Raw genomic sequence first — 72,089 nt, 5'->3', positions numbered from 1 at the left:
TATCAACAAATTCAATGTAATAAGCTGTTACTAATTCTAATTTGACCCAAATACCGATATTATTTATTACCCGCCAATAACAGTTTTTTGCATAAGATTTATTATAAAAATGTTGTGAACGTAGCATTACTCCAGAATTTATTCTGCCCCCCAAACATAATCCTTAATCTCTTTTATAAATTAAAAAAAAAATTCTTAAATAACAACAATAAGGGTCTGTTTGGATACCGCTTGTTGCTGAAAACTAAAAACACTATAGCAAAATAATTTTAAATGTGTGAATAGTGCCGTGGAACTCAGTTTTAATGAAAATTTTGCTGAATTAGACAACTTGTGGGTCCCGTGAACAGTGCACAAGACCCATTGATAGAGACACAAATGCGCTGAAATTTCATATTAGCACAATCCAAACTAACACTAAATATTAGCTCAAATAACAACAAACATAAACTAAACAAAATCAAGACAAGACCAAACAACAACAAGCAAACAAATTATTCAACAAAAAGTCTATCATAAAACAAAAAGATAAAAATCGCTAATCATTCAAATTTGTAGATCAGTCAACTTATTCAATAAAATAATCTCTAATTTCATTTTTTCTTAAAAAATGGTACTAAGAAAACTATTGTGATTGTGAGTTCTCTTTGATGGTGATGATAATTATACTCTTTTGGGCTTTGCAATCGCAACAATTTTTCTCTCCTTAGTGACGTGACTCGCAATTGTAGTAAATATTCAAGTTATCGTTTTTATTAGATTTTGTATAATTTATATTTCTTAATGACTACCCTAAAAAAAATTCCTAGAGTCACCACTGATTCAAGGTTTGAAATAAAGTATTAGATACAATATTGAAAGACACACTAAATATGAAAGACTTACCAAATTAATAGTTTAATTAACAGGCACAATCTTTATGCAACTAAAAACTTTTGTTAGCAAGTAAAAGCATAGGCCACAGCTTATAGTCTACTCTACCACCACCAGCAAGGCAGTGATGTGACAAGTATCCAAGTAAGGATCAATGACATCCAAGTGGAGGTCTGGGATGCAATCCAAGCAGCTATATAAAGGGAGGAAGCTCCTTTGGGAAAAGGGGACGGAAAAAATCAAGATAAAGGAGTATGGAGATGGAGAGAGAGAGAGAGAGAGTGATCATTGTAAAACCAAGAAGTGTAAATCAACAAGAATTACTTCTCCTTGGCCAACCCGAGGAAGAAACTTATACAAGAATTTCCTTTCCTTCCTCTGACTTAACTCTTAAATTATACTATTGTTATTGCCAATTTAATTTCTTTAAATTACCAAGTCGAGACTACCAAAGGCATTAAAGGTTGATCTTAACTATCCACCTCTATATAAATTAATTGTATTTGGCCTTAAACTCAACCCCTTTCTTGATCAAGTTGGGCTAGGCCAACCCTATTTCGCCCCTAACAGATGCATATATAGAACTTAATTCTAATATTTTGCTAATAATTGTTTATTTAATAATCATTTGGAGTGGATGAATTGCAATTTCTGCAAAGAAAATAATCTCAATAGATTATCAACAACAAATTGTTATCCTAATTGGTCCAACTAATCATTGTTGAGTTTTATTAATTTTTTAGATATGTTTTTCTGTGTTTTGGATTGTATAGTAGAAAAAATAGTGTTTGAGAAAGTTTGTTTGAAACTAAAAGAATAATTTTCAAATTTTATATACTTTCTAATGATACAAAAATGTTATAAATTACTTTTATTTAAAAAATATATTTTTGCTAACTTGCCTTTTGAATTTTATATATTTGTGATTGTTCTTGTAATAAATGAAAATATGATTATGAAATACATTATTTTTTATTAAATTAGTCCAAATTGAAAAAAAATATTTAATGAGAGCACCTAAATAAATTTATCATGTGCAACGCACGGGTCCACGATTAATACCTAATCATTACTCACATAGGGTTTAATATAAAGTATTAGATTGATGAACTTTAAGAATATCTAATAATTACTCACGTATGGTTTGAAATAAAGTCTGTGTTGTGTATCCAAGAATTAGACCCTTATAAATATACACTACTGTAAGTTTCTTTAAGACCTTCTCTCCTCTATTCGTGTAAGTGTTAAAAATACTTAATATTCTAAAAAAACAAAAAAAGTATTAGATACAACATTGAAAGAGTCATGGGTTCTAGTTAGCTCAACTGGTAAAGTCTCTGATAGTTGTATAAGAGATCTAGGGTTCAATCCCCGCTTACACCAAAAACTGATTAGTGTCTTGGTCTGATGATAAAGAGCGCTCATCAGAAGCGGACGTTATAGGTTGAAACTCTCTTAAAAAAAAATTGAAAGAGTCACAAAATATAAGTCTAAATTGAACCTAGTTCCTCCACCACAGTCCATACCTTGCATTTTAGCCTAAATTTTAAGTCTAAATTGAACTTTTCCCTTTTAAGTATAGGACAATTGTAATATTTCCTTTTAGTTTAAAATGTAACAATGTCTTCCCTAAGTATCCGCCTTATTAATATTATACGTAACTATTTTTATTACAAATTAGAAATCAAAGTTCATTTTTTTTCTTCACCATTTATCGCCTTGCCCAATATGGACTTGATTTTTTCCCCCCACAATAACACAAACAATACAGCCTATCTCATAGACAAAAGAAAAAGGGAAAAAACAAATATGATATATGAAGTAACTTTTAAAGAGGAAACAGAAAACATTGCACACCTATACTAATAGCTTCAGCGTATTGCATGCATAACTTACAGAAACAGCATGAGTAGTTTATGGTAGCTTTTGCCTGATTGTTGGGGTGTGTATAGTTTGATATTTTTAGGCCAAGCAGACTTGGTGGCTAGATTTTGAATTAGGGGCCTACTGAAGCTCCTTCTTATTATTGTCCTCGTAGCCTTGATGTGTGTTAAAAATACTGAATTCAATAGTATTGTATTTTACAGTAAAAGAATATTTATAAGTACCTTTATATAGGAGGCAAATGTGTGCAGTACAAGTATGTGTGCTATACAAGTAATCTAGGTGGGCCTAAAGCCCACATACCCTAATACACGTTAACAGCCCCCTCAAACTCAAGGTAGATGTGAGACCAACTTGAGGTTGTTAACCAAAGTACGAAGACATCCCTTAGGATGTGACTTGGTGAAGATATCTGCAAGTTGATCTTTAGAGTAGACTGAGATCAGCTTGAGAGCACTATGGACAAGATGATAACAAATAAAATGACAATCGATCTTGATGTGTTTAGTCCGTTCATGGAAGACATCATTGTGAGCAATATGAAAGTCACTCTAGTTGTCACAATAAAGAGGAGTAGCAGAGGATATGGACACACCTAAGTCTTTGAGAAGCAATTGTAGCCAAAGGAGCTCAGATGTGGTATTAGCAAGAGCACGATATTCGACTTCAGTATTGGAGTAGGCCACATGAGTTTGTTTCTTGCTTTGCCAAGAAATTAGATAAGAACCAAGAAGAAAGCAACAACCAGTTGTGGACCTACGATCAGTGGGATCTCTTGCCCAATCAACATCAGAAAATGCACTGAGAACAAGAGGATACAGAGTAGAGTAGAAAATACCATAGAAAAGAGTGTCCTTTAGGAATCGAAGAATGCGCAAAATAGTAGCATAGTGAGTCGATCATGGAGCAAACAGATACTGGCTTACCTGGTGAACAACATAGGAAATGTCTAGACAAGGGACAGTGAGATAAACTAGGCTACCAACCAAGAGTCTATAAAGATAGGGATTAGACAATAGTTTCCCTCCTAAGGGAGTCAAATGCGCATTAAGCTCAATTGAGGTGTCAACAGTCTTGCTATCAGTGAGTCTAGCTCGAGGCAAGAGTTCAAAGGCATACTGGGCTTGAGTAATATAAAGTCCATCTGTAAAATGAGTAATTTCAAGACTCAAGAAGTAGTTGAGATGTCCAAGATCTTTCATCTCAAATTGCTAACTGAGAAAATCCTTGGATTCTTGAATGCCATTGAGGTCATCACCAGTTATGATCATATCATCCACATACAGGAAAAGTAAAATAGTGCCTTTGTTAGTGCGACGAAGAAATAAGGCAGAATCATAATGACTGGCCATGTAACCTAAGCGAGAGATAGTGGAGCTCAATTTGGCAAACCAAGCTCATGGAGCTTGTTTAAGGTCATAAAGTGCACATCAAAGGTAACAAACCTTGTTTGATTTAACAGAGAGACCAAGAGGAGGTTGCATATAAAATTCTTCACTTAAATCCCCATTAAGAAATGTATTTTTTACATCCATCTAAAAAATGTCCCATTTACTGGCAGCAACAGCTAAGAGGGCACGAACAGAAAAGATACGAGCAACTGGAGCAAAGGTCTCTTCATAATCAACCCTATACTCCTGTGTAAAACCTTTTGCATCAAGACGAGCTTTGTAGCACTCAACGGACCCATCAGAGCGAGTCTTAATCTTGTAGATCCACTTACAACCAACCACAGATTTCCTAGAGGGGGAGAGTCACCAAATCCCAAATATAGTTTTTAGATAATGTATCAAGTTTCTCTTTCATTGCAATCTGCCATAGAGAGTCAGTGGAAGCCTCACGATAGGTGTGAGGCTCGTGCAGTGTAGCAAGGGCAGTGTAACAATGATAGTCAAATAAATGTGTAGGAATGGATCTTACTCGAGTTAAGTGATGAGGCGGAATGTCTTGTGCAAGATCTGAAGGCAGAACAGGAGTAGAGGACCCAAGCTCAGGGTTGGGTAGCTCGTCTTCGACCTATCCATCTTCCACCTATTCATTAAAGGGTGACCTAGGAAATGGATCAAAGGTATCTACTGATTGGATAGAGAAGTCTATAGGAGAATAAGGAGCAACAACAGGATGATCAAAAGCAGCTACAGAAGGAATATGTGCCTTACTGGAAAAAGATCTAAGACAGAGGAGGAAGATAAGGAGGCACGGAAGTGAGAGAGCTAGACTAAGGAGCGATGTTCCCAAAAGACAACATTGCAGGAGATACAAAGATGATGAGAGATAGGATCATAACACCGATACTCCTTTTAAATTTCGCCATAGCCAAGAAAACAACAAAGCCTTGACCGAGGCACAAGTTTGTTATACTCATGTGGCTAAAGAAGAACGAAACAAGCGAAACCGAAGAAGCGAAGGTGGTGATAGTCTGGAAGTGACCCAAAAAGGCACTTATAAGGAGTTTGATTTTGGATAATAGGACTTGAAATATAATTAATAGCATGAACATCATGAAGAGCAGCTTCTCCCCAAAAAGGAGCAGGGACTTTGGCAGAGAGAAGGAGAGCACGAACAGTGTAAAAAATATGATGAAATTTTCGTTCGGCTTTACTATTTTGCTGAGAGGTACCTAAACAAGTTAGTTGATGAATAGTGCCATAGGAATGCAAAACAGCTTAGAAAGCATATTGAGTCTACCAAGAGCATTATTAGATCGAAAAATTTTGATACGTTTGAAAAATTGGGTTTTAACCATTTTTGCAAAGTTAGAATATACTTGCAATAATTCAGAACAATGTTTCATATGAAAATCTAGCTATAATGGGAATAATCATCAATAAAGACAACAAAATTCGAGATCTACCAATACTATAGACAGAGGAAGGCCCCCAGACTTCAAAATGTATTAGGTCAAAGATATCAGTGGACCTTGATTCACTAGTATTGAAAGGCAAAGGTAGTTGTTTTCCTAATTGACATGAAGCACAAGCAAAATTTTCTGTGGACATTGAACCTAACAAACCTCTAGAAGCCAAGTGTTGTACTCGAGAGAAAGATGTATGACCAAGTCGGGCATGCCAAAGTGCAAGGGAAGGAATAGAAGAAACTACAGCAGCTGTAGCAACAGAAATAGGAGCAACAAGTGAAAGACGAAGGTTGTCCATGGGAAATATACGCCTAACTTTGGGACCGGTCCCAAGCTCCTGTCCCGTCCTCGAATCCTGCACAATACACCCAGAATAATTGTTCCACATAAAATAAATTATAAGAAAAGTCAGGAACATTAAAGACCCCACGAACCAAGAGGTTGGAGGTCGAAACAAAACCTATATCAGACCAGACATTGTGGAACCATTTGTTGTGCGAATATTAAGAGGGTGTGGTGCAAGTTTAAGGTCAGAAAATAAGGACGAGTGAGGTGTCATGTAATTGCAATAATCAGAATCCATAAGCCAAAAGGAAGGAGACATACCAGATAAAGTTGAGAGAGAAGAGAAATAAGATACATTACCAACTATACGAATGACATTAGCAATGATGTTTTTAAAGTCATCTGTGGAAATTGTGAAAGTGGATCCAAAAGACTTAGACTATGTACAGACAGGAGCTGTGGGTAGGACATTCTCAGTGTTAGCAACTGTAGCAACAGAAATGGAAACATCTGATTTATTGCGTTGAGAGCAAATCTCAATATTATAGCCAAGGCATTTGCAAAAATTGCAAAAATGTTTATTAGATTGTCGGCGAAAATTGTTGCAACAAGAAGAAGACCTGTCCTTATTCTTCATTTAGAAGTAAAATATGCAAAAATAGACTGCAAAAATGAAATCTATACGAAAAACTGGGCAATGAGCACCTGGACTATAAAAATTCAACTCTTGGTCAAAAGTCAACGGTCAATGCTGGTCAAAGTCGACGGTTATAGTCAACGGTCACTAACGCAACAGGTCAATGGATGACGTAGCAGGATGACGTTAGCAAACAGCTAGGGCTAATGTAAGCAGATGATGTAAGCAGCTAACGTGGCAAAGATGACGTTAGGGATGAAATCGATAAGTACTTCACCGATGCGTGAGGCACATGCCAAACCTGAATTGGTGCATGGAGCGTGTGGGACAACTCGCCGAATCTTTGAGCAGTGCATGGGGGAGCGTGGCAACTCAGAAGGCGTCGATTTTGGCAAGGTTGTGTAGATTGGTTGACGATCTACAGGACTATGTCGCTGGTGTCGTAATCGGAACTGCAGAACTGACAGATTCGACGAAGGCAGTGATCTTTGCACTGGAGAAAGATCTTCTGGCGGTGATGATTCAACCTGGAGTGCCTTTGATGGCAGCAGAGTAGTAAGAAAAAGTGCACAGATGGGTTTACTAACTGGAGAAGGTTGAAGCAGTAGAGAATGCTGAAGAAGATAAGACTGCAAGACTCCAAAAAGGTCAAAGCAATGGGTTTGATACCATGTTAGAAATATTGAATTCAATAGTATTGTATTACACAGTAAAAGAATATACATAAGTGTCTTTATATAGGAGGCAGATGTGTGTAGTACAAGTAAGAGCGTAGTACAAGTATGTGTACTATACAAGTAATTTAGGTGGGCTTAAAGCCCACATACCCTAATACACATTAACACTGTGTATTTGTAGTCGAAAATGACCCACCTCAGTTCATTAGCGAAGACAGGCCCAAGTTCCGGAACTTGAGAGTGCAGCTCGACTAGCAGGGTTTATTCATTAGGCCATCAGATATTCCCTTCTTCCATAGAAACTAGCCCAAGGACCATCACTCTCCTAGGCTAGCCTCCAATTTTGTACGGCCAACATGATTGGATTTCTAGTTCGAGTCTTGAAAATGCCTAGCCCACCCTCAGCTTAGAAATGCTAAGTTATATTTGTAGTTTGTTAAAAATAGGAGAGTCATATTCGTAAGGTTACTGAGGTTACTGTTTTTTTACTAAAAGTCGTTTGACTCATTTCCTTAAAAAACAAACAAAAAAACTTTTTGAAGCCCATAGACGGGAACACAATCTCTTATGGGTATTTAAGTCTTCTCACTCTCCTATTAAAATAAAAAAAATTCTTCACACGCTCTCAGTCTCATATGTGAGCGAGAAGAATTATACCCGTGACTTCTCACCAGATCAGAAGACTTATTTGTAGTTGTTAAGAATAGGAGGGTCATATTCGTAAGGTTATTGAGGTTACTGTTTTTTAGAGCATTCGCATCCCATTATTCTATCCTATTCTATTTTACCATCTTAAAATGCTATTTTATCAATTATACCATATCATTTTATAATATTGTCAGCATCTCAACTTTTATTTTACAATACAACACATTAAAATAAGGGGTAATTATACTAAACTCACCTGTGGTTTGGCCCGAAATTGCTTTGCTTACTCGTGGTTTAAAAAGTGTCACTTTACTAACCTGAGGTATGTTCCGTTTGTTTTTTTTTAACCCACCTCTGTTAAAATTAAAGGTAAATAAGTATTTTTACTCAAATTTTATGTTTCTCTCCTCCCAAAACAAAAAATAGCACAAAAATGCAAGAGAAAGAAGATCAAAAAGTGGTATTTGTCTCTCTTTCCATTCACACCAATCTTGATCATGAAGAACATACCCAAAAATCTGAAAAATTACAGATTTTCAATACTAAATTAAATAATATTAAACATTAGAGGAAGCTGAGTCGCAAGGAAAGAAGGAAGAAGGAAGGCTTCTCAAATAGAAAGGGAGCAAGAAAGAGAAATTGCACAAAATACTGGAACAAGAGTGCTCCATTGTGATCCCTACAGGTAGAAGAACACAAGTTTGTTTTCTTTTTTATTTTATTTGTTAGTATGCTGTGTACTTGTGATTATAGTGCTTTCTAATTTAAATGTAGGGAATCTAGACGAAGTCCAACTTATGAAGCTTATCCTCGTTCTAGAAGGTACGCTTTTAAATCTTAATAGGTCTCTATGGAAGGTTTTTAATCTCAGGGTTTCTTTCCCATGAAAGTAATACTTTATGATTTTATTTTATTTTTATAAAAAAAAGTAATGTCTTGTACCTGCAGATTGAGATCAAGATCCCGGTCACACTCTTCATCATATTCAAGGCGTTATTCTCGTGGAGGGCATTCTGATGATGTTCATCGAAGCAAACCAAGGACACCAAAATTAGAATACATTATAGAAATTTGGTGACAGGGATCAACCAAAGCTTGGAGGATTTTCTCCACGATCATCTCCACCTTATCATGCTGACATGTTAAATCGGTCAGCGCACTCGACCTTTAATTCTTGCAAAGATAGATTCGACAGTCTTTACTCTGCTACAACTTATTCCCCATTTTGTTATCTGAGGCAAAAATTTTTGGTTTAGAGTAGATCAAGCTTAGGGTTTGGGCCTGTGTTGAATATTGTTTTTGGGTTCAACTTCCTGTAATTTTTCAGATTTTTAGGTATGTTTTTCATGTTCTTCATGTTCAAAATTTGTGTGAATGGAGAGAGAGACAAGTACCACTTTTTGATCTTGTTTCCCTTACATTTTTGTGCTATTTTTTTTTTTTTTTGGAGGATAGAGACATAAAATTTGAGCAAAAATACATATTTGCCCCTGATTTTAATAGAGGTGGGTTACGGAAAACAAACAGAACATACCTCAGGTGGGTAAAGTGACATTTTTTAAACTATGGGTAAGCAAAGTGATTTCGGGCCAAACCACAGGTAGGTTTAGTGTAATTACCCCTTAAAATAATATAAATTATACAATAAAATATATTTCATTCTCTCTCTAATTTCTATCTTGCTTCCACTCTCTCAACTAGTGATCAAGTACCATAGAGAAAACCCAATACACCCATCTACACAGCAACCACCCTCTCAGCCACACCACCTCCACACAACAACCCAATCACCACCACACAGCAACCACCATGACAGTAAACCCACCACAAACCAAGCAAATATCCAGCTACAAACCAACCAAAAATCAACCACAAACCCATTAAAAAATAACCAAACAAACTCGAAACCACCAAGCCACCACCATGCCCATTGCCCTTTGCCCACCATTGCCACTGCTGCCACCACGAACCCACATCAGCAAATCACTGCCACAGCAACTCCCAACTCCACCATCACCAAACAAACTCAGCACAAAAATTCATCCCAACTACCACCAATACAACCCATTTCAATAGTTGATTTTCCAAACACAAAATCAAACCAAAAACAACTCAAAATCACCCCAAACCCCACCGAAACCTATCCTAAACCTAACTCAAAATCAACCCAAACCAAAATCAAACCCATATGAAAACCCAATGCAAAACCCACCAAAGATGTCGTGATATGACCTCGCCTTTGTAACCAGAGCCGTTATCGATGTTGCTGGAGTTGTCGATTTCGCCGAAGATGACGATCTGACCTTGCCGAGTGTGTGAGGGGTATGGGTTTGGGATGTGAGTGTTTTGTAAATGTTATGCAAAATTGGTTTGGCTTGTGACAAAATAGGTTTTACCATGAGAGAATCAGAACTAAAAAAGAAGAAAAAGAAAAAGGAAAAAAAGAAAAGAAAGAGGAGATGAGAGTGACCGGTGAGAGAGATAGAGGAGTTAAAAGACAAATAGCAGTTAAAGAAAATTGAATAAAATATTGTATTTTGTTTTACAATTGAGCTACAATGTGATTCTACATTTAGAATCGCACTGTAGCACAATTGCAATGTTTTTGGCAATAGTACATTTTTACAAGTCTGGATAAAGAGGTTGTTTTTAGCTTTTATGCTAAATTGAACCAACATATGGCATATACCATTCCCAATGTGAAAGCTCTTACTAAACGTCGTTTCAGTCATTTCTTAAAACTAGTTAGGGCAGCACATGCAAGGCACATGCTTGCCATGGAAAAAAAAAGTTGTAATTAAGGTCAATGCTAGACTTTATTTGTATCACAAAACAAAGATATGGATCATTTGATTTTTAAAGTATATAGAGATTTACATTAATCAAAAGAGACATTAATTTTAAGAATTTTGTTAATTATGTCGTAAAAAATTAATCTCATTCGCATAAGAATTTTGATCAACCACAAAGTTAGGTAGCTATTTACCATATAAATATTTATTTAACTATAATAGTTTTTTAGTACCTACTTTCTAAAGACAATATATTTACTCTCTAAAAATTTCTAAGAATGATAATGAATATCATCATCTTCCAACAATAAACAACTGAGTTTTGCTAAGAAATCTAAAATAAAATAAAATAAAAGATAACAAAAGGCATGTGTCATCGAAATTTTTTATTAGATAAATTATAAGTTTTGAAAATTTAAACCTTGAAAATCAACGTTCTTTAGATAAAAAATAAAACACCTAATATCATCATTCTAACTTTCTAAGAATTTCTATCATTTAAAACTCAAAATACGTAAAGAAAATTTTTAGGATGTTAAAATTTAGCGAGAGTAATTTAGACATTACACAATAAAATAGTTTAAGAATCATAAGCTTTCATTAGGGTTTAATTGAAAGAATAACAATATGACATATTTGCTCTTTTCCAAAATATTAAGGGAAAAATTGCTTGATTTTAAACTTTAAGGAAGAATTGTAAACTACCCCAAACATATGGGATGAAAAAAGTTTTTTTCCTAAATTTTTGTTTTTGTTTTTGTGTAAAACTGTGTGTTTTTACTTAAAATAGTGTGTAAAAAAAAAAATACAAAAAGTCAACCCAAGAAAATTGTATATGGAATAGTGAATTTTGGCTCGACAAAGTTGATTAAACCAACAAAAATTTTCTAAAAACACTATAGAATGACGCAACATTTTCATAATACCTTTATAATTTTGTTATATTTTATTTTAACTTGTAAAGAATTGATAACTCAGCAGTTTTGAAAATATTGTGACAACATCAAGATATCTTAACATTTTTCACACAAAAAAATGTTATGTCCATGACATTTTCACAACAAATCATAAGTAGTAAGTTACTACAAGTTGTTATTGGTGGGCAAAAAGTTAGTTTCATTGGTAAGTTTAAATTAGAACCAATAACAATTTACCATATTTGATTTGTTATGAAAGTGTTGTGAAAATTATTGTGGATATAACACTTTTTTTTCACAATATTTTTATTTTAGTTGTAACTGGCTCTAATATGATGTTTTATTATTTTATTTTGACCTATAATGAATTAACCCCTAAACCGTTGTGAAAATATTGTGCCAATTTGTAATGTTAATATTTTATTATAATGTGAAATAGCATGAACTGGACAATCCAAAAATAATATAGCAAATATACTACAACTTTATGCATTCACAAAAAAAAAAAAAAAAAAGGCGGCCCGCAAAACAGTAAAAGTTGAACAAACCAAAACTACTGTAACAAAATTACTGTAACTTTTCTCATTCCCTCTTTGTATATATAGAAATATATATTGTACTTACAATGTAAATTTATATTGTAAACACTTAAAAATTGGCAAATTTTGTACACATTTGCAAAATTTGTACAATTTTTTTTTTGGCAAATGTATATAATATTTGCTACTTTTTGTGTATATACAATGTAAGTTTACATTACAAGTAGAAAGTAAACATATAAAAATCATTTAAAAGAAAAAAACAAGCTCAAACCAAATTGTTGAACTTGAAGAAATAAATAAAAAATAAATAAAAAATAAAAAAAAGAAGGAAAGAGACCTCTCACTAAACCAAAAATACTGTTCACGAGCTTATTAAATGTATATAATATTTGCTACTTTTTGTGTGTACAATATAAGTTTACATTACAAGTACAAAGTAAGCATATAAAGATCATTAAAAAAAAACTCAAACTCAAACCAAGTTGGTGAACTTGAAGAAAAAATGGGGAAGGCAAGTCACTAAACCAAAAATACTGTTCATAACACTATTCATGAGTCTATTCGCTCTTTTTATATATAGAAAAAAGAGCACATATCAATGACTTGAAAAAAAAAAAAAAAAAGATGAATAGTACATATTGAACAAACCAAAAGTATTGTAACTTTTACACATTTACCCAACAAATGTTACAACATTTTCACAAAACATTTATTTTCGTGGTTGGTCACAGTTTCATATTTGTGTTGTGTATATACCTAACTCTCCTCAGTCGTAGGAGCTTTCTCTCTCGTTACTACGAGATATTTCTCCCTTAGGGTTTCTTAAGGGTTTGCTTTTTATTTTCTTAATCCGCTACCATGGCAGACGATGTTACGAGTATACTGGAGAAGATGAAGTTGACTTCGGATGAGGAAGAGATCATTGAGATTCCGGAGGAAGGGTGCGAAGAAGGGATGGAGAGTTGTGCACTTAGTCTGATTGGGAAGTTTCTTACTTGTCGGCCGTTCAATAGGAAGGCAGCCATAACTACGCTGAAAAGGGCATGGGGTTTGGAGGAAGGTGTTCAGATGATAGAAGTGGGAACAAATCTTTTTCAACTCAAGTTTCAAACTGAGTTTGAGATGGATCGGGTGCTTAAGGGAGGGTCGTGGTCCTTTGATAATCAGGTTTTGTTGTTGACTCGTTGGAAAGCAGGAATGACGGCGGATAATGTTAGGTTTGATTCGGTTGCCCTTTGGCACCCCGTTTGACTTGGTGTCGCCTAAAATCCCAGAAACAGTGGGAAGTAGATTAGGTTCAGTGGTTGAGGTTGAGAAAAAACAGAAGTTTGAGGGACAAAGTTACTTTATGAGAGTCAAGGTTGCTATTCCAATAGTAAAGTCGATCTGGCAAGGGGCTTTCTTGGCTGGTTCTGATGGCAAGAGTCACTGGGTCACATTCAAATATGAGCGCCTCCCCCTGTTTTGTCATTTTTGTGGTCGGCCATGATTTAAAGCATTGTGCTCCTTATTTCGCAGCAACCAAGAACGACAGGGAGGTTATTTGTCAATATAGGGACTGGCTTAAAGCCACGGGGGGTCGGACTCTATCACCTCCTCGCAGGAAGTATGAAAGGGAAGAGGCCAGAGTGGAGTTTGACTGGCGAAAGGAACGGTTTGGCCAGGTCAGTCATGATGCAGTCACTAGAGACGACGGAGTCACAGTTCACCATTATTCCAAGCTTAAATCCTTTATGTAGGAGGGTGCAAGTAGTGGTCGGGTTCAAGTTCCGGTGGCTGTTTCCATGCAGACGGCGGCTGAAGCAAGTAACGAAAACCCTAGGGTAACTGATGGAGTTGATGCCGAGAATTTAGGACCAGTTACGGATTCCATGCAAGCTGATGCAGTGTTAGGTGCAAACCGAGCTGACGTGGAGGAGCATAATTCTGGGGCAGTAATTTCAAAGCCGGATATTCAGCTATTATTAAATGGCATGCCTGATTTGAATACGTGGACTGCGAAGGAAGTTAATACTGCTAATAGGGATGAGGTGCAAGTAGCGTCCAGGTCAGAGAAGTTTCTTGAGCACGTGCCACACAACAATTAGCTATCCATGGATGGAGCTGGGCTGTCTAATTTTAAGCCCAAATCTACATGGACCCGGTTTAATAGAATGGAGTTTGGGCTTGGTGGATTAGCCCGTGCAATCACACTCCCAACATTCGGGAAGAGAGACATGAGAGATGATGTTGGTGAGCAAGTTGATAAGAATGAACATAAGAGAGGGAAGGTCGTCAATGAGGAAGGAGTTTCAGATGATTTATCGGCGGGGGTGGATAGCCACCCTTGCCGGAAGTAATGAGGTTGTTAAGTTGGAACTGCCAAGGGCTTAGGAACCCTTGGACAGCTCGTAACCTTCGCAAAATTGTGAGAGAACAAGCTCCCACAATCTGTTTTCTGATGAAGACTAGACTGGATAAAGATGGTTTTGAAAGTTTATATGGTAATTTGCCGTATCAGAATAAAGTTATTGTGAAGCATCTTGATTAGGGTGGAGGGTTAGCACTTTTGTGGAAAAATTCTATCACACTAAAGGTCATCAACTACACTGTGAACCATGTTTTGGCTGTAGTTACAGAGGAAGATGGCTTTAAATGGCTTTTGACTTGTTTCTATGGATGGCCAGAGGCTCAACAAAAGGAAAAGTCTTGGAGATTGTTGGAATATTTGAAGACATTTGTGGAAGGACCTTGACTAGTTGTATGGGATTTTAACGCTTTTTTACATGCCTCTGAGAAGAAAAGTAAAAGACCACCACAATATTCACAGGTTGATGCATTTAAGGCTACTTTTGGAGTCTTGTCAGCTTTAGGATCTGGGTTATAAAGGATATCATGTTACATGGAATAATAGGAGATCGGGCGAGGCAAATACTAAAATTAGATTGGATAGAGCTGTGGCCAATAAAGACTGGATTGGGAAATTTCAAATGAGCAAAGTTCTGCACCTTTCAACTCATGCTTCAGATCATTTACCAATTCTTTTGCAAGTTCAATTTTTTGTTCCACAAAGAAGGGAGAAAGGATTTAACTTTGAGGAGTCTTGGCTACTCATGGAGGACAGTGAGGCTATGATAAAGGAGGCTTCAGATAGTGAGCTGGTTGTTGAGCAGGGTTTGGCTTCAACCTTGAAGAAGATACAAGTCTGTGGTCTAGAATTAATGAAGTGGGGCTCGGCAAGAACAACTCCTGATGAAGAGGCAATCAAACAGATTCAGAAGAGGCTGGGCCGATTAAATAAAGAGGAGATGACTTCTGATAGCAAGGCCGAATATCTAGAGTTAAACAAAAAGATGGATGAGTTTCTCCAAAAACAGGAAATTTATTGGGCTCAAAAGTCTAGAATTTCATGGTTGCAACATGGTAATAAAAATACTAAGTTCTTTCACTCCACGGCTTCACAAATGAGGAGAAAGAATCATATCCAGGGTATCAAAAATAGCCAAAGGCAATGGGTGGAAGAATTAGAGGAGGTGGTGGTAGCTACCTTTGATTATTTTCAAACCCTATTTCAGGCTGGTGCATGTGACCGGATGGAGGAGTGCCTGGATGCTGTTCCACAGATGGTGACTGAAGAAATGCAAGAGGCTTTGTCTTGGGAGTTTATTGTAGAAGACGTGAAAGTGACCTTATTTCATATTGGACCTATAAAAGCTCCAAGAACTGATGGTATGAATGCCCTTTTCTTTCAAAAATTCTGGCACATAGTGGGTGATGATGTTGTTATAGCTGTTTTGGATTTTTTAAATAATGGTCACATGCTACCTGAGATAAACCACACAAACATAGTCCTTATTCCAAAAGTGAAAAATCCTGAAAAAATTTCTTATTTTAGACCTATAAATTTATGTAATGTGATTTATAAGATTATGTCAAAAGTTTTGGCAAACAAATTGAAATAGGTGCTTCCATATATAATCTCGCCCACCCAGAGTGCCTTTGTACCAGGGAGATTGATTACAGATAATGTTTTGGTGGCCTATGAAACACTACATACAATGCATGCTAGGAAGAAGGGGAAGAAAGTGTCTTTGGCATTGAAATTGGATGTTAGCAAAGCCTATGATTGTGTGGAGTGGCAGTTTCTTAGGGGGATTATGGAAAAGATGGGTTTCCCAGCATTGTGGATAGAGAGGGTGATAAGTTGTGTCACTACTCCAACTTTCTCTATTCTGGTGAATGAGAAACTTTATGGTATGATACATCTATCAAGAGGAATACGACAAGGTGATCCATTATCACCATATCTGTTTCTCTTATGTGCATAAGGCTTTACAACTCTATCGGCAAAAGCAGAAATTGAAGGGAGGATTAAAGGGGTTTCCATATGTAGAGGGGCACCCAGAATTACCAACTTACTCTTTGCTGATGATTCTCTGTTGTTTTGTCAAGCTATATAGAATGAAGGGCAAGCTGTAAGGGAAATTCTTCAAACATATGCACAGGCTTCAAGGCAATGTGTGAATTTGGAGAAATCTTCAGTTTATTTCAGCAGTAATACCACAGGTAATCAAAGGCAACAAATTCTATAAATTCTGGGGGTGAAGGAGGTGCAGAGATTTGAATCTTATCTAGGGTTGCCAACATTAATTGGAAGAGCTAAGTATCATACTTTTTCTTATTTAAAAGACCTAATCTGGAAGAAGCTGCAAGGTTGGAAAGGTATGTTGTTATCAAGAGTTGGAAAGGAAATTTTGATAAAGGCAGTGGCCCAATCTATCCCCACTTACACTATGAGTGTGTTCCAGCTTCCTATGAAACTATGTGATGAACTAAATAGTATGTGTGCTAGATTCTGGTGGGGTCAAGTAGGTGATGAAAGGAAAATCCATTGAAAGAGGTGGGATAAGCTGTTAATTTCAAAGAAGGAGGGTGGTATGGGTTTTTGGGATTTGAGAGATTTTAATTTAGCCATGTTGGCTAAACAAGGTTGGAGATTGATCTAAGGGAATGACTCTTTGCTATACAAGTGTTTCAAAGCAAGATATTTCCCTCGGTCTTCTTTTCTAGAGGCCAAAGAATTGCCTGGTTGTTCCTATGTGTGGAGAAGTATATTGGCTGCCTTGCCTATTCTTAGATTGGGTTCGTGTTGGAGGGTTGGTAATGGATCTTCCATAAGTGTTGTAAGGGATAGGTGGCTTCCTAACCATCCCACGAATAAAATTTTGTACCCAAGACATGAGCTGGTTGAAGATTTAGCAGTATCAGATTTTAGTGATCCGGAGTTACATTTATGGAGAAGAGACATGATTATGGGAATGTTTCACAGCGAAGACGTTGAAGCTATTTTTAGAATCCCCCTCAGTCGAAGATCTGTTCCAGATTCAATCCTTTGGCTGCACAACAAGAACGGTAAATTTTCTGTTAAGTCCGCGTATAAGCTTGCTAGACAGATTCAACTCCATGGGGATAGGGCCGAGACTTCAAGCGGCTGTGCTAGGAAAAAAATTTGGCCGGTATTGTGGAAGCTTAAAATTCCAAATAAAGTCAAAATATTTGGATGGAGAGCTTGCCATGATATTTTACCAACATCCTACAATCTATCACGCCGGAGGATCATAACTGAAGATAAATGTCAATTGTGTACCAAAGAGGTGGAGACAACAGTTCATGCATTGTGGGAATGTGCTGTGGTGCAAGACGTATGGGTTGGTAGCATTTCGAAATTGCAGAAAGGACCCTCTGTTTTTCGTGATACACTTCAACTAATGGAGTTTCTAGTGGACAGGTTAACGGTTGAAGAGTTAGAGCTGTTCTGGGTGCTGGCGTGGATTATTTGGAACCAGCGAAACTGCGTTGTGCATGGAGATCAATTAAAGGATCCTAAATGCCTGAACAAGCGAGCAAAGGACTTTGTTCTAGAATTTCAGCAAGCCCAGGTGTAGTTGACAGTGGATCGTACTAAGCATATTAATTTTGACTAGTGGCAACCTCCACCGCCAGATGTATACAAGCTAAACTTTGATGCTATTGTGTTTTTGAGGCTAAACAAAATAGGTATAGGGACTATTATTCGAAATGATAAGGGGGAGGTTATGGCTGCAATGTCTGCTATCGGACCATGTGCAAAAAACAATGAAGAAGCCAAGTTAATGGCCTATAGAAGATCCTTGGAGTTTGCCGTGGATGCTGAGTTTTCAAGTTTGATAATTAAGGGTGATAATGCTAATGTCATTCAAGCCATTTCTTCATCTTTGCCTAATCATTCCATTCTTGGTTGTGTGGTGGATGATATTCGTCATTTGATACATGGGTTATATTGGGCTAGGACTAATCAGATTAGGAGGGGGAGGGAATACAGTGGCACATGTTCTTGCCCAATATGCTAGAACTTTAGATGAGGATTTATTTTGGACTGAGGATTCTCCTCCACCTGCCTTGGAAGCCTTGTTTCATGATGCTTCATTATTATAATTAAATGAAAGTTTCCTATTAAAAAAAATGAAAATATTGTGAAATTTGTTGTATTAGTATAACAATATATATGCGGGTTCTTATAAATATTTTAAAAAAAATACAAACAGAAGACTGAGAAAAAAAAAACATTGTAGCTACTGTAGCCCATTGATAAGGAATACAAATTACACAATCACTTATAGGTATTTAAAGACTTCTCACTCTTCTATTAAAATAAAAAAAAAAATTCTTATTTAAAGACTTCTCAGATGTGAGTGAGAAGACTTATATACCCGTGACTTCTCACCTCAGAAGCTTATTTGCACAAAAGAAAGGGTAAATCTGTAACTCTAAACAAAGGCAAATCGGAAAAAGTCTCAAAAACTCAAAACAAAGAGACAAGATTCTCTATACTTAAAAATGTAGCTTTTAAGGTGGTATCTATCAGCTCTGAAAGTGGCGTAGGAGAGTACAGAATCATTAGCGCTACAACTCAATAATTATGAAAATATTGTGAAATTTATTGTGTCAGTATAACAATATATATGCAAGTTCTTATAAATGTTTAAAAGAAAAAAAAAGTACAAATGGAAGGCTAAGAGAAAAAAAAACACTGTAGCTACTGTAGCCCATTGATAGGGAACACAAATTACACAATCACTTATAGGTATTTAAAGCCTTCTCACTCTCCTATTAAAATTAAAAAATAAAAATAAAAAATCTTATTTAAAGACTTCTTAGATGTGAGTGAGAAGACTCATATACCCGTGACTTCTCACCGGATCAAAAGCTTATTTGCACAAAAGAAAGGGTAAATCTGTAACTCTAAACAAAGGCAAATCGGAAAAAGTCTCAAAAACTTGAAACAGAGATACAAGATTTTCTATTCTTAAAAATGCAGCTTTTAAGGTGGTATCTATCAGCTCTGAAAGTGGCGTAGGAGAGTACAAAATCATTAGCGCTGCAACTCAATAATTATGAAAATATTGTGAAATTTATTGTGCCAGTATAACGATATATATGCGGGTTCTTATAAATATTTAAAAGAAAAAAAAAAGTACAAACGGAAGACTGAGAAAAAAAAATGTTGTAGCTACCCTAGCCCATTGATAGGGACAAATTACACAATCACTTACAGGTATTTAAAGACTTCTCACTCTCCTATTAAATTTTTTTTTTAAATCTTATTTAAAGACAGGACTTCTTAGATGTGAGTCAGAATACTTATATACCCGTGACTTCTCACCGGATCAGAAGCTTTTTGCACAAAAGAAAGGGTAAATCTGTAACTCTAAACAAAGGCAAATCAAAATAAGTCTCAAAAACTTGAAACAGAGAGACAAGATTTTCTATTCTTAAAAATGTAGCTTTTAAGGTGGTATCTATCAACTCTGAAAGTGGCATAGGAGAGTACAGAATCATTAGCGCTGCAACTCAATAATTATGAAAATATTGTGAAATTTATTGTGTCAGTATAACAATATATATGCGGGTTCTTATAAACATTTAAAAGAAAAAAAAAGTACAAATGGAAGACTAAGAAAAAAAACACTGTAGCTACCCTAGCCCATTGATAGGGACATATTACCCAATCACTTATAGGTACTAGTTAAAGGCCTGTGCACTACTCGGTTTTATGATAAAATTTATAGAATATATGTAAATAAATAAATGCCTCTCCGATCCGCTCCTCAACATCTATCGTTCCTTTTTTCTGAAAATAAAAATATATATACTGTTGGAGCATTTTAATATTAAATAATTAAAATGAATAAATGTGATAAAATAAATGTAAAGATGTGGGAGTGAATGTGGAAGATGAGGAGTTAGTGAAAATGTTTAATCCCACATTGAAAAGGAGAGAGACTATTTTGTTCTTTTTAATTGTGGTAATTAATGGGCTAACATGAATTGTCTCAAATATTGGGCCCGATACGTGCGCAAGGGGGAGGTAAAGGGTGGAGGTGTCAAATTTGGAAATGAATCAGCACCTTGGATCCTCCTACTTGACAGCCCATTCAGAGTAATTATCATATTCGTTGGTGAGTAAATAGCCCGAATTAATATTCCATTTTTATTATGGAAAATAATGAGCCATTAACCCACTTAATGGACTATCCGTTTGGGCCTTTTCATAATTCAGAAAACTCCTTATCTCACCATTAATTGTGTAACTCTAGCCCATCAGAATAATATTCAGCAATTAATCTTGTAACATCCACTATATCAGAATAATGGACTTAATTAATCAGATTAATTTGGGTAGTAATTTCGTGAGGCCCATTGAGCCTATAAATAGACCTATTCAGACATAATCCAGATAACTGTAATATACTCTTAAAAAAAATAGAGAGATTCTTGGCAAGGAAGGGTGTTCTTTCTGGTGGAGTTTTGGGCTTGAACACTTTGTGCAGAGGTTGTTCTAGCCATACGACACTTGTTGGGCTGTTGTATCCTGGGGGAGACAAGCCAGAGACGGTCTACACCGGTTACAAAGTTTAGCCAACCAAGGGCTTGAATCTCCTTAAAGAGAGCAAGTGCCGCGCCTCAGTCCAAATAGTGTTGTGTAATTTCTCTCTTTAAATTAATAAAAAAAAATCAAAAGTATTATTCAGTTTCTCTTTGTGTATTTCCATTATCATTGTGTTTGCACCAACAATTTTAAGGAGATTCAAGCTCTGGAGCCTACACAAGAGAAACCAAATGAGCCTGTTGGTGATCTCAACAAGCCCTTTCGCTTTAAGGGAGCCCACTTCAAGAGGTGGAAAGGAAAGGTTCTCTTCTACTTGAGCCTTCTCAAAGTTGCCTACATCCTCACTGAGAAGAATCCGTCAAAGGTTCCTACCGATGAGATGAGTGACGAAGAATATATTCTCCATCAAGAAAAAATAGATAAGTATACAAAAGATGAATATAATTGTCGCTCTTATCTATTGAATTGTCTTGCCGATCATTTCTATGATTATTATGATACAACTTACAAGTCTGCTAAAAAAATTTGGAAAGCTTTGCAAAGCAAGTATGATACCGAGGCGGCAGGTGCAAAGAAGTATGCTGCTAGTAGATTTTTTCGTTATCAAATGGTGGATGGAAAATCGGTGGTGGATCAAGCACAAGACTTCCAAATGATTGTAGCAGAGTTGAGATCCGAAGGCATAAAGATCGGAGACAATTTGGTGGTAGCTGGCATAATTGACAAACTACCACAATCTTGGAGGGAGTTCCAAAAGACTTTGTGGCACAAACAAAAGGAGACATCCTTGGAGACCTTGATCATGCGCATCCGTGTGGAAGAAGAGGCTAGAGGACAAGATGCACTCATGACACAAGAGAGCAATGGTAATTCCACCACAAAGGTAAACCTTATTTCATCCAATAATAATATGCCCAAAAATCATTTTCCTAGAAATGGTCAATTGAAGCCAAAAAAGAAAGCCTTTAAAAACAATAATAGATCACCTCAAGGAAGGGGAAACCCGAATAAAAATTACAATAAGAACCAAGGATCCCCTTCACAAGATCAATTTAATAGATCCTGTTTTGTCAATGGCAAGAGTGGGCATATTGCTCGATTTTGCAAATTTCGGAAACGTGAATCTGTCCCGCAGGCTAACATAACCGAAGAGCCTTTAGTGGCTATGATTACAGACATCAATGTGGTGCAATATAGTAAAGGGTGGTAGGCAGATTCTGGTGCTAATAGGCACGTCTGCTATGACAAAAATTGGTTCAAATTGTACACTCCTTTTGAAGAAGAAAAAACTGTTATGCTTGTTGACTCTAGTAAAACCAACGTTCTTGAGAGTGGTAAGGTTGAATTGAAATTCACTTCTGGACGTGTGCTAACATTGAAAGATGTACTTTATACTCCGTTCATGAGGAAGAATTTGATGTCAAGTTTTTTGCTTAACAAGGCTGGCTTCAAGCAAACTATAGAATCTGATAATTATGTAATCACTAAAAAGGGATTATTTGTGGGCAAGGGTTATGCTTGTGATGGAATGTTTAAATTGAATATTGAGAATAATAAAGCATCTACCAATTCAGTTTATATGCTTTCTTCTATTAATTTTTGGCATGCTCGTTTGTGTCATATAAATAGTAGATATGTGGGAATCATGAGTAGTTTAGGATTAATTCCAAGACTGTCAAAAGATTTTGAAAAATGTGAAACTTGTAGTCAAGCTAAGATTACAAAAATGCCTCATAAAAGTGTTGTAAGAAATACCGAATTGCTTGAGTTAATTCACTCTGATTTATGTGAATTTGAGGGAATTTTAACTCGTGGAAGAAATAGATATATTATCACTTTTATTGATGATTTCTCAAAATATACAACTATTTATTTGTTGAAAAATAAAAGTGATACTTTTGAAAAATTTCAAGATTTTTTAAAAGAAGTTGAAAATCAATTCGGTAGAAAAATAAAAAGAATAAGAAGTGATAGAGGCCGTGAGTATGAATCAAGTGCATTCAACTCATTTGTTCAGTCTTTGGGAATTATCCATGAAATTACTGCACCATATTCACCTGCTTCTAATGGTGTGGCTGAAAGAAAAAATAGAACTTTAATTGAGTTAACAAATGCCATGTTAATTGAATCTGGTGCACCTTTAAATTTTTGGGGTGAAGCTATTTTAACTGCATGTCATGTTTTAAATAGGGTGCCACATAAAAAGTCACACACCACACCTTTTGAGATGTGGAAAGGACATAAGCCAAATTTGGGATATTTGAGAGTATGGGGTTATCTTGCTTATGTAAGGCTTACTGACCCTAAAATACCTAAATTAGGTATAAGAGCTACTACCTGTGCTTTTCTTGGTTATGCATTTAATAGTGCAGCCTATAAATTTTTTGATCTTGAAAACAAAATAATTTTTGAATCCGGTGATGCAATTTTTCATGAAGAAAAATTTCCTTTTAAATTGAAAAATAGTGGGGGTGAAGAAAATATTTTGTCACAACCTAGTTCTTCTACTTCACATTTACAAAATCAAGAAAATTTTGAAATGGAACCTAGAAGGAGTAAAAGAGCTAGAGTTAAAAAAGATTTTGGTGTTGATTATTATGTTTTTAACATTGAGGAAAATCCTCAAAATTTAAAAGAGGTCTTAACATCACCTGATGCTATATTTTGGAAAGAGGCTGTAAATGATGAGATGGAATCTCTAATTTCTAATAAAACTTGGAAATTAGTAGATCTTCCACCGGGTTGTAAGACCATAGGTTGTAAATGGGTCCTTAGAAAAAAGTTGAAACCAGATGGATCAATAGATAAGTTTAAAGCTAGACTTGTTGCAAAAGGCTTTAAACAAAAAGCTGATCTTGATTTCTTTGATACATTTTCTCCGGTAACAAGAATTACATCTATTAGATTGTTAATTGTTATTGTTGCAATTTTTGATTCGAAAATTCATCAAATGGATGTAAAAACTGTTTTTCTAAATGGGGACCTAGAGGAAGAGATTTATATGGATCAACCCGAAGGCTTTGTAGAGCCTAGACAAGAAAGCAAGGTATGTAAGCTAACTAAATCCCTATATGGCTTAAAACAAGCATCTAAATAGTGGCATGAAAAGTTTGATTCCTGCATGATTGAGAATGGTTATAAAGCAAATGAATGTGATAAATGTATTTATTCTAAATCATGGAATAATTTACATGTTATTATTAGCCTCTATGTGGATGATATGTTGATTTTTGGCTCAAATATGCATGTTATAAATGAGACTAAAAATATGCTTAAAAGCCATTTTGATATGAAAGATCTTGGTGAGGCTAATTTTATTTTGGGCATGAAAATTACAAAAGCGTGTGATGGAATATATCTTGATCAATCACATTATGTTAAGAAAATATAATTTTCATGATCACAAAAGTGTAGCTACTCCTTTTGATTCTAGTGTTCATTTGTTTCTTATGAATAATGATGATGAGATTTTTAATCAAAAAGATTATGCTAGCATCATTGGTAGTTTGCGTTATGCTACTGATTGTACTAGACCTGACATTGCATATGCAGTAGGAGTGCTAAGCAGATTTACTAGCAAACCTAGTAAAGATCATTGGCTAGCTATTTAGCGAGTCATGAGATATTTAATTGGTACCAAAAGTGATGGCTTGTTTTATAAAAAATACCCTGCTGTGATTGAAGGTTTTAGTGATGCCGATTGGAATACTTTGTCAGGTGATTCTCTTTCTACCACTGGTTATATTTTTACCTTAGGTAGTGGTGCTATTTGTTAGAAATCAAAAAAGTAAACAATAATTGCTAATTCAACAATGGAAGCTGAATTAATAGCATTAGCTTCAGCTAGTGAAGAAGCAAATTGGCTTAGAGATTTGTTATATGAAATTCCACTTTGGGAAAAGCCAATTCCACCTATATTAATTCATTGTGATAGCACTGCTGCAATTGGTAGAGTTAAAAACCGTTATTACAATGGTAAATCCAGACCTATAAGAAGAAAGCACAGTACCGTGCGATCTTATTTGAGTAGTGGCATCATAAGTGTGGATTATATTAAATCTAATGATAATCTTGCAGATCCATTCATCAAGGCCTTGGCAAAAGATAGAGTCTGAAATACATCGAGGGAGATGGGACTAAAGTACATAGAATCATGAGCCATGTATGAGGATACCCAACCCAAAGACCAGAGATCCTAAGAATTGGGTTCAATGGGAAAAACGAATCATACGATGATCGTAACAAATGCACAATTTTTTTTTAATTATTTATTTTGTAAAAAAATTTTAATTGTTCATCCCTATGATGTAAGTGCATTTATCCTGTAATGTGGAGAGGTTGAGTAAAAAACTCTTAATGAAATTTGTAGCTCGTATGAGTGGGGTGCCAGAATTACAAGAGCACCCTTGACAAAATTTCACCTATGTGAGTGTGGGGGTGGGGCCGCTCCCTATGAGATTTGGACTTAATCTCAAATACACTCATGAAACCGGGATCAGCACATGGCCGTAAAGTGCTAGCTATAAAAGCTCATGTCAACACCTGGGTTGTTATGTGTAAGCAGTGACGCTTAATTTCCCAAAAGCAGTCCTAGTTCAAGTCGGAGACCACTACGACTCTGGAGTTGAGATCGCTGTTTTATTAAGTGAAGGTTCAATGCAGAGCACACCTTCATGATGCATAGTGACCCATCTTTGCCTAGTAATCTCTCTTTAACTAAAAATTTAATATTAAAATGAGTGGGGGATTGTTGGAGCATTTTAATATTAAATAATTAAAATGAATAAATGTGATAAAATAAATGTAAAGATGTGGGAGTGAATGTGGAAGATGAGGAGTTAATGAAAATGTTTAATCCCACATTGAAAAGGAGAGAGACTATTTTGTTCTTTTTAATTGTGGTGATTAATGGGCCAATATGAATTGTCTCAAATATTGGGCCAGACACGTGCCCATTCAGAGTAATTACCATATCCGTTGGTGAGTAAATGACCCGAATTAATATTCCATTTTTATTATGGAAAATAATGAGCCATTAACCCACTTAATGGACAATCCGTTTGGGCCTTTTCATTATTTAGAAAACTCCTTATCTCACCATTAATTGTGTAACTCTAGTCCATCAGAATAATATCCAGCAATTAATCTTGTAACACCCACTATATCAGAATAATGGACCTAATTAATCAGATTAATTTGGGTAGTAATTTCGTGAGGCCCATTGAGCCTATAAATAGACTCATTCAGACATAATCCAGATAACTGTAATATACTCTAAAAAAATAGAGAGATTCTTGGCAAGGAAGGGTGTTCTTTCTGGTGGAGTTTTGGGCTTGAACACTTTGTGCAGAGGTTGTTCTAGCCATACGACACTTGTTGGGCTGTTGTATCCTAGGGGAGACAAGCCAGAGACGGTCTGCACCGGTTACAAAGTTTAGCCAACCAAGGGCTTGAATCTCCTTAAAGAGAGCAAGTGCCGCGCTTCAGTCCAAATAGTGTTGTGTAATTTCTCTCTTTAAATTAATAAAAAAAAATCAAAAGTATTATTCAGTTTCTCTTTGTGTATTTCCATTATCATTGTGTTTGCACCAACATATACAATAAGTAATAACATAGAAATCTTGTTGACACAGATTTAAGTTATTGGTTTTGGGAAGTCCAATGCTAATGCCTCACCTGGAAGGAAGCAACCTCACTCTGCAACGACGCGATGCTATCTAACTTTTCTTGAATGACTTTTTCCTTCCCCCCCTATAATCTCTTCCTTTGTTTTCAATTCTTTGGATTTCTCATCAACATGGGACTCTAGAATAACTTTTTTTTTTTTTTTTTTTGCTTACGTTAAAACTTATACCCAATTCTTATGTGAAGCAGTATTTTTTTTAGAGATAAAAATGAATTAAAGTTTTGATTTTTTGAATTAGAGATAAAAATGAATTAGAGTCCTGATTATTAATCTGCAGTTTTTTTTTAAATATGAATTAGAGTCTTGGTAGTATACTATTCATTTTTAGTTTTTTTAAAAATCTAAAAGTTTAATAAAATCTCTGCAATTTGGTTGCAGTATTTTTTTTTTAGAGATAAAAATGAATTAGAGTCTTGATTTTTTGAATTATAGATAAGAATGAATTAGAGTCTTGATCAATTTAATATTAATCTACAGTTTTTTTTTTTTACACGAATTAGAGTCCTAGTAGTATACTATTCCTTTTTAGTTTTTTAAAAATTTAAAAATTTAATAAAATTTCTGTAATTTGGTGAAAACACATGATGCAACCATAGCTTCTAAGCTCAACTTATATATAATATAATATGATTTAAAGTCTTCTCACTCTCCTATTAAATTTTTTTTTTTAAAAATCTTATTTAAAGACAATAATTAGATGTGAGTTAGTAAGACTTTTTTTTTTGGACAAAAGTGAGAGTGAGTGAGTAAGACTTAATGGTCCGTTTAAATACCGTTTATTTTGCTAAAAGCTGAAAATTAAAAACTAAAAATAATAAAAAAATAATTTTTAGTTACGGTTCACTATTAAAGTTATTGTTCACTAGCCTCTATGCACTGTTAAATCCAAACACTCATTAAAAGTGAGTCTAAATACTGTTTATTTTGCTGAAAACTGAAAAAATATATAAAAATTACTATGCACAAAATTAATGTTCGTAAGCCTAAATGCACGGTTCATTTTCCATAAAAAGTGCATTACGTGCTGGTTTAAAAAATTTTATAAATAAAAAAAAAAAAAAAAAAAAAAAAAAAAAAAACTTGAAACGTGTTGGACGCAAAAACCAGCACCCAAAGATGCCAATCCCAACTTAAGTCTTATTACTCACAAAAAAAAACCTGAAACGCGTTTTGTATTGGACGCAATAATCAGCACCAAGTCCCAAACTCAAAGTCTTTTTTTTTTTTTGACTATGAAGATAGGACCCACATCTAAACCCAAAGACTAGAAATAGGAAAATTCTTAACGGATAAATGATTCTCCCTCCTCTCACATTTATTGTGGACCCCATTATAAATTTAATGAACGGACCCCATCATGAATGTGAAAGGAGAGAGCACGATTCTCTATACTCCGAGGATAACTAAAAATTACTCTTAGAATCAAACAAGATTCTCTATTGTCTTCTCAAAAAAGAAAAAAAAAAAGATTTAAAGTCTTCTTTTCCTAAATGGCCGGTTCATTTTTCATAAACAGTGCATTAGGTGCTGATTAAAATAAATAAATTAAAAAAAAAAACCTGAAAGATTTTAATGTCGGCCTCAGTCTTATTACTGACAAAAAAAATAAAAAGATTTTCTATTCATAAAAAATGTAGCTTTTAAGGTGGTATCTATCAGCTCTGAACGTTGCGAACGAGAGTACAGAATCATTAGCGCTGCAAGAGGTAGTGCACTAAGCCACTAAGATTTCATCTCTACGAAGTAACATATAACAAAAAGAGAGAGAGAATGGAGAATAGGCTCAGCAATCTTCGTCCCGAACCCGACAGGTTAGTCAAAATCACTACGCACTAGTTTTTGTTTTACATTTTTCAATATATAAGCCGAGGTTCCTACAACAAGTTTGTTGCTTTTGTAGTAATTATTTTCATCACCAAGGCTTCATTTACTAGTTTATAATATAATGGGTCGAATAAATTATAAAAGAATGGAATGGGATAGACATTATTAGTGATGTTGCAGGGGATCTTGCTCTGTTTTTGGGTTAAGCGTTATGACTGTGTCCTGTTGTGGTGCTGGTGAATTGTGATACAGAGGTGTGCCTACCTCGGGCTTTTTGGATTTATGGGCCTTCGGGCCTTAACCTTACAGCTTACCTGCACTGCTAATTGTTTAGAGAATATTTGAGCTTGTGAATTGATTGATGTGTTTAGGGACGTTCTCAATAAGGTTACTGGATGTGTCCTGAACATGATGTTCTTATTTAGTTGTTTTTAATGAATCGTCTTTCACAAAAAATATTTGAGTTTGTCTGTTATGAACCAGATTTCTAACAACTTAGTTTTATTAGAATTTTTGTTGGATTTGAGGTGACTAACCATAAAATATAATTCCCAAGACTTGAAAGTTAAATCAACTTGGTAGGTCAATATTAGAAGATGGATCAAAATCAAGATACAAAAGGTTTGTTTTTTTACTCTCAAAAGGATAAACGAATTGTTCCTCATATTTTGAACACCAATTCCAATTAATTTATCTCTGAGTCATTGGTTATAGCCTAATGCTAAAATCTTAATTTTTTTTTATTGGAGATGAATTTTGACAAATCCACCATTAGATTACAATTTCTTTTTATATCTTCCTTACTTGCAAAATTTCTAAAAAATTATATCAATAACTATGCCATCAATAAATTATTTAAATTACAAATTTTTAAATTTAAAATTATGCATAAAATATAATCATATAGATCATATAGTAAATAATAGCCGATTGACACAAAATTTCACATGTGTATTAAGAGCGTAAAGAACATGCAATCCAATTGTTAGATTTTCGAAATATGTAGTATTGTTAATGATACTGAATAAGGTTTATAGTCTTAGGCTACAATTAATTTTATAACTAAACTATGTCCTAGTTTTAATAGAAGAAGAAAACTGAGCGAAGCAAACACCCTAGGAGAGTGAGACAATGGCAGACAGAGGAGTGAAAGAAATGAAGGGGATTTTTTTTTAAAATTTTTTACAACAACTATTCGGTAAGAGCCAGCAAAATAAAATCAGATAACTTCTCTTCATATTGTTCTAGAAGAATATTAGATGTAAGCATAGGAACAAAAGAAGAGGTTTACATTAGTGATCGGAAGATTTGATTCGAAGTCTTTGATACAATATTGAAAGACTCAACAAATAAATTAACTTATACAACTGTAAATTTTGTAAGTGCATTAATCTCATTAAAAGCAGAAATTCTTGTTGACAAATGGAATGTCATGGATATTTGCTTAATTTCCTCGTGCTAACTCTTCAACTGCATGTATAGTCACAAATATTGCATCTAATCTGAGGCAATTCCATGTTCTTCTATTTGTGGCAGTCAACTAGTACCCCATTCCTCCATTGCAATCCATACTGCTGTTGGCTTTCTCATATTATTGCTGCTTACCCTCCTCCAAGTCAGGGGTCAAAGCTCTGGCGACCCATTTCAAACGCATGGTGCAACCATGTTGGCTTTTGTCATAGCCATATTTGTTTACGCTACAGCATTGGCAGTGACAAGCCAACTGACTCCCAACACAAGATACCTCCCTATTCTTAGGCATGTGTGTCTCATTTTTGGAGCTTTAGCTTGTGGCTTGCTGCTACGGATTATTGTACCTCCCTTTGGATTGCTCATCCTCGTTCTAGGATTGCTCATCCTCGTTTTATGGGTATTTACATCTCTGCTATTACTTTATGACTCACAAATTCTCCAGTCATTCAGTGAAGCTACTTCAAATGCATTCAAAAAATTGTGCGTCTGGTTCCAAGATAGCTTCCAATCACTGCATCAAGAAGCTTCCAGACCATTCAATAGTTCTTCAATGCCAGCTGCCAACTCAACAGAGACAAGTGGTGAAAATGGAGGTAATTAGCGCCCAATCAGTCTTTGTATCAACACTTTTGAAATAATTATGATGTCAAAGCAAGTGACCTTATAATCTGATGTTTATGTATGTTTTGAATGTTCTATGACAATTGCGAGATCTATTAGCTATGTTTCCTTAGTAAGGCTAATTGCTGATGAAAGAAAAAATGAAGTGACTCATGTACTAGATTAAAAGAAAAACAATGAGATTTATCAAATACATATGTTGATGATTATTTAAATAGTACAAGCTGGACAAGTTGATATTTTTAGTTGTGATCAATTGTTTCAAAATTTTCTAGTTTCAAAAAAATTTTAGTTTGAGTTTTGTTTTCGAACCATTGCTATGGTAGATAGAAATCTGTTTCCACACAAAGAAAAACATCATTTAACAGTTGTGTTTTTAAAATCTTTGAATGACTGATATTCAAAGTTCAATAAACAAAAATGTAAATGAGATAATAATAAAGTGTGATGTAACTGGTGTTGTCCTCACATCTACAAGGCCTTCATCAACTTATTCTTTTTAGTAATTCTATAAATTTAAAATTATAAAAATAAAAATCTTGATCTTATGTGAGTAGTTTATATTTAACATTGTCAATTTTCAATACTTTGACATTTCTTCTCATATACTTATCCGGGTGCTTGGAGAGTAGAAGGATAAGATTATACCTCCATCAAATATTACTTTTCCAAGCCTTGATGTTTGCTTGCAATACATTTCTTTGTTTTTTAAATGTTATAGTCCTCTTCGCCATTGTAAATTTGAACATAAAATTAAGCTGTGCAAGAAACAATAGTTTTAACTTTAGAAGACATACTCTCTTAGTGCTGTTAAAAATGTTGGCTGAGAGCTTTGTTTCAAACTTTCAATGATATTTTGTAAAATTTTGAAAAATTAGATCAAGAAAGAACTAAGAGCAGGTGTTCTTACATTCCCACAAAAAAGAAAACAGTTACACCGATACAGACCACTTCAAAACCAATTAAAATTAGAACTACTGTGTTCCTTTTAATTGGTTGGAATAGTAAGTTTTGATTCAATCCAAATGATCTTTTCAAATTAAGCATTATTTTAAAGTTCTATCTATATTATTTCTCTGCACATGATTTAAAGTTCATAAGCTCTCACATTGACTGGTCTAAGAGAGATGACTGGTAGGCACCCTTACCCCTAAATTGTTTTTGATAAGTAATAAATTTTATTGATATAAAAAAAAGAACACAGAAGTACACCGGGAGTGCGGGAGAGTACAAGGGCCAAGGGGTCAACAGTACAAAAATTACTAGAATCAAGGAAATCAAGAAAAGAAGAGATAGATTGGTTTCGCATAGCAACCAACCAATCCAATAAAGTTCTAAAGAAAAATAACTTGAGATCTGGTATAACTCTCTCGTTATCTTCAAAACACCTGCTATTTCTTTCCCACCACCAAAGACACCACACTAGGCAATGGGGAACAATTAACCCGGCACCTTGTGATGGTTGCACTAAACCAGACCTCTTATTTGCACATTATTTAATAACCCAAAAAAACAAAAATGTTTTCTTTATAAATGTACTAATCGAATCCATACAACTCTGCAACAATAAGAGATGCTAGACTAAGTAGGACTGCTTCAACGCATATGGTTGAATTAATACTGACACAGTCATCTGGAAACATTTATTGAGCATCAGTGTATCTAGAGAATAAGAAATCCTAAAAATGTTCTTGAAAAACAAAATTGTATGGTAATATTTGGGTAGATGAGCTTTTAATGTATACAAGGAACCAACAGACTTGACAAAATCGATAATCAACATTTAGGACTGGATTTGTGAACAGCCTATCTCCTGGCACAAAACACAAAAGCACAAAGAAGAGTATGGTATGATAAGGTAATTGAAAGAAGAAACAAAACCTAATAGTGATAGCTCAACGCATTGTACGAATAACTTAAAGCCTGAGCACTGAGTAGCGGTGTTTAGAAAAGCGGACCTTGTACCGGGCGTCGGTGAGGAAGCCATCAATCTCGGGCTTTCGTGGCGGAGGAGACCCAGCTGCCTCTGCTTTCCTCTTTGTCAATTGTGTCGTGAATTGTTGCGGAAAGGGGATTTTTTTCTTCTTCAGAGGAATGGAGTAATCGAGAGTATTATTAGGGGACAGAGCGGGCCTGTTAGGCTCCACAAGATACTGGGCCTTTTTATTTAATCAAGGCCCTTTATGTTAAGACTTACAAAAAAAATGATGTGGGTTTAGTTTGGGAAAAAAAGAAAAAAGAAATAACATTTACACCATGTTGCTATTTTTAGCACCGCTAACACTATATTGCTATTTTGTAAAGACAGGTAGTAAAATATATAAAGTAATTTTTTGTGATATCAAATTGCTAAATACAAGTGTGGGAGAAGTCAAGGACAAGAAGATCACTTCCAAGATTTGCAAGTTCAAAACCAAGTGATGCATTGGGGGCATTTTCAGGGCATTTCAGCAGATGAGACAACAAAAATACAAGGCACAACTGCAAATAGTCTGGCATGAAAACAAAGGTATAAGGCCACTAGGAGATAAAGGGGCATAATAAAAAATAGGCTAAAATATAAAATGTACTTTCTAAATTTTATTTCAATATTTTAACTTTACTTTTGTTGGGAGGTCAGTTGTGCATTTCAAAAATTCAAGGTTGCATTGTAAATTAGGTGAAAGATTAGGGAAGAAAAGTGTATTTTTTTCTTATATTAATTCATGTAGATGTTTTATTTTTTGTTTTTTTTAACATTAGAAGGTTTTTCTATATATTTGATTTGTTGTGGTGTAATCAATTTGATTTCTTGGTGTTTGTATGATAGTTTCTTTCATTATTGCTTGAGTTTATTAAAACTTAAAAGTAAATTGCAATTTTCCCTCTTTGAGTACAGGATGGTTGTAATATTTCATTTTAGTTTTTTTTTTTTTGAGCAAATAACATTTCATTTTAGTTAAAAGCATAGCATTGCCTCCCCCAACTCTCGGCTATTGTTACCTAACTATTTTCAATTGAAATTAGAAAGTAGATTTCAATTTTCTTTTTCACCATTTAACACCTTGCCCAAGGTAAAGTAATTTCATTTAAAAAATAAATTATAATAAATATTTATTTCATTTTGTTAAATGTTGCACATAAAATTAACCTCGATTTTGTTATCATGGGAATGCTACAACACATAAACAACTTTTTTAAGGCAAATTACAACTTACCCACCTATGGTTTAACCAAAATTTAAGTTGCCTACTTGTAGTTTGAAATTTGATAATATACTCTCTTGAGGTTAGCTCAATTAAAGTTCCATAACCCATCTCTGTTAAAAATAGAACTAAATATGTAATTTTGCTCTACCTTTATGTATCTTTCCTCCCAAAACATAAAACACATACAAAAACAAAATAAAAAGAGAGGTTATTGTAAAAATTAATATTTGGAACCTATATTCAAAACTTCTAACAACAATTACAAAATATACGTTGAGGAAAATGTAATATTCAAAACACATGAAGTAAATTTATATATAAAAAAAAATGGTGACACAACTTGTTGGATAACTTTTGCACAATTTGCTAAAGTGGTAGGTTTTGAGTAGTGAAAAAAATGATATTGCTTATAGGTTCATGTGAAAATGATTGTTTATCATTCACAACTTACCATCTTGACAAATTGTGAAAAATTTTATTGAACAAGTCCTATCCATAACAAAATTGTAAATTTGAAGCTTTGAATTTTATTTTAACCATATGGTCAAGTCCTGAGAGTAATTAACAAACCATATGCCATAGTAACCAAAGTAATTCAAAAACAAATATGTTTACAGCTTTGGATATTAACAATTAAACAAAGTTTGGCTACAAACTTAGTTGTAAAATAAGACTACAAATTCTTTATTAAAAAAAAACAAAGATTGCTACATATTTGAAAAATATATACGTTAGATTACATGTTTTTTACACTATTAATACGCATATAAGATTTTGTACCAATCGAATATTATTTATTATATAATTTATAAACTTATTTGTTATGCATAATTCTATACTACAAATATTTGCAATTTAAACAATTGATATTAATGACATTTTTATTAATCTTTGAGCTTTTAAAAATTTTGCAAGTATGAAAAATATAAGAAGAAAATGTAATCCAACAATAAATTTATCAAAATTTACATCTAATAAAAAAATATTAAATAAAATTATAGTTTTAGGTTACAACACCAAATTTGTAATTAAACTTTCTCCTTAATCATTCAAAAGAGGAACCGAAATCTGCACATTTGTGGTTTAGTGATATTATGAATGAGTTATTTACTTTTATTTTCCACCGGAAGCAGCACGATTACACTTTACTTTCTCGCCGGAATCAGCACGAAGCTGTGGGACCATCAGATATCCAAGTTTCAATTATCATTTCCACCCATAGGCAATGTGGAACCCATATACCAAACTAATTGAGCTTTTGGAAGGTTTCTCAGCTCTGCCACCCGTCAATTTGTAAACCTGAAAATTAAATAAAGTCTCAATCTGTACTGTTAACAATCTGACGTCTATACATAACCTAACTAAATCTCTCTTAGCCTTAAAAAAAACAATCACAATATCAAATTTTTTAGAATATGATTGCGTATTCATGATCAGTATGCTGGTGATTAATTCTACCTCAATTAAACATGACAAGAAGAAGTGAACACTACCAAACAAAGTATAGACTATAGAGAGTATAAAAAGGCAAGCACATAGCAATTAGCTAGGAATGCTCAACACACGTAGAAAAGAGCTAGACACAAGGAAGCGAGAATGGAGGGCAGCAATCTTCGTCACCAAGGGTTTGTTCAAATTTCATAGCTTTAAAGTGTATTTACATTTTGCTATATGTCCATGAATCCTACTAGTTCAATAATTTAAAAAGAAAAAAATTCATAAAAAAAACAAGCTAGAACGTGTCAATGGTTTACCTGCATGATCATTTTCTTTTTTATTAAGCACGGCTTATGATTTACAGAATATTTGAGTTTGATATTTTTTTTTATCAAGAAACTAGGTATTGACAAGAAGAGAAAACAAATTACATCTAAAAAATTGTAAATCCTGAACCATTTCTCCTCTTACTAATTGACCAATACCAGGTATTAGTAGTGATTTCAACGGCAGAAGTTAAGTGTATTTTGACAACTTTACGTAAGGTAGAGTTTCTGTGTGTGTGGAAAAGTTATTTAAATTACATAGCGGTTCTATAATGAATTTTTGTTATATATTATTAGAAATTTTACTTTAAATTTATAGTCGTAATGCAATTTTATATTCCAAAAATAGTATTTTTTTCACCTAACTCCACACCAGTTTAGAGTTATCTTCCTCCAATTGAACATATGACAACTAAAGAGATCATTCATGTATAAATTTTGACATATAGTAAGTTAGAGCAGATAGCTTTAAACTTTGTCCTTTCTTAGGCTAACATTTTATTGTAAGTTAATAAAGTAGGTTAAAGGAGATAGCTCTAAACTTTGTCCTTTCTTAGGTTACTCTCTCTATTTTTACATTTTATTGCAAGTTAAGAAAGTATATCACAGAGAGAGAGAGAGAGAGAGAGAGAGAGAGAGAGAGAGAGAGAGAGAGAGAGAGAGAGAGAGAGAGAGAGAGAGAGAGAGAGAGAGAGAGAGAGAGAGAGAGAGAGAGAGACCTCTTTTTGCATTTTTACCTTATATTGCTCTCTTAATTACTTAGAGCAACTGCATCAATGGTTGCAAAAGTTTGCAAAATACAAAAAGTGTCAAAATTTTCACAATTTTCCTCCAAAGTTGCCCCAATCAATGGGTGTAAAAAATGTGTATATTTGCACACTTGCTACAATAACCGTGCAAATATGCACGGTTACTGTAGCTGTGCATACCAATAATTTATTGTTTTTTCTCTCTCACAGTTCAAGTTCCTCTCTTTCCCAATAGAGACAGCAACCCAGCAGAGAAGAAGAAGACAAACCTCCAACCATCAACTTAGCACCACCCAACCATCACTATCGCAACCATTTCAACCGTTTATAATCCACCACAATCAAGCCAAACAAAAATCATCCCAAACCAAAATCAAGCCAAACAAAAATCAACACAAACCCATATGAAAAACCCAACGGAAATCAGTTGGATTTGCCACCGTTATTGCCGCTAGATTTGTTGCCAACTCTCCCTTGCTGCTATTGTCAAATTTCCCTTGTTGCTGCCCGCCAGATTCTTTGCCATGTATGAGTGTTGGGTTTGAGATATGAGTAGAGATGACAAAAAAAAACCCAACCCACGGGTACCCGATCCGATCCGACCCGCGAAGCAAATGAGGCGGGTTTGGGTTTTAGAAATACAACCCATAACAAGTTTAGGTCAAGTCCGGGTATTGTGCATACCCGACCTGTATATATATTTGTTAAAAAATAAAATAAAAACCCTAACTATAAATACTAACTATCCTAACTCTAATCCTCATTTTCCATTTTCCATCCCTCACTCTCAGCCACCTCCCTCTCCCTCTCCCTCTCTCTCACTCCTACTATTACTTGTTACTTGTCACTGCCCTCCTCTATCTTGCCGTCGCCAGTCTCTCCTCCACCTCAACTATCCATCCTCGCTCTGTCCCTCACCACTCTGCCCCTCCTCCACCTCCCAACAGACACCAATCCTTCCTTTCTGCCTACCTCACTGCGCCGCCACTCCTCCACCTTGCCACAGCCATCGATCCTTCCTCCCTGCCTCCCTCACCTCACATTGATTGGAAAAATGAAGGATTTTTGTTAGGTCTTCCAGGTGTGTTGTGGTTTTGTTTTTGGAGTTTTGGAGGGGCTGAAACAATGGTTGCTTTTGGGTTGTAAAGGGCAGATCATATTAGAAGATAGATTAAAATAAGATAGAGAAGATTTAAAAAAAGAAATTAAAAACTAAACAAAATCTTTTATTAATCTAAAACACCAATTCACAAATAAAAGCTAATAAAAGAGACCCACAATTAATCCTGTAGGAAGACAACTTGAGGGGGGGGGAAAAAAATTGTGTACACCACTTTATTATTTAAGACACCAATTTCAATGTTGAAAAAAGTGTGCTCAAGTGTGATGCGCCAAAATTTCACCATTTTTCGTCTCCAAAACGAGACGCATTTGAAGAAGCACGCATTTGGAGCTTTTTCAACGAGCTCAAAGAGCGATTTTTTAGCTTATCTATTGAAATAAAGTGTTGATTTGGTATAAAAGTCAATTTTAGGGTATGCTATTATACACACAAGCCAACCCTGTCCACCTTTACATATATTCCCTTGAAATTTTTGCTTGGTACCAAAACTGCTTTGTCCTGAACTTCATTCATGCGATTTTTTTTTTTGGATAAATTTTCATGCGATTTATTGTTTAGTTACTTTAGTAGTTGATGTTTAACATATAATTAATTGTACACTTAAACTTATATTGATTAATACTCATTAATTGAATAAGTAATTAAAGAAATGATATAAAATGTTATATTTCAATTTATATGATTATTTGATCAATTGATTGTTGTACTTTTCGTTACTAATTATTTTCAAATTTATTACATTATTTTTTAGAAAAGTGTTCACTTCAATTAGGCAAACAAAGGTTTGTGCTTTGCATTTAGGCTCCAAGAGTTCTTTGTACTCAAGTGCAACTTGCACTTCTATTACTAATGACTAATTTTCAATTCAAGAGTTCAACGGAAAAAATAACCAAACGACAGACTACAAGAGAAACCAATACTACTTGAAACACCCGGGACAAAGATACAAAATTTCAATCCAAAGCAATCCAAAACTTAAGACAAACTATCTAATCATGAATTCTTCTTAGATTCCTTATTGAGCACTGATACTAGAATTCAGCCATGAGCAGTGTATGGCTCAATTCTGGAGCACCTCATTAGTTTTACTTAAAAAATATCTAATAATTACTCACACAGAGAGTTTGATATAAAGCATTAGATTGATGAACTTTAAGAATACTTAATAATTACTGACACATGGTTAGAAATAAAATATTAGATACAATACTGAAAGATTCATGTACGGGACGCTATTCCTTTGAAGGCCCAATACCCACTAAACCCATCACAATAATGTCACGTATACAAGGCCTAAAACTTGTTGGGCCTCAAGTCCTAAAATATCATGTGCAAAATTACATTTTTATCAGGTCCACGAACACGGTTCGGATGGTCCTCGGCACCCAACTCAAATCCAGAAAATGCTATGAAGCTGGTGATGATATAAACTGCGAAGGTAAGATCCTGCTTGTTCGGGGAATGCAGTTTCTCGAGAAGATGAGTCCCCGTAAGCCCAGTGAAGCATAGGGAGTATCGCTACCGGGCAGTCCATCCAGCTGTGGAACCAGTTCCAATGCCACTTTCACCACCTCCCACTCCCAACTAAACACCCACTTAAGGGTAATAGCATTGGACCCCTCCTCCCACTCATCATGAAAACAACATAATCCTTCCACTAACCTTAGGCTATAAATAAGAGATGGGAATTGGAGAATGAAGTTGGCAATTTCAGGGAGCAAATACTGAGGAAAGAGGGTGATCATTCTGGGGAAAGGGAGAATAATTCTGAGAATATAGGGAACAAAGGTATTTGGGTTGCCGAACATAGGATCATCCGTTGTAGGAAATCCAAAAACCCACAAAGTAAATAAATTGTGAGCCCAAATAGAGTTTAAGCCCAATAACCACATTTTGGGTACACACAATTCACTAAATAGTAAATAGAGTTTAATACGAAGTCTTTGATACAATGTTGAAACTTGAAAGACTCACCAAATTAAAAGTTTAATTGACGAGTACTATCTATATGCAAGCAAAAAATTTTGTTAGCAAGTAGATTGACATGGATACTCACGTAATTCCCTTCTACACACACTTCTACTGTTTTTTCTTTTTCTTTTACCAATTTTACATGTAATCTCAGGCAATTCCATGTCTTTCAATTTGTGGCAATCAGCAAGAACTTGGTTCCTCCACCACAGTCCATACCTTGCATTTAAGTCTAAATTGCACTTTTCCCTTTAAAGTATCGGACAATTGTAATATTTCCTTTTAGTTTTAAAACGTAACAATGTGTTCCCCAAGTATCAACCTTATTATTTATTGTTACGCAACTATTTTTATTAAAAAGTGGGGTAATTACACATAACCCACCTATAGTTTGGGCAAAAATCACTTTGCTCACCCGTAGTTTGAAAAGTATTACTTAACCCACCTGTGGTATGTTTTCGTCAATCTCTGTAACCCACCTCAAGCCTAACCGTTACAAAAACACCTCTTAACCTCAAAACACAACATAACGCGAATCAAAACACCCAAAACTCGGAAACTTTTTGAGAGAGAGACTTGTGTGAGATCAACGTGTTTTTCGTGGTTTGGAGTGTTTGGAGGGGGAGAAAACACAAGTTTCGCAACATTGAAGTTAGGGAAGGTAGTTTCGGTAAATAAAATCAAAGTATGTGTCTTTTCTCGATTTAGGGTTTCAAATTTTGTTCAAGTGCCAAAACAAAAAATAGCACAAAAATGAAAGAAAAACAAGATCAAAAGGGAGGGTTTTGTAATAATTAATATTTGAACCCTATATTCAAAACTCCTAATTTCACCTCTCCCTGTATTCAAAACTCCTATATTCTAAAGACCCCCTTTGTTTTCACCTCTCCCAGTATTCAAAACCCCGATGGAGTAAACCACAAACAACATAAGAGCCTTGAGCATTTGGATGAAGGAGACAAAGAGGTAGATGTAGGTGGAGTTAGAGAACCAGAGGGAAAGGGAGTACAGAGCTCCAATGGGTACCACATATTTGAGGTAAAGGTCACGAGTCATAGTGGATGGGAGTTCCACGACCTTGAAAACTTTGACGAGAAGGTAAGCGAGGAAGGAACAGAAGGACATGTGGATCGTGGTGAGTGAGATCAGGAATGGCCAGTTGTAGAGCTTGCGGTCGAGGATGTACTTGTTGTACACAATGTCGGAGAAGATGAGGAAGATCCAGACTGCTTCTGTTTTGGTTTTGAATTTTCATCATTCAGATTGTTATTATATGGGAGTGTTGTGTTCATAGATCTTTTGCTATTTTTGGATGTCAAATAGCTACGTGTGTTAAAGCTTTGATATTTAGGAACTGGATTTTTTTTTTTTGGTTGAAAAATATTCGTTTCTATGAAATTAATTGTAATGATGTATTTTTCGATGATACCCATTTCAGATCGTGGTCAATTATAGTGATTTTGGGACAAAAGCAATTGTGGGTTTGGTTTATAAATTTGAGATCTTCTGAAGTTTGTTTTGGATTGGGGGTTATACTATCCATAAAAAGTGGTTAAAGATGATGTCTAGATTGAATACCAATACCACTTTTTGATCTTGTTTCTCTTTCATTTTTGTGCTATTTTTTGTTTTGGGAGGAGAGAGATATAAAATTTGAGCAAAAATACCTATTTACCCCTAATTTTAATAGAGGTGAGCTACGGAAAACAAACGAAACATACCACAGATGGGTTAAGTGATACTTTTCAAACCATGGGTAGGCAAAGTGATTTTCGCCCAAACCACAAGTGGATTTAATGTAATTACCCCTTAAAACTTAGAAATCAAATTTCATTTTTTCCTCGTCATTTACACATTGCTTGTCTACTAACGTTGCTGAAAGGTATTGCCAAGTAAGGTCCTTTTTAAAAAAATAATAGTAAAACTAAATCCTCAATATTCATTTATGTAACATTTTCTGTTGCAAATTTGCATATAATTTATGGGCAGCTTGATATAGTGCAAAAAAATTCTTCAAATCCTAACCTTTTTGATCTGTTTTGTGTCATACTTTTGTATTAAAATGTGTTTTTTAACAAAAAAGTAGAGGTAACTTAGAACATTCACAACAAATGTTGTAAATGCTATAAATGCTACTTTTGAGCATATAAAACCATAAAATGCTACTCCATCAAACATCCTATATCTTAAAATTTTTGCAATCTTGCTATAGTGCGCTCTCAAAAATGAGAGCGCACTGTAGCTCAAATCTTATTAAAAAAATAATTTTTTATTGCTCTCTCATCTCTCTCCCTGTACTCTTCTTTCTTTTTCTCTCACCGATGTCTTCTTCTCTATTTCTTTTTTCCTTCTCTCATTGGTCTCATTTCTTTTCTCTTTTCTTCATTCACCGGCATCCACAACTGAAAACCATGGTGGTAGTTGTTCGGCGAAATCGTGAAGAAGATGAGGTCGAGTTTGTGGTTTATGGGTCTCTGCTGTTGATCAAGGTGGCTGGGTTGCAGTGGTTTAGCGAGCATGGCTAGGTTTCGACAGGTGTGGCTGGGTTTGGGTGGGTTTTGTGATTTGATTTTGGGTGAGAAATTTTAGAAATATGCTCTTTCTAATTTTGGGTCTATGATTTCTAACATGAGTTTGTGATTTGTGGTGGTATTGGGTTTGATTGGTGGATTTGATGTTAGTTTAACGAGTTTTTTATTTGGTTTTGGGTGGTGGGAATCCGATTTGCAGAGGTTGTGGGTGCCGCCAATGATGGTGGCTATGGCTGTGCTGTGGTGGTTTGTGTGGTGGGTTTGTGGGTGATGGGTTTGTGGTGGTTGTTGGCTGCTGGGTGTGGTGGCTATTGCTTGTTGGGTGTGGTGGCTGTTGGGTTTTGTTATACCAATGGTGGTGGTGGTGAGTGGATATGGTAGTGTGGTGCTGACAGTGCTGTGAGAAAGAGAGAGACAGAGGAGAGAGGAAAAATAAAAAATTATTGAAAAATAATAAAGAAACAATATTTAAATGAAATGGTAAAAATAATAGAAGTTTTGATATAGGTTGTATTGTAAAGTGGTGTGTTATATGTTATAAAATTGGATTTTGAGGTGATAAATGCTAAATTTTTTAGAATTGTTGATGGGAATGCTCTTAGAAAGTTTAATGGAGCAAAGCTTGGGTAAGTTATAATTTGCAAACAGTAAACTTTTGACAATGATACAAATACTATGGGGTGTTTGGTTTGTGTTTTCAAACAACAATTTTCAGTTTTTAAACAATATTACATGTGTTTTCACATATTTTTTTACCTACACATATTTTCACAAATGTTTTTAAATAACAATTTTCAATTTTTAAACATACGTACCAAACGTGCTCTATATATCCGTTTGACTATGTGTTCAGTTCCAGATAGAATAATTACCACCAAAAAAAAAAAAAAAAGTTCTAGATGCAACAGTGGACTATTGACAGTGACACAAATATTGATTTTAAAACCCAAAAAAAAAAAAAAAAGGACAGCGACACAAATACTAATTTCAAAACCAAAAGAAAAAGATTGTGACACAAATACTGATTTCAAAAAACTGCGACACAAATACTGATTTCAAAACCAAAAAAAAAAAAAAAAGATTGTGACACAATCACACAAATACTGATTTCAAAACCGAAAAAAGCCGACAGTGACACAAATACAGATTTTTTATAATCAAATCTGATTTCAAAATGACAAAAAAGAAAAAGAAAAAAGACAGTGACACAAATACAATGTATCAGTTTGACTGCTATGAGTCTCATCTAATGACACAAATATTGATTTTATTTTTATTTTTTATAAACAAATACTGATTTCAGAACAAAAAAAAAAAAAAAAAAAAAAGACAGTGACACAAATACTGAAATACTATGGGGTGTTTGGTTTGGGTTTTCAACTATTTTCAGTGACACAACTATTTTCAGTTTTTAAACAACATTACACATATTTTCACACACTTTTTCACTCACACGTATTTTTACAAATATTTTAAAATAACAATTTTCAATTTTTAAACACATGTACGGTCCTATGTATCAGTTTGACTGTTATGAGTCCCAACTAGCAAGGGTGAACTTTTGACTAGGGCTGTCCACGACCCGCCCGAGACCCGATCATCTTCACCCGAAACTGCCCGATCAAAGCTTGGTTTTGGTCGGACGTGGGTCACTGGCACAAGGACTCGAGACCATCGGTTCGAGTTGCGGGTTGGCTCTTTGAGAAACCGACGAACCCGACCCGCCCGATGAGCTGTTCTTCCCTTGTCGGAATCGCGAGTTTCGGCCAAAAATGGGTAAGTCCAAACTCTAAACTCCGACGATATAGGCAGATTTCGGCCAGATACATCAAGATTTCGGCCTGATCTTTACATATATAGGGAAATATTGGCCAGATCTCGTTAGATCCGACTAGATCTAACGAGATCCGGCAATATTTTGGCCAAAACCAGGCTAGATTTTGCTCCACTCCGGCGAACCCGAAACCGACCGATATGGACCCGAAACTGATACGACCCGAACTGCCAAATCCGAAACTCTATACAGGTCGGTTGCGGGTCAAAATTTTCCCCACTCGATGCATTCGGGTCGGGTCCGGGTTGGGCACAAACCCGACCCGGTCCGACCCGTGGACAACCCTACTTTTGATAGTGACACAAATACTCAAGGGAGAAGCCAAGAATTTTTGTTTGGGGGGTCAAGTTGTGGCACTAATATATTTATCAAGACAACCCTCGTGTGTATATATATATATATACACACACACACACACGTTTTTTTATTATACATACACACACATATATACATACTTTTTTATTTGATAAGTTATATATATATACACTCACCCAAAAAAAAAAAATTAGTATTTTCGATCAAAGTTATGTTTGATGACGATCTTTATAAAATAAAATTCATTTCTTCTATTTGCATAGTGAAATTCTTAAAAAGTTTCATTTTAAATACAAATTATCAAATTTTATACTAAAGTAAAAAATCTTTCAATTGAACTAATGAAAATTTCAAAAACATGCAACTAATGACATTAAAATAAGTTAAGCTCCAAACATATTTCAAACTATCTTGCTCTAACTTATTATGTGTCAACTAAAGACACATTTCATGTGTAATTTTAGTAACAAGATTTTTTTAATGAGTCGATGACTTGTTAATCGCCACATAAAAAGTTAAAAAAGATAATTTTAAACATGTTTGATGCCAAACTTTATCAAATATTCAACAGATGTAAGAGCACATTTGGCAATAAAAAATAGAATTGCAAAAAATAAAGTTATATCTCTATAACTATTAGACCAATTATTTTTTATAAGAGAATCATTGGACTAATTCAAATATTTGAGGGGACCAACTCTTATTTTTATAGACTAAACTTTGAAAATACTAAAATAATTATATATATAATTTTAAAAAATTTCAAAATTTTAGAGAGGCCAACCTTCAACATAGCTCTGCCCCTGTAAATACTACATACAGGATTAAAACATGTAGCGATGAGTGAGGGGGGAAAGTATATCATGTTTCTGTAGTACCAAGTCAGCAACTGATTCGGTGTTTCATTACCAATAAATGATTGACACATGTCCATAAAAAACACATCAGCTTACTCTCCTAGTACCACTAAAAAGACAGTATTATCCCTGAAAATTCTTTGAAGCCCGCCACTTTACTCTCACTCTCTCTCTTTCTATCCTTCTCTTTCAAAATCTGATCCCCAAAATGAAGCTCAAGAAAACTTTCAAACCCCCACTTTCTCTCTCTATCTTGCTCTTTCAAATCTAATTCCCAACGAGGTGAGAACAATGGAGGACAACAATTTTCGTCCAGAAGAGTTAGTTAAAATCTCTTTGCATTAGTTCTTGTTCTTTATATATATAATCTATACTGCTACTACTTCGATTCCATCATTTTGTAATAAATTCTTTCATGACAAAGTTTAAAATAAATTTTTTTTTTTAAAAAGGTGTCAATATCTTACCTGCAGGATCATTTTTTGCTCTAGTGAGCACTGCAAACCGCTAAGTGCTAATGATTTAGAGCATTCCCAACAAAACTGTTAAATATAGAATCCCATATCAAACACATGGTGCAACCATGTTGCATTTTATCTTAGCCGTCCTTGTTTACACCATAGCATTGGCAGGGATAAGCCAATTAACTTCCAACACAAGCTACCTCCCTCTACTCAGGTGTGTTTATTTCATTTTTGGAGCTTATGCTTGTGACTTGCTGCTGCTGATCCTTGTACCTCCCTTTGGATGGTTCATCCTCATTTTTTGTGTATGCATGTCTGTACGATTACTTTGTGATTCACATCGACAAATTCTTAAATGCTTTCAACAAATTTACCAATTGATAAATCAGTCTACTTCAAAAGCATTCAATATATTATGCAGCTGGTTCCAAAAAGCTTCCACAGCATTCAACAGTTCTTCCATGCCAATCGCAAACTCAATGGAGAAACAAGTGGTGAAAATGCCAGAAATTAATGCTTAATTATTAGTCCCGCTTAACAGTTTAGACATATGAGATGATTATCATATCAAAGTAAGTGACCTTGTGTTCCGATTTTATCTTCCCTCTACACCTCCAATCTAAGGTTTAAAACTCCACAAATTAATATGCTCGTATCAAGCTTGTGCAACAAATAGTTGTTTATGTATGTTCTGAATTTCACAGAGGTGTATACATTGTAAGTTTAGTGGAAAAGTGTCACTACTATTAGCCATGGTTCTTCGTAAGGCTACTAGTTGATGAGAAAAAATGAAGTGACTCATATGTACAAAAGATTATGAGGTTTATCAAATATGTGTGTTGATGATTGCTTTAAATAGTAGCCGTGATCTATCGTTTTAATCTTTTCTACTTTCAATTTTTGTTTGAGTTTTCTAGTTTTCATTTGTATTTTGTGCTCCACAGCAAGTAACACTAGAAGTTTATTTTTCAAATGTTGTGACCAGAGCTCCGAGATGACTTCCAAAAATACAATACAATTAATGCCAATGAGTGATTCTCAAAAAAAAAAAAAATAATAATAATAATAAGGCCAAAGAGAAGTAGGAGACAATAATTTATATATATTAAAAATAAAAATAAAAAAAGAGTGTAAAATCAAACCCAATGTCGTGCTCTACTTTGCACCTCATTCATTGATATTATATCACAAAGAAAAAGAATAGCATAAATTTTAGTTTGAGGGATTAGGTATTGCATTTTATGCGATTGCAACGAAGGACTGATATTTAAAGTTGCAAAAAGCAATTTTAAGTCTCAACCATTGAATAAGAAATATATAAAAAGAAAGTTAAAAAAATAGAATTAGTAAAAAGGTTGTTGTGAGAGGGAGGGGATTAATTGCATCTGGAACTCAATCCCAATTACTGTGGCTTCGTCCTAACGTTGTGGCGTGTGAATTTGCTGTTTTTTACATTTTAGGCTTAGCGGATCTGATGGCTGGATTTTGATGAGGCCTGCAGAAACTCCTCATTGTTCACTTATAGTCATTTGCAGTAGGAGATGACAACTAAGCCCATCAGCGAAGATAGGCCCGCCTTTCATATGCTCAGCCTAATTTATCAAGATTGAGAGCCCAGCTCGATTAGCGGAGTTCATCCATCATCAATGAACCCAATAAAACCTTCCTTCTTTGACAGAACCTTGCCAAAGGACAAGCTCTCTCCTCGGCTAGCCTCCAATTTATCTCTGTCAATAACCCAATATGGTCAGATTTCTAGTTTTTCCACTCCCTTCCCGTGTGGAATTATTCAAGGCATCCTATAAATTACCCTTTCCTTTCAATCTAACCATCAACATATGATTACCTTAATTCCCTAGTTGGCCAGTTATGCAGTCATTTTCAACAGTAACTCACCCTAATTCTCTTCACAGTTGCATTTATTGTGCCCACTAGAAACCATCCTATTTAATGCAAGTGAGCAACATCCCATCCAAATACACACTGGGAGCTGCTTTCCTGACACACGTCCCTTTGGTCGAACTGCGGGGACGAGGTTGGATTTTCATGCAAACATTGGCCCCTCACATGCCTATAAAGTACTCCATTCTTTTGTCAAATATAGTATGCAACTCTATGTACTGTTACTATGTCATTTTCCTTATCGGCCATTGGTTTGCTAACTTAACTAGCAAAGCCTCCTTGCCAACTTTCAAGTTGGACAAAAATGAACTAAGGTTCCCCATTCTTAATAGGGTGTTTGTTAGGTTGCAAAGATGTTCATCACTGTTTAGTCACCGTTAAAATTCTTGTTATGGTTTTTCATCTCTTCTTGAAATTTTACCCACTTACAGAATCTATGGGTCTATTTAGGATCTGTTTATTTTGCTAAAATTAAAAATTTTTTGCTCAAAGTACGGTAGATAAAAGTAAAAATTAATTGAAATAGTATAATGGGACTCATAAATAATACCAAAATGTACAGTAGAGTTCATAAATAGTAATAAAAATAAACTGAATAATAAAATAAGCTAGTTTTTTAAGCTGAAGCCAAATACACACTATGTGTGATATACAACTTCATGTGAGAGGAAAATGTAAAATACTAAGTATATGAAGTACATTTTTATTAAAGATAGTGACAACTTTTTCACAACTTACTAAAGTAGTAGGTTTTGAATAAAAAATAATGATAATTTGATATTTATAGTAAATTCATGTGAAAGTGATTGTTTATCAGTCTCAATTTACTATCTCAACAAATTTTGAAAAAAATTGTGGACGTTGTCCATAACAAAGTTGTATATATATAGCTTTAAATTTTATATTCAATCAACCATATGTCCAAACTGTCCAATCCTGATAGTAATAAACAAACCAGACGCCTCAGCCATCAAAGTGATTCAGTAATAAATACGCTGATATGCTCACAGTTAGATATTAAATATTAGTACTGTTAACGTACGTACACTCATATGTGGGCTTGGCCCATTTAGATCACTTACTTGTACTGCACACTGTACTACTTGTACTGCACTCATATTTACTTGTACAGCACTCATATGCCTCCTATATAAAGGCACTCATGTATATTATTTTACTTGAGAAATACAATACTATTCAATTCAGTATTTCTAACATGGTATCAGAGCCACTGCTCTGACCTTTTGTTCGCAGTCTTGTCTTTATTGGTGTAACTCCATTCTTTATATTGCTTCCGCTGTCACAACAACTGCCACAGTCTTTCGCCGTTGAACCTTCGAGTCTTCAAGACATCGTCCTCAGGTTCCGGACCTGTAGCAGCCGCTGTTGGGGAGTTCGAACACTGCAAAGACCACTGCCTTTTCCGTACCGCCGTGAATATTGCTCCGAAAAATTTTCTGAAGGTACCATGAAGATCGTCTTGCTCCGATCTGCCTGCTCGTGAAAAACTTACAGTAATCGGAGCTTCCACGCGCCCTCACGCGCCGCCCAAAGGTTCTACCCTAAAGGTCACGCGCCCACGCGCCTCCACGCACCGATTTGAGCCGCCACGCGCCGTCACGCGCCAGGTTCGTCCTGCTGACGTCAGCCCTAGACACGTCAGCCTACCACGTCAGCCTGCCACGTCAGCTTGCCACGTCATCGCTGACGTCACCTTCCAGTGCGCTGCTGACGTCACCTTTGACCGTTGACCGTTGACTTGGACCGTTGACCGTTGACTTTGACCGTTGACTTTTCTGGAGTTGACTTTTTCGGGCCAAGTTCTCCTTACTCAGTTTTTCGCGTAGATTTCATTTTTGCAGTCTGTTTTTGCATATTGTGTCTCTAAATGGATAAAAAGGATGTTTTTCTTCCTCGTCCCATCAATACTGTATTGGAGGGGACTAGGAATTACTTATCTTGGTCTCAAGCTATGCACAGTTTCCTTAAGGATCGCATGCTCTGGCATTATTGCACTGGTGCAATCACTATTCCTGTGAAGGGGGCAAGTGAAGAAGATGCTGCTTTTCTCAATCGCATGATTGAATGGGATAGTCACAATCACATGATCCTCACATGGATTCGAAATACTTCCATTCCCTCCATCTCCAATTTGCTGGGCAGCTTTGATAATGCGAAATCAGCATGGGATATGTTGGCCAAAAGATACTCTACCACTCACAGATCCATGAAATATCAGTTAGTGGTTGAATTGCATCAACTCAGGCAAGAACCGGGGCAGTCCATCAATGACTACTATGATCAGCTTCGCTTCATTTGGGACCAAATTGACCTTTCGGATCCAACTTGGGCATGCTCAAAAGATGCCCAACAATATGCTGCTATTAGAGATGAATTTCGTCTCTATGAGTTCCTGATGTCACTCCACAATGACTATGAGCCCATTCGAGGTCAGCTTCTGAATCGTTGTCCTCCTCCCTCTCTTGATACTGTTGTGAATGAGTTAGTCAGAGAAGAAGCTCGCCTTGCAACTCTTCGAGCCCAGGATAAGTTTAATGTTCTGGCCCTTACTCCTTCCATAGAGCAACCTCAGTACTCAGGTGATTCTTCTGGCTCCAGCAATAGTCGCAGACAGACCAATAAAAAGTTCTGCAACTATTGCAAGCGCCCTGGCCACACTATTGAGACTTGTTACCGTCGCAACAAATCTACTGCTACAGTTGCTAATACTGAGTCTACTCCGCCAATGCCTCCCATTTCAGCTGAGTCCCAGTCTTCTGGATCCACTATCAACCTCTCACCTACTGACCTACAGGAGATCATAGCTCAAGCTGTTCGTATGGCTGGTAATGCATCTCTTTCCACTGCTCTCTCAGTTTTACCCGGTAAGTCTCAAACTTGGCTTTTTGACTCTGCCTGTTGCAATCACATGACACCTCACTCGTCCTTATTCTCCAAACTTAATCCTGCTCCACATCCCCTCAATATTCACATAGCTGATGGTTCCACCATGCATGGGAATAGTCTTGGTTTTGTTTCAACCTCCACCCTCTCTGTTCCTGGGGTCTACCATGTTCCTGACCTATCCTATAATTTGTGTTCTGTGGGACAATTAGCCGAACTAGGTTATCGCCTTATTTTTGACTATTCTGGGTGTATTGTGCAGGATCCGAGGACGGGGCAAGAGCTTGGGACCGGCCCTAGAGTTGGGCGTATGTTTCCAGTGGATAATCTTCATCTTCCACCTGTTGCTCCAGTGTCTGTTGCTGCTGCTGCTGCTGCGGTGTCTTCCCTACCTTCTCTCTCACTTTGGCACTCTCGTCTTGGTCATGCACCCTCTTCTCGGGTACAACGCTTAGCTTCTAAGGGTCTGTTAGGTTCTCGTGTCCAAAGACAATTTTGATTGTACTTCATGCCGGTTAGGAAAACGGCCCGGCTTTACCTTTTAATAATAGTGATTCTATTTCTAATAGTATCTTTGAGTTAATTCATTCGATGTTTGGGGACCTTCTCTGTTACTAGTAATGGTGGATCTCGATATTTTGTTGTTTTCATTGATGATTATTCTCGTTATAGTTGGATATTTCCTATGAAATCTCGTTACGAAATTTTGCCAATATACGGTAACTTTGCAAAAATGGTTGAAACCCAATTCTCCAAAAGAATTAAAATATTTCGTTCGATAATGCTCTTGAATACACTCAATATGCTTTTCAAGCTCGTTACACTCCTATGGCACCGTACATCATCTAACTTGTCCAGTACCTCTCGGCAAAATGGTCGAGCCGAACGTAAACTTCGTCATATTCTTGACACCGTTCGTACTCTTCTTCTTTACGCCAAGGTTCCTCCTCCATTCTGGGGTGAAGCTGCTCTTCATGCTGTTCACACCATTAACCGCATTCCAAGCACTGTCATCCATAATCAAACTCCGTATGAGCGCCTCTTTGGGTCACCCCCTGACTATCATCACCTTCGCTCTTTTTGATCTGCTTGTTTCGTTCTTCTTCAGTCTCATGAGCACAACAAACTTGAGCCTCGATCTAGACTTTGCTATTTCCTTGGTTATGGCGAAACACAAAAAGGGTATCGCTGTTATGATCCTGTCTCTCATCGCCTTCGTGTTTCTCGTAATGTTGTCTTCTAGGAACACCGCTTGTTTGTTGAACTCTCTCATTTTCGTTCTTCCCTCACTGCCTCATCTGTACTTGAAGTCTTTCCAGAGGAGTCTCATGTTCCTTCTCCAACTCCTATTGATCCTCCTTTAGACTTTTCTATACAAACACCCGATCCTTTTAATGTCTCTTCTGGCCAGGTCGAAGATGAGCAGATTGATGACGAGCTATCCCAACTCGAGCCTAGGTCCCCCGCTCCTGCTCCGCCTGAAGATCCTCCACAAGACCTTCCACCTCCACAAGACATTCCACCTCGTCACTCAACCCGGGTAAGATCCATTCCTACACATTTACTTGATTACCATTGTTACACTGCACTTGCTACACTCCACGAGCCTCAAACCTATCGTGAGGCCTCCATTGACCCTTTATGGCAGGTTGCAATGAAAGAGGAAATTGATGCATTAACCAAAAACCATACTTGGGACTTAGTTCCTCTCCCTCCTGGACAGTCTGTGGTTGGTTGTAAGTGGATCTACAAGATTAAGACTCGCTCAGATGGGTCCATTGAGCGCTATAAGGCTCGCCTTGTTGCAAAAGGTTTTACACAGGAGTATGGGATTGATTATGAAGAGACCTTTGCACCAGTTGCCCGCATCTCATCTGTTCGTGCCCTCCCGGTCATTCTTGCTGCCGCTAGAAAATGGGATCTTTTTCAGATGGATGTTAAAAATGCATTCCTTAATGGGGACTTGAGTGAAGAATTTTACATGCAACCTCCTCCAGGTCTCTCCATTGACTCCAACAAGGTTTGTCGCCTTCGCCGAGCATTGTATGGTCTTAAACAAGCTCCTCGAGCCTGGTTTGCAAAATTTAGCTCTACTATTTCTCGCTTGGGTTACACTACCAGTCCTTATGATGCTGCCTTATTTCTTCGTCGTACTGATAAAGGCTCCATTCTACTTCTCCTCTATGTGGATGATATGATCATAACTGGTGATGACCTTAGTGGCATACAAGAACTCAAGGATTTTCTTAGTCAGCAGTTTGAGATGAAAGATCTTGGACATCTTAGCTATTTCTTGGGGCTTGAAATCACTCGTTCCTCAGATGGTCTTTATATTACTCAAGCCAAGTATGCTTCTGATCTTTTGTCTCGTGCTGGACTCACTGACGCAAAACCGTTGACACCCCGGTTGAGCTTAATGCGCATCCGACTCCCTCGAGGGGGAAACCATTGTCTAATCCTTCTCTTTACGTACAATTAGTTGGCAGCCTAGTTTATCTCACGCTTACTCGTCCGGACATTTCTTATGCCGTTCATCGGGTCAGCCGCATTTGTCTACTCCACGGTCGACTCACTATGCCGCCGTTCGCGCATTCTTCGTTACCTGAAGGGCACTCTCTTCCATGGCCTTTTCTACTCAGCTCAATCTCCTCTTGTACTTCGTGCATTCTCTTATGCTGATTGGGCAGGAGATCCCACTGATCGTAGGTCCACCACTGGCTATTGTTTTCTACTTGGCTCTTCCTTGATTTCTTGGCGAAGTAAGAAACAAACCTTTGTGGCCCGCTCCAGTACTGAAGCAGAATATCGTGCTCTTGCTGATACCACATCTGAGCTTCTTTGGTTACGATGGCTTCTTACAGACTTAGGTGTGTCTACATCCTCTGCTACACCTCTTTATTGTGATAATCAGAGTGCCATTCACATTGCTCATAATGATGTCTTCCATGAACGGACTAAACATATTGAGATTGATTGTCACTTTATCCGTTATCATCTTGTTCATGGTGCTCTCAAGCTCTTCTCTGTCTCCTCCAAAGATCAACTTACAGATATCTTCACCAAGTCCCATCCTAAGGGACGCCTTCGTGATTTTGTTGACAACCTCAAGTTGGTCTCACATCCACCTTGAGTTTGAGGGGGGTTGTTAACGTACGTACACTCATATGTGGGCTTGACCCATTTAGATCACTTACTTGTACTGCACACTGTACTACTTGTACTTCACACTGTACTACTTGTACTGCACTCATATTTACTTGTACAGCATTCATATGCCTCCTATATAAAGGCACTCATGTATATTATTTTACTTGAGAAATACAATACTATTCAATTCAGTATTTCTAACAAGTACTAACAGACTTCTTAGACAACGGTTGGAGAGCTTCTTCAGTTTTCTGTCAAATTGAACGTGTTATATTTATATATACCTTTTAACCATGCAGGTGCTTTTTGTTAGAAGTTGAACGTGTTTATTTCGACATTTCCCACCAAGTCATTCACGTTGAAAATAAGGATTGGTATGCACCTTTCTGAGTGTCTTCCATTGAAATATATCTGAAATGCTAGTTAAATTATAAAAATCTTGACATGCATGTGTTGTTTTTATATTTTTGACTTTATGTATCAAACATCTTATTTTTAGCTTTATGTGACAAACAGAAATGGATCATTTTTTCACATATTGGGGGGTTGAGGAGGTGGCAATTTAGTGCAAGTTAAGAAAGTATATCATAGTTTATTAGAGAGAGAGAGAGAGTATATATCTTTGGTAGAACCAACAGAATTTAAGTCATTAAGAGCAACTACATCAATTAGTGTATTTTACACATCTATTTTTACACTAAAAACCAACTTTTCTATTTTACACATCCATTTTTACAAAACACCTACATTAGTTTATCTATTCTATCACCTATTTTATTTAAATAATCATTTTTTTTTATTTCTCTCAACTACCCCCTTTACATACGTGCGCTCTCTCTTTCTATACCCATTTTTCTGATTTGTTGCTCTCTCTCTATACCCATCTCTATACCCATTTTTGAACACAGATCAACTCTCCCTAGCTCGGTCAAGCACCGATCAAGCCATGCTTTATTCCTAGCGAAACTCTCGAACACAAATCAAACCGGTTAAGCACCGATCAAACTCTCAAACACAAATCAACTCTCCGATCAAACTCGGTCAAGCACCGATCAAGCTCGGTCAGATCTCCCTAGCTCCGATCAGGCAAGACCCATCTCGTTCAGATCTCCGTAGCTCCAATCAAGCAAGACCCACGAGCTCCGATCATTCCAGTCAAGCACCGATCGATCCACAAGCACTGATATGTCTCTTTGTTGGTTTGTCTGTGTGGGTTTGTTTAAGTGTAAGTGTGTTTATGTATCTCCGTGTTGATTTGTCTGTTTGAATGTGTTTGTGTGTGGGTTTGTTTGTGAGCATCTAAGGAAAAAGAAGATGAGAAGAGGAGAAGTTACTGAGTTTGTTGTGCATGGAGAAGAGAGAGAGAAAAAGGTGCGAACGTAAAATTAATAAAATAATATATGGACGAGCTATAGTAACCGTGTAAATATATATATGGTTACTATAGCAAGTGTATAAATATACACATCTTTACACATTTTTAGAAGCACTGATGTGAAGTATTTTTTAGACAAAATGTGTAAAAGTTGTGTCTTTTTCTATTATACACGATTTTGCATCCACTGATGTGAATGCCCTTAATGACAATGCTACCTGTGGTGTTAGAAATATAATAGCCAATTAGTATAAGCCCAAGCCTAATTCTACTTTGTGTGCAAGCCAAGTCTCCTACTTATACTAGAAGTCTATTAATCTAGGGTTTAGTCTATTATATATACACATATTATGGTTCATTATAACACAGGATTTGTACTATACTCTAATATATTATTGATATAGCCCTTTAGGGTTTCCTCCGTGGATGTAGGCCGTTAGACTGAACCACGTAACCCTCGTGTGTTATTGTGTTCTATACTTTATGATTTCGCTTCCGCATCCATACTAACATATTTAACATGGTGTATCAATGCTAATATTTAACATGGTATCAGAGTCAACTTCCTATTGCTATGGTTTTATGTCCTTATGGTATATTAAGAGCAATCTTTGTCTTTCTCGGTGTTTCTTCATTGCGTTCATCTTCTTTGGTTTTCCATTGCTGCCGTCAAAACTCTCCGGTATAGTCATGTCACCGTTAGAAGTCGCATCAACACTGCAAGACCATTGTCTTCCTCAAACCACCGTCACAGAGCCAAACTTCATTCAAGTGATCTTCTCAACCTAATCAAATCTCAAGATTTCATCAAATTTTCATCTTGAATTTGAGAGGAGGTGTTAGAGATATATTAGCTCATTAGTATAAGCCCAAGCCTCATTCTACTTTGTGTGCAAGCCAAGTCTCCTACTTGTACTAGAAGTCTATTAATCTAGGGTTTAGTCTATTATATATACACATGTTATAGTTCATTGTAACACAGGATTTATACTACACTGTAATATATCACTACAAGAAATCTGGGTTTAGGCGGCGTTTTTTTTAGTGACGTTTTTAAATCCGCCACTATAAGTGGCATATTGCGACGTTTTCTAAAAACGCCGCTAAAGATTGAGCTTTTAGCGACGTTTTTTAAAAAACGTCGCTGTAGCTCAAAACAATACCAACGTTTCTTAAAACGTCGCAAGAAGTATAGTTTTAGCAGCGCATATCTCGTGTATAGCGACGTTTTATTAAAACGTCGCTATAGTGATTAAAGAAGTACTGAGCATGTGTCTAAAAAAGAAATACTCTATAGCGACGTTTTCGAAACGTCGCTATAGTGATTACAGCAAATGGTCTCCACCTGTTGGTGAAAAAAAAAGGCGCCATATTGATTAAAGCAAACACTTTCAAACACAAAACGTCGCTATAGTGATTACATCAAATGGTCACCACCTGTTGGTGGGAAAAAAAAAAAAAAAAACGCGCTATACTAATTAAAGGAAACACTTTCAAATACTCTATAGCGACGTTTCGAAAACGTCGCTATAGTGATTACAGCAAATGGTCTCCACCTGTTGGTGGGAAAAAAAAAAGGCGCTATATTAATTAAAGCAAACACTTTCAAATACTCTATAGCAACATTTCGAAAACGTCGCTATATGTTCTAAACTTTTGGATTTCAAGTTCCCACACTTTTTTTTCCTCTTTATTTTTTTTTTGGCCTACACTTTTTTTTTCTTTCTTTCCATTAACTCACTCCGTGTCCCACTCTTTTATTTCTTAGGCTCACTATTGATTGTCCCCTTCTTTTCTTTTCTTTTCTTTGTTCTTTGTTCCTAGTTTTTTCTTTGTGACACATTTTCTCTAGAACCACCACACATCTTTTCCCTTCCACCCATTGCCACCGTGGCCGTCATCAACCTCCACTAGGACCTACTGCCACCACCATACTTTTTTCCCTCTTTTTTATTGTTCAAGTTTTTTTAGAGTGTAAGTATTTGTTCTTGGCTTATGGGTTTGCTTTGATATGGTATTTCTTTAATGGGTCATGGAGCTTTTGTGCTAATTTTTGCTATTTTTCAGTTTTGGTTTAAAGTTTTTGTTGTTCAAGTTTCTTTAGAGTGTAAGTATTTTTTTTTGGCTTATGGGTTTGCTTTGATTTGGTTTTTCTTTAATGGGTCATGGAGTTTTGTACTAATTTTTGCTTTTTTCTATTTTGGTTGGAAATTGGTAGAAAATTCTCCTATTCAGATTTGGCTTCTTGGGCAAAAGGACTTGAGGATCAAGGGCTGAATCATTGTAAGTATTTCTTTAGAGTGTTAGTATTTGTTTTTCAATATTATACTTTCTAGCAATGGCAAGGAATGAACAATAGGATTGCAAAATAGATTATGTTCCAAACATATATATTAATGGGTTTTTAACTAACTAAGAAACTTAATTTAATAGCTACAATTAATCTTAGGCAACCAACCCACTTAGTTAAAGTGATACATGTATTGGTATTATACAAATATATATATATATATATATATATATATATATATATATATACATCTATGGTTAATGTGTTATTGTGGAATATTGATGATTAGTAGGTACATTTGATATATTACAAGCTTGTGTTAGTTAATGTTGAATTTTAAGCAGGTTAATATAGCATTTTTAATTTTTTTTTTTAAATAATGAGCAGCTTTTGCGACGTTTTTGAAACGTCGCTAAATGTATTTTCCTACATTACATACTAAAATGGTATATTATTTAGTGACATTTTAGAAAATGTCACTAAAAGTTTTTGAACGCCACTAAAGAGTAATATATGGCGACGTTTTTTGAAACGTCGCAATAAACCTATAGTGACTGCTTTATTGCGACGTTTTTGAACGTCGCAAAAACAAACGTCACTATAGACCATTTGTGTCTATAGTGACGTTTTTTGGGTTTTTAGTGACGTTTTACAAACGTCGCCTAAACCCAGATTTCTTGTAGTGTATTATTGATATAGCCCTTTAGGGTTTTCTCCATGAATGTAGGCTGTTAGGCCGAACCACGTAATCCTCGTATGTTATTATATTTTATACTTTATGCTTTCGTTTTCGTATTCATACTAGCATATTCAACATGGTGTATCAATGCTAATATTTAACATGGAGAAAATAATATATAAAAAAATACAATGCTACCTCTTTTTGCAATTTTTAGTACAGTGTGTGTAAAAGTTTGGAGATAATCTGTTCCTATTGTCACTTTCTATGAGTACGACAATTTTTTTTTTTTTTTTGTGTGTGAGCTTTTATTATACCATCGTTTCAGGCAGGAATAGGTGTGAAAACTTGTATTAGAATCACCTGTACAATCGGTGAATATCTAACCCTGCAACTTCACAGCTGAGCCTTCTTGGCCTACCTGCTGGTTAGACAGTGTTTGTGAGGTTGCAAGGATCTTTATCACTATTAATTTAGTCAACGTAGAAACTCCTGTTACAGTTCCATCTCTTCTCTGAAATTTTAGCCACCTACAGAAACAAAATCCACACGTGACATTCAAATTCATGTGAGACAAAAATGTAATATTTGAAACATATGAAGTAAGTGGTAGGTTTTAAGTAAAAAAAAATTGATATTATTTATAAATTTATATGAAAGTGATTGTTTATCGTTCACAACTTATCATGTTAACAAATTGTAAAGCAAATGCGAAAGTGATTTTTTATCGTTCACAACTTACTCATCTTAACAAATTGTGAAGAAAATTTTTGAACAAGTCCTGCCCATACCAAAGTTGTTAATTTGTAGCTTTAAATTTTATTTTAACCGTATGGTCCAGTCCTGAGAGTAATCAACAAACCATATGGTCCATATGCCTAAGTAATCAAAGTGATTCAGCAAAAAATATATGCTCCCAGCTTTAGATATTAACAATTGGATAAAATTTGACTACAAACTTGATTATAATTTAAGGTTGCAAATTCCTTTAAAAAAATTAATATTTCTACATATTTGAAAAATATAACCTTAGATTATATGTTTGATCTTTACGCTCTTAACAGACATGTCAAATTTTGTACCAACCAGATATTATTTTCTATCTGATTCATAAACTTAATTTTTATGCAAAATTTTATACTACAAAAACTTGCAATTTAAACAATTGATTGATGATAATTTTTATTGATCTTTGATCTTCTGGAAATTTTGAAGGCATAAAAGATATAAGAAGAAAATTTAATTCAATTGTGAATTTATCAAAATTCACATTTAATAAAAATATATTAAGTGAAGTCATAACCTTAGGTTACAACAAAGTTAATTTGTAGCCAAACTTTTACCTTTTTAACAATTAGTAGCATAAAGATTCAAAAGTGGAACCGAAATCTGCACTACTTTTGGTTTAGAATTTAGTGATATTATGAATTGTACCAAACTAATTGAAACTTTAGCAAGTTTACTCAGCTCTGCAATCCGTCAATATTTGTAAACCTGAAAAGTAAATAAGGTCTCAATTAAATTAAAAGACAAGCACATAGCCTAACTCAATTAAAAGACAAGCAATAAGTTTTCAGCAATAAAGTCTCAATTAAATTAAAAGACAATAATATATCTATACGGACTCAGCAATCTGACGTCTAAATACATAACCTAACTCAATCTCTTCTTATCCCTAACCAAACAATCCCAATATCAAATTTCTGGAATAATGATTACGTATTTATCAGTATGCAGGTGATTAAATCTAACACAAACATGACATGAAGAATAGAGAGTATAAAAAGGCAAGCACATAGCAATTAGGAACACTCAGCACGCATAGAAAAGAGACAAAAGGAAGCGAGAATGGAGGGAAGCAATCTTCGTTACCTAGGGTTTTTCAAATTTCATATATATATATATATATATATATATATATATATATAGCTTTAAAATGTATTTGCATTTTTCTATACGCCCATGAATGCTACTAGTTCAATTATATATTTTTTTCATTACAAAACAAGAACTTTTCAATGTCTTACCTGCAAGATCATTTTCTTTTTTGTAGTAAATTTTGACAAATACTAGGTATATAACTAGTTATTTCAACTACAGAAGTTAAACGTACTTTAACAATTTTATGTAAGGTAGAGTTTGGTTTTTTTTTTTTTTTTTGGGTTATAGCAGAAAAGTTATTTAAATTACATATCGGTTCTATAAAAACATTAGAATTTCTATAATATATTATTAGAAATTTTATTTTATATTAACAATTGTAATATTGTAGTGCAATTGTATATTCTAAAAACAGTATTTGACGTATCAACACATTTTTCACATGTGCTACTGTATTTTCCACATAATTAGAATTAGTTAGTTTGTTATTAGTAATTTTTCTAGTGATATTTTCTTAGGAGAAAAAGTTAATACTCCAAACTAGTTTGAAGTTATCTTCCTCCAATCCACTATATATAATGATTGTAAAGATCATTTATATGTAGTTTTTGACATATAGTAAATTAGAGGAGATAATCCTAATTTTTTTCCTTTCTTAGATTATTATCTCTATTTTTGACTTATATGAAGATAAACTTGACATTTTATTGCAAGTAAAGAAAATATATCATTATTTTTTTGAAGAGAGAGAGAGTGTGTTTCTTTGGCATAGCCAACATAATTTAAGATACTACTACATTTTTCAGGAGAATGTCATGAATACTCACTTAATTCCCTTTTACTCACTCTTCAACTGTTTTTTTTTTTTTTAATTTTTATTTTGTACCAATATTATATGCAATTTCAGGCAATTCCATGTTTCTCTATTTGTGGCAATCAACAAGAACTTGGTTTCTCGAGCATATTCCATACTGCTTTTGGCTTTCTAATTCTATTGTTGCTCACCCTCCTCCAAGTCAAGTATCAAAGTTTTGGCAACCCATTTCAAAGACATGGTGCAACCATGTCGCTTTTTATCATAGCCGTGCTTGTTTATGCCATAGCATTGGCAGGGATAAGCCAACCAAGTTCTAACAGAAGCTACCTCCCTATACTAAGTATGCTTGGACGTGTGTGTTTCATTTTTGGAGCTTTTGCTTGTGACTTGCTACTGTTGATCCTTGTACGTACCTACCTTTGGATGGCTCATCCTCACTTTGTGTATGAATGTTTGTACGATTACTTTGCAACTCATACCAATAGATTCTCCAATGCTTTCTACAAATTTTCCAATCGATCAATCAATATACTTCAAAGGCATGCAACATATTGTGTGGCTGGTTCCAAAATAGTTTCAAATCGTTGTGTCAAGCAGCTTCTAGACCATTCAACAGTTCTTCAATGCTAGCAAACTCAATAGAGACAAGAGGAGGAAATGGAGGTAATTAGTACCTAATTGGTCCTAGGCATCAACAATTTTGAGATTACTATAATGTCAAGGTCTTATAAACCGATCATACCTTCACTCTACAACTATAATCTAGAGTTAAGAACTCTACGTATTAATATGTTCATGTCTATTTAAGCTTCTGTAACATGTAGTTGTTTATGTACGTTTTCATATTGCAAGAATTATGACCTTTGTTTCCTGGTAAGGCTATTTGCTGATGAATAAAAAAAATTACGTGAATCACATGTACTAAGATGAAAAGAAAAATAACGAGATTAATTAAATCCGTGTGTTCATGATTGCTTTAAAAAGTACAAGCTGGACAATGTGATCTCTTTAGCTGCGGTAATCTACTGTTTCAAAATTTTCTAGTTTCAACAAAATTTTAGTTTGAATTTTATTTTCAAGTCATTGCTATAGTAGAATGAAACCTGCTTCCCCAATATGATCAAACGGAAAAAGAAATAGCCAAGAAAATTCTCTTTCCCAGTTCCCACACAAGACAAGCATCATTTAGAGTATTCACAACAAGGTAAATAGTCATTTTAGTAACTAAAACACTAAAAACACACACTACAGCAAGGAAGTTAGAGTATTCACAGTGAGAAAGCTAAAAAAAATAGCTGTTAACAACCCAAAAAGTCATTTTATCTATTTTAATAACTTATTTTACAATACACCAAATATCAAAGATTTTATTTTAGCATTCAACACATTAAAATAATATAAAAAAAATAATAAAATAATGTATTCAATACAATAAACAATCAACGCATTACACCCAAAATCACCATCATCGGCACCTACAACCTCTGCAAATCAAAACCCCCACCACTACTACTCCACCAACCACAACCACCACTATGGCAACCACAACCCACTATAGGAAAAAAAACAAAACCACGAACCCAACCACCACCTTTGGCCTTCCTCTTCCAAATTACAAAACCCATCAATCTTCCTCTTCCACCACCATCACAAAATCTTAGCCACCACCAAATCCGATCCACCGCCAAATCTCAGCAACACACTCACATGACCCATGACCCACAACCACAATCCACTACCCCACCACCCACTAAAATGAGCAAGCACAGCTGCCACCCATTGCGACCTTCACCCACTCCCATAACCCACCACCAACAAGACGACCCACCACCACCACTATCTCCACCAATCAACCACTGAAATCCAGTAACCCATAACCTCAAAACCCACCAAACAACATTGGTCTTAACGAATCCAAAAGGCCAATGCCAAAACAACCACAGATCCAAAACGCTGATCTTAATAGCCACCACACACCATTGCACATCGATCTCAACCCCATCGCATGCCCACGCTGCACATTGATTTCTAACCCATTTATCACTGCTGAGAGAGGAGAGAAAGAAGAGAGATGGAGAGGCATAGAGAAAGAGGGAGAGACGCAAAGTTGTTTGTTTGCGAGAGAGAGAGAGAGAGAGAGAGAGAGAGGGTAGAAACAATACACATGTGGGAGTGAAAGTGAGCATGTGGAAAATAAAAAATAAAATGTTTTTTTTTACTAATATCATTCAGCTACAATGAGCTACTAGAGATAGCAACTCATTATAGCTATCACTCAAAAAAATTTAGCTTTAAGTTCTTTGCTGTAGTGTGTGTTTTTAATGTTTTTGTTGCTAAAATGACTAAACCTTGTTGTGAATGCTCTTTTTAAAGGTAAAAAATTGAGAGTGCATCTCTAAAGGAAACAAAAGCCATTGCTAACCTATACTAATAAATTAAGGCAAGACTTAGATACAGTATTTAGGTGTTGTTTCGTAGGTTCCCCTTTTAAGATTCTGTCATGTGGATTTTTGCACATAGGATGAAAGTGTATTTTTTAATTAAGTAACCATATAGTTGAATTTTAAGAAATGAACTTAGGGAACAACACCTAAGGTACTGTATCTAAGTTTTTTCCAATAGATTAAATGCATTGCATGCATATCTCATGGTGAGTTTGCTATTTTTAGGCCTAGCGGAATTGGTGGCTATGTATTTTGATGGGCCTACTGAAGGTCCTAGCTATTTGTAGTGTCCTCGAACTGAGAGTGCATGCCCATTTGCAAGGTTTTTTTTATGGGCATACAAGCTTTTAGAAAGTAATATTAATCAAAGGTGAGATAAATGCTAAAAGCTATTTTTAGTAACGAAACCACTAAGAAAGCCCCTATATCAATGGTGTTAAATTCTAAATTTTTTAGCACCCTACTGTAGCAAGATGCTACTCATTTTTTATTATTTTTTATTCCCCTTTTCTTTCTCCCTTAGATTTCACTCTTTGCTTTCTTTCAAAAAGAATAAATAAATGATAAATAAATAATATTTTAATAAAGTGGTAAAAAAAAATAGAAATTTTGATGTTAGATGTATTACAAAGTGATGCATTAAATGTTATAAAGTTAATCTTTTAGGTGCTAATTTTAAAAAAATTAAAACTCTTAATGAGAATGCTCTTAAACTGGGAATTATATTTAGCATGGGGAAGAAACTAGGAACCTCAAATTGGAGATAGACCACTTGTGCAGAAAATTACGTCGTAAACAAAGAGTGGCATCTCCTTCAAGCTCAGGATCTGAATCAAGGGAAGATGGCAATTATAGACCAAGGTCTAGAACACCTCCCAACGAATCCGTTTCCTTATCTTTGCGGTGGGATAGGGAGGAACGATATTACAAGAAAAGGGATAAGAGCCCAACCCCTATGAGCATGGGGAATGATGCGATGAGCAAAACCTTGTGACAAATTTTCAAATTGCCATTTACACGTAGAATTGATAAGGCTAAGCTCCCCCATCGATTCACACAACCCACTTTTACGATTTACGAGGACAAGCATCATTTAGAGTATTCACAACAAGGTAAATAGTCATTTTAGCAACTAAAACACTAAAAACACACACTACAGCAAGGAAGGTAGAGCATTCACAGTAAGAAAGCTAAAAAAAAAGCTTTTAGCAACTCAAGAAGCCACTTTATCTATTTTAATAACTCATTTTACAATACATCAAATATTAAAAAATTTATTTTAGCATTCAACACATTAAAACAATATAAAAAAAACAATAAAATAATGTATTCAATACAGTAAACAATCAACGCATTCCACCCAAAACCACCATCACTGGCACCTACAACCTCTGCAATTCAAAACCCCCACCACTACTCCACCAACCACAACCCACTATAGGAAAAAAAAACAAAAAACAAAAACAAAACCACGAACCTAGCCACCACCTTTGGCCTTCCTCTTCCAAATTACAAAACCCATCCATCTTCCTCTTCCACCACCATCACAAAATCTTAGCCAGTAGCCACCACCAAATCTCAGCAACACACTCACATGACCCACGACCCACAACCACAATCCACTACCCCACCACCCACTAAAATGAGCAATCACAGCAGCCACCCACTGCGACCTTCACCCACTCCCATAACCCACCACCACCACCATCTCCACCACATAACCCCTGAAATCTAGCAACCCATAACCCCAAAACCCACCAAACAACATTGGTCTTAGTGAATCCAAAACGCCAATGCCAAACAACCACAGATCCAAAACGCTGATCTATACAACCACCACACACCATTGCACACCAATCTCAACCCTACCGCATGCCCACGCCGCACATTGATTTCTAACCCATTTATCACTATTGAGAGAGGAGAGAAAGAAGAGAGATGGAGAGGCATAGAGAAAGAGGGAGAGAGGCAAAGTTGTTTGTTTGCGAGAGAGAGAGAGAGAGAAGGTAGAAACAATACACATGTGGGAGTGAAAGTGAGCATGTGGAAAATAAAAAATAAAATGTTTTTTTTACTAATATCATTTAGCTACAATGAGCTACTAGAGATAGCAACCCACTATAGCTATCACTCAAAAAAATTTAGCTTTAACTTCTTTGCTGTAATGTGTGTTTTAATGTTTTTGTTGCTAAAATGACTAAACCTTGTTATGAATGCTCTTTTTAAAGCTATAATTGAGAGTGCATCTCTAAAGGAAACAAAAGTCATTGCTAACCTGTACTGATAGATTAGGGCAAGACTTAGGTACAGTACTTAGGTGTTATTTCTTAGGTTCCTCTTTTAAGATTCTGCCATGTGAATTTTTGCACATAGGATGGAAGTGTATTTTTTAGTTAAGTAGCCATATGGCTGAATTTTAAGAAAGGAATTTAGGGAACAACACCTAAGGTACTATACCAAAGTTTTGTCCAATAGATTAAATGCATTGCAGGCATATCTCATGGTGAGTTTGCTATTTTTAGGCCTAGTGGAATTGGTGGCTGTGTATTTTGATGGGTCTACTAAAGGTCCTAGCTATTTGTAGTGTCCTCGAACTGAGAGTGCATCCCCATTTGCAAGGTTTTTTTTTACAGGCATACAAGCTTTTAGAAAGTTATATTAGCATTCTCATCAAATGTGAGATAATACTAAAAGCTATTTTTAGCAACAAAGCCACTAAGAAAGCCCCTACATCAATGGTGCTAAATTCTAAATTTTTTAGCATCTTACTACAGTAAGATATTATTACTAACACCCTACTATAGCAAGATGCTACTCAGTTTTTATTTATTTTTATTCCCCTTTTCTCTCTCCCCTTAGATCTCACTCTCTGCTCTCTCTCAAAAAGAATAAATAAATAATATTTTAATAAAGTGGTAAAAAAATAGAAATTTTGATGTTAGGTATATTATAAAGTGATGTGTTAAATATTATAAAGTTGATCTTTTAGATACTAAATGCTAAAATTTTTAAAACTCTTAACGAGAATGCTCTTAAAAACATCCATATTACTTGTTAGAAACTTATATTGATGGTGAGAGCTTGTGAATATATGGTGCACCATGCCACCAACAATATAACTTTCTCAATGACTTTTTCAATATAACTTTCTCAAGGTTTTTTTTTTTTTTTTTTTTTTTAAAAGAGAAAAAGACATAGACATGGACTAGAAAAAGATATATATATATATATATATTTTGGCGGTACCTATAAATAAAAATATATATATATATATATATATATATATATTTTATTTATTTATAGGAGTTGGTGTTGTAATTACCTGTACCATCGGTGAATATCTAATCCTGCAACTGGACAGCTGGGCCAATAATCAAGTGTCTAATAAATCAAGACAATATTCTCAGTAATCTGAGGTGTCAGTACCTCAAACAAATCTTACTTCTCCCCGTTACCAAACAACTCCTATCTCTATGAGTAGCTGCCGGTATCCACAGTTTTCACCAAATTCGAAGCTCCGACCGCCGCGGAAGCCACTCCTACGACTTCTTCTAGGTCTTAGATCAACACAAAATACTTCTGGATCTTGGTCGTAGTCGAAGACGTCGAGAGAAGGAGGCGAGGGCACGTGCAATGGTGCCTATGGTTGTGGTGGCATCGAATCCAGTGTTTAACTTGGAGTCGGATCTGTCGGGTCAATCACAGAGATTTGGGGATGTTTGGATACAGGGAGGAGGTGAGATCTGTTTGGCTCTTTAAGTATTGACACGTTAGATTGCTGAGTAGGCACTGCGTGCTTTACTTATTATTTGGCATTTTTTTTATTGTACCAGCTGTTAAGATTGCAGGAATTGAATATGCAGTGATTTACCAAAAAAAAGAAACTTCGAAAGCATGGACTCCTGATATTTTGACCAATAAAAAAAGTGTAGCGTTCAGACGAAAGCATACAAGAATTGGGGAGAGCTCTTTACTATTTAAAACACGAATTTCAATGTTGAAAAAAGTGTGCTCAAGAAAAAACACAGAGACATATTATATATAGAGGACATGACTCACAGTGAAAAAACACAGAAAGAGGAAGAAACAAAGGAGGCAAGAAGTGCCAAGAAAAATGGAGGGCAGCAAGTTTCATCTCCAAGGGTTAGTTCAAATCTTTTTGCATTAGCCACTAGTTTTTGCTTTACATTATTCTATTTATACGCCCATAAATGCTTCATGAAAAAAGAAGAGGTGTGTGTCAATGACTCAATATCTTGCCCGCATGTTCATTTTCTGCTCTAGTAGGCATTTTTAATGGTTTACAAAACATTTGAGTTTATGTCACACCGTGCATCTTTATTGCAAGTTTATTAACAATCTATATCTTTGACAGTACATTCTTTTATTGCAAGTTTATTAACAATCTATATCTTTGACAGTACATCCAAAAGAATCTAGAACACTACTGCAGCTTCTTTTTGGCCTTTTATTTTGACATTATATTGCTCCTCTTAATTAATTATTACATAAGTTTTTTGTTAACTCTGTTCATGCATATTTGTCGCAGTCAACAGCAACTCAATTCCTCCACCACAGTCCATACTGCTTTGGGCTTTCTCATTATGATGCTGCTTACCCTTATCCAAGTCCGGTTTCAAAACTCTGACAACCCATTTCATACAAATGGTGGAATCATGTTTTCTTTTATTGGATGTGCTCTTGGTTACTCTACAACATTGGCATGGATAAGCCAACCAACTCTCAACACAAGTTACCTCCATATAGGCAGGAGTGTGTGCGTCATTTTTGGCACTTCTGCCTCTGGCTTGCTGGTAGAGATCCTTCTACCTCCCTTGGGGTTCTTCATCCTTGCCATTTGTGCATTAATGTTGGCACGGTTACTTTGTGTCTCACACCAAGAGATTCTCCAATGCTTTCAAGAAATTTTCCAATCAATCAATCAATATACCTCAGAGGCATTCAAAACATTGTGTGGCTGGGTCCAAAATGGTTTCCAATCACTAAAGCAAGCAGCTTCTAGAGCATTCAACAGTTCTTCAATGCCAACTGCTCACTCATTAGAGGAACAAGCAGAAACTGTAGGAACTAGTGCCTAATTAGTCCTTCTATCAATTAAGAGTTTCAGATTATCATGATATCAGGTAAATAACCTTATATTTCAATTAATTTATGCTCTTATCTTATGTTAAAAAATCCATATAAATATGTTCATATCAATTTAAGCTTATGCAACAGATAGTTGTTTATGTATATTTTGAATGTCACAGATGTGAATACACTGCAAGGATAGTGGAAAGTGCCATGACTATTGCCAAGAATATTAGCTATGTTTCCTCAGTAAAGCTAATTGCTGAAGAAAGAAAAAAGGAAGTGACTCATGTGTACTAGGATTACAAGAAAAATAATGACATTTATCAAATACATGTGTTGATGATTGCTTTAGATAATACAAGCTGGACAGGGTGATCATTTTAGCTGTGATCTATTGTTTCCAAATTTTCTATTTTTTGAGTTTTGTTTTCTTATTGTTGCTATGGTAGGATGAAACTCATTTCACCAATTTTAATCTAGATATATGACACATGGCATTTAAAAAAGCCAATGATCTTAAAAAGACCAATGTAAACCACACAATCAAATAAATGACACAAGTCTTACATTTGGCTAAAAATTGGAGACTAGAAGATTTAAATGGGAGGAGATCTTATCCCAAATTGGATAGCACAAAGATGATATGGTATGATGATGTAGTTTAATGAAGAAACGGAACCCATTGCTCACCTAATAGTAATAGTTTCAATGCAATTTCTTGTGGGAAGGCTGCAGCTACCCCACTATCAGCCAATGCTTCTACTGCAATATATGCGAATGTTGTGCCAGAACCACTGCAAAATTTTGAAACTCATAGCTATTTGCTTTGACAGACTGCAGTTTGGTTTCTTTATCCATTCATTTATGCACATAGTCATGAACGCACAAAAAAGACTGTGTGAGGAAACATGTTTAGAGTTTCTACAGAGTACTTATCAACTATGTCTCTAATCATTATATTTAACAGATGTGCTGCTTATTGAGCACGTGTCTGCAAAGTCTAACAGTAATCTCAGGAACAAAAATTCATGACAAGCTTATAATATACAGATGTATGTTTTTCAATAATAAATCAGAAAACATTTCATTCCGCCTTATCTAATTAATTTGATCAATTACAACAAGACACAACTTCAGATATTAAAGCAATTAGCTATTTGCGCTCTGTCTTCTCATCATGCTCACAACTTTAGATAAGTTATAGTTTGTAAGAAAATCATAAATAAAAATAATCCATGGAAATTAAAAATTGTCTAAAAATACAAAGACAAATTTGAAATTTATCCTTTTTATGGTTCAAATTAAAGACAGCAAATTTGAAGGTGTATCCAATGTCAAGTCATTTAAAAACAGCACTCTGTATCTAGGAAATGCTAAAATTTGACATAATTGAACGACAAATGGTATCGTTTCAAGTAAATGAAATTTCAGGTTAAGTGAATAAAGTGATAAGGAAAATGTAAACAAATTGTAGAATGCTGAGGTTATGAAGTGAAACATATAATTTAGAGAGAAAACTCACCTCTACTGGAAGAAGGAGCACGTGGGTCATTCTTTGATCTCCATTCCCAGAGACAATCCTTAATAACTCTGCTTTCGATAAGTTGGAAATCTTGTAAAAGAAACTCATTAGGAAAGGGATCGAACTCGGACTTTAGTTTGGTGGCGGAGAATGCCCGCGGACTCTTATCTATAGTGAGGAAAGTGGAGAGAATGAATCCTCTAAATAAGATGTTGGAATATTTGGCTAAAATAACTTTTTAACCCTCTAAGGTTTGTGTTATTATGATTTTGATCTCTCAAATTTCGAAACTTTCAATTAATCCTCTAAATTTTTTTTTTATAGAAAGAATCGTCTAAATTTTTCAATTGCTAATTGAAAAAAAAAGTGCTAAACAATTAAATTTATACCCCTAAGTAATTAAAAAATATGGAATTAAATAAATTAACAAATACTCACTTCAAAGAAAAAAAAAATAACTTGGCAGAATATATATACACACACAACACAATTTATACGATATATTAAATCAAAGCAAGAAAGGTTGTGACACAAAGATTGATCACAAAGAAATACTAAAGTTTTGTTTGGTTGGGAGATAGTAAATAATGACAGGATAGAAAATATGAGAGATAAAAAAGATTTAATTTTCTCTTATGTGTCTTTAGTTAGGAGGATGGAAAAGTGAATGGATGGAAAAAAAAATTGTTTGGTTGAGAAGAAAAATGAAAAGATAGAAAATGTAATTTATATAAATTTACTCTCATCCAAAAAATTAATAATTTAAAATTTTTTAAAAAAATTGTTAGTACTAAACATAAATAATAATTAAAAAAAACGTCATATACAAGTGGGATAAGATGGGAGTAAATGGGTAATTTCCCATCAAGCCCCCTCTTTCCCCCACATTTTTCTCAAATCGGAGAGAAAGCAAAATCATCTTAAATGGTGGGGTTCGGGAAGAAAACTCCTAAGCCCCACCAAAATCTCCCCCAATTACCCTCCCTAACCAAACAACCCAAAAAAACCATTTTTCCCCATTCTCCATCCCTAGTAATCATCCCAACCGAATGACCCCTAAATGAAAACCCCTCAAAGGAAAAACAAGGACAAACATTCGTAGAAAATCCACTATTTAAAGCACAATTATAACAAGCAACAACTTACAAAACCTTTGCTAGCCTAGATTCTATGCAACATCTGCAAACGTCATGTTTTCCTAACTACCTTGGTAGTCTTAGAACCTTTGAAATTATTGTATAGTGATTCCTCCATGTTAAAATCTCTAGCACTATAATTCACTTAAGATTTGGCTATGTGGTTTCAAACATACAAACTCTCAAAGTGAAATTGATATATGAGTGAGCTAATAAAAAATGATTCTTGGAAAATCTTTACTATATCACGGGATGCATTAGCTAAGCAGGATTAAGAAAACCATATAATAGAGAACGGGCATTAAGATATTATAGCAAACCTCACAAATCTCTTTGTGTGGTGCTCCGAAAATGGCTCTTCGTGTTGGAGTTGAGCTAAGATTATAAATGGCTGAAAGGCTTTAAACTATGTGTTAAAGATATCAAGTTCAAGCCCAATCATATTTGATGTGCAAGTAAAGTATTCTATTTGTACTACAAGTTTAGTAACCATGGTTTGGTATTTAGTTAGTTTTAAATTTATGCTATGTTTGGATGTTGGGAGAAGGAGGGGGAGTAGAGTAAAGGGAGGGAGAGAAATTAAATTACCTTGTTTTGATGTTTTTTAAGAAGATAGAGAGGGATTTTGAGAGGTTTGAACTACTTCTAACTCCTTATTTTTAAATGAATGGAGTATAAAAATACTTAATTAAATGAATTACCAAATTTGCCTCTGCTATATTAACAAAATTACAAATGAAAAGACTAATTATTCTCTTCCCCCTTACTTAATTTTAAAAACATCTAAACAAAGTGGAGGATTACCATTCCCTTCTACTCTCTTCTCTATTACTCTCCTTCCCTCTACCCTCCTCTTCTCTCCTCTCTCTCTCAAAACTTCCAAACATAGCATTAGTCTCCTATAAATATCTCATATTAGATTCATTGTAACATATAGCTCAATTTCAAATTTTAAAATTAAACCCCTACACTTTCAAATTTTTGTCATTTTAATCCCTTAATATTAAAACCATGGTTTAAAAAAATTAAAATTAAAACTAAAAAAACAGAGAGCATATGCTTGTCTCATATGGACAAAATACACCATACTAGATGCCAATTAATGGTGAGTTCTAGTTAATTTAACTGGTAAGGTCTCTTCTCATTAAATAAGAAATTTAGAATTTGAACCCCAACTATACCAAAATTCGATTAGGGTAAATACTATCCTATTTAAAAAAACAAAACAAAATGCCACCCGCAATGTGCATAGCTAGAAAACAACTTGGAGTGCACGTTCTGAATGGGAAGGAAGGAGCTAGGAAGGACTCTTGTTCCCCCACCCATGACGTGCGTGTCTATTGACTCTATTTCTTTACTTACTCCAGTATAGACTAGGAACGACCAAATTGGACCTACCTCTTCAAAATATCTTACCTCATCTGTGTGTTTTGAATTATTATTATTTTTCTCTCTAACACATAATCTTAATTTCTATTT

General features: G+C 35.3%; 1 protein-coding gene and 3 long non-coding RNA genes across 4 annotated transcripts; 2 read left to right on the top strand and 2 right to left on the bottom strand.

The window, feature by feature from the left end:
* Window positions 1-14,265: 14,265 nt before the first annotated feature.
* Window positions 14,266-18,480, top strand: LOC142609203 (uncharacterized). Its single transcript, XM_075780812.1, has 6 exons — window positions 14,266-14,447; window positions 15,006-15,954; window positions 16,054-16,326; window positions 16,552-16,657; window positions 17,162-18,030; window positions 18,076-18,480. The coding sequence occupies exons 1-6, from the start codon at window positions 14,266-14,268 to the stop codon at window positions 18,478-18,480; spliced, it is 2,784 nt and encodes a 927-aa protein (XP_075636927.1).
* An 11,312-nt stretch (window positions 18,481-29,792) lies between these two features.
* LOC142609818 (uncharacterized) lies at window positions 29,793-32,706 on the bottom strand. The gene is made up of 2 exons (XR_012839693.1): window positions 32,583-32,706; window positions 29,793-30,560 (listed from the first exon to the last, which is right to left on the bottom strand). It is a non-coding gene; the product is annotated as an uncharacterized LOC142609818 (long non-coding RNA).
* Window positions 32,707-66,791: 34,085 nt separating this feature from the next.
* Window positions 66,792-68,277, top strand: LOC142609453 (uncharacterized). The gene is made up of 3 exons (XR_012839610.1): window positions 66,792-67,001; window positions 67,408-68,002; window positions 68,129-68,277. It is a non-coding gene; the product is annotated as an uncharacterized LOC142609453 (long non-coding RNA).
* LOC142609452 (uncharacterized) lies at window positions 67,179-69,643 on the bottom strand. Its single transcript, XR_012839609.1, has 2 exons — window positions 69,475-69,643; window positions 67,179-67,966 (listed from the first exon to the last, which is right to left on the bottom strand). It is a non-coding gene; the product is annotated as an uncharacterized LOC142609452 (long non-coding RNA).
* Between the last annotated feature and the right edge of the window lie 2,446 nt (window positions 69,644-72,089).

This window comes from Castanea sativa, chromosome 9 (genome assembly GCF_040712315.1).
Source record: "Castanea sativa cultivar Marrone di Chiusa Pesio chromosome 9, ASM4071231v1".
In the NCBI taxonomy this organism is placed as follows: domain Eukaryota; kingdom Viridiplantae; phylum Streptophyta; class Magnoliopsida; order Fagales; family Fagaceae; genus Castanea; species Castanea sativa.
The sequence above is the reverse complement of the archived record's forward strand: the minus strand, read 5'-3'. Positions and strand labels throughout refer to the sequence as shown.

Bases quoted from the DNA above. Each gene is read 5' to 3' on its own strand.
- LOC142609203 (XM_075780812.1), top strand. From the start codon at position 14,266: ATGGAGTTTGGGCTTGGTGGATTAGCCCGTGCAATCACACTCCCAACA. The intron at 15,955-16,053 runs GTGAAAAATCCT...AAATTGAAATAG, and splicing joins ACATAGTCCTTATTCCAAAA to GTGCTTCCATATATAATCTC. The intron at 16,327-16,551 runs GTGAATGAGAAA...CAAGCTATATAG, and splicing joins CTCCAACTTTCTCTATTCTG to AATGAAGGGCAAGCTGTAAG.